This window comes from Mesoplodon bidens (assembly GCF_964165515.1).
Source record: "Mesoplodon bidens genome assembly, chromosome: 1".
NCBI lineage: Eukaryota > Metazoa > Chordata > Mammalia > Artiodactyla > Ziphiidae > Mesoplodon > Mesoplodon bidens.
The window spans coordinates 54,451,994-54,524,082 of NC_138176.1; the positions used below are offsets into that span (position 1 = coordinate 54,451,994).

At 44.7% G+C, this 72,089-nt stretch overlaps 1 protein-coding gene across 2 annotated transcripts; it reads right to left on the bottom strand.

The window, feature by feature from the left end:
- Positions 1–6,870: 6,870 nt before the first annotated feature.
- On the bottom strand, positions 6,871–32,002 carry SLC34A2 (solute carrier family 34 member 2). 2 transcript variants are annotated; one of them, XM_081228959.1, is made up of 13 exons: positions 31,981–32,002; positions 22,922–23,036; positions 22,684–22,818; positions 21,508–21,636; positions 19,883–20,026; positions 18,342–18,453; positions 15,436–15,631; positions 14,550–14,645; positions 13,999–14,119; positions 12,669–12,836; positions 11,169–11,285; positions 10,945–11,069; positions 6,871–9,375 (listed from the first exon to the last, which is right to left on the bottom strand). In XM_081228959.1, the coding sequence occupies exons 2-13, from the start codon at positions 23,031–23,033 to the stop codon at positions 8,770–8,772; spliced, it is 2,061 nt and encodes a 686-aa protein (XP_081085085.1). In that variant the 5' UTR covers positions 23,034–23,036; positions 31,981–32,002; the 3' UTR covers positions 6,871–8,769. The 2 variants fall into 2 exon arrangements, with proteins under 2 accessions (XP_081085085.1, XP_081085086.1); XM_081228960.1 differs by lacking the exon at positions 31,981–32,002 and adding an exon at positions 29,994–30,240.
- Between the last annotated feature and the right edge of the window lie 40,087 nt (positions 32,003–72,089).

Consider the following 72,089-nt stretch of genomic DNA (forward strand, 5'->3'; position numbering starts at 1 on the left):
AAAAAACTAAGGGTCTTTTCCTCCCCTTTTAAGTGAGCTATGGTGACCTGTCAACCATGAAACAAATGAGAACTTGTGAAGTTCTTGAGCTCACTTGCTTTGTCCTCAGGTACTGAAAGTTATTCCCTGTGATGTTGTTGAAATGATTAACCTGTATTAAGAAGGAGGGACTTTCAAACAAAGGTGAACTTCACTGCTGCCTAAACTATACCTAAAAATTTGCTTGAAGTGTTCTGAATATTGAGATTAGAAACGTCCAATTAAAAGATCCCCTACGGCAATTCCATCATGTAACCGATCCACTAGTTAGCATTCCTCTCAGTCCCAGGAGGAACCCAAAGCAGCGCCTCAAATATTGTCCTTGGTCTCTAGGGGTTTATCATGGAGATGAAAAGTCTAAATAGGCATAAAAAATTAGAGAATGCAATGAGACAAAAAATAATCTTTCTGCGCAGTGTCCACTTTCAGTGCTGTAGACGTTCGAAGAATGAACAAATGAATAAAGGCTGCCAGATTTGGATAAACACTACATTGAAAATGTTTGCATAACTAGAAATAAAATACAAAATAAAATTAGAATAAATAAACAAATAAAAAAGTCTGAGGATCACTTAAGTCACAAAACTAACAGGGTGGATTAAAGATGGCTGCAAATTCTTTGCAATTCTTCCTTATGGAATGGTGGAGTCTATTCCTCTCCCCTTGAATTGGGACTGGCATTGCTTTGAGCAATAGAATGTGGCAGAAGTGATGCTATATAACTGCTGAAGCAAGGCCCTATGTAAGAGATCCAGAGCTTCTTCTTCCCCAGTCTTGGTACATTCCCCTTTTGAACCAGTCATCATGTTTTGTGAAGCCCAAGCCACATGGAGAGGTCACATGAAAGAGGACTATGGCACTCTGGTTGACAGTCCCAGCTGGACTGGCAGCCAGCAGCTATGTGAGTGAGCCATCTTGGACATCATTCAACTGTCTGTCAGAGGGGACTGCAGTTATTTCTCAGACACAGCCTTTTTCTCTGCTGCCACCAGCTACTTTTTCTGACATAAGACGCGTCCCTAATTGCAGGACACTCCTCACTCGCTCTCTGAGGGTTCCATCGAAGCCACCCCACAGACCTGAGTGAGAGAGGAAGCAAGCCCATCTGGACCAGCATTCAGACAGAAGCATGTGAGGGGGGCGGAGAGCAGGAGTTAATGGTCACAGCCAACACTCCTCAGCTTCCACGTGGGCCACCAACTACTAGACCTGCTTCTACTGTAACTTGCTGCTCTATCTAAAAAAAGTCGCCTGATAATATTTTCCCTCTACCACACCTAGATTCTTAATACCTTCCTTCCTCAAGGAAGTTAACTTGAGGAGCAAAAATGAGAGTCATAAGAACAAAGAAGGAATAAGATTTCTTTACTGTTTTCAGACAGAATGAGGAGAGCCACGGGTAGGATCAAGGCAGGGGATGTACACACTCCCTGAGCAAAGCTTCCCTCTTGGCTAATTGGGACTAAAACTCCAGGGGGAAGAAACACGCATTCATTTTCGCCTCAGCCCTGGGTGTTTGGGGAGCGACTTGCTGCCTTGACTCATGATGTGTCCCACAGATACTTCACTTGAGGACCAGGGCACCTGTGAGGACTAGAGAGCTGGCCTTGGGGGTTTGATAACGCCCCATGGGGGACACCTGTGGCATTTATATCTGCCTGTAGCTGGGTTAATAAATTGGTTTAATTCCAGGGTGGAATGTTAGCAAGATTTTTCCCCCTTTGCAAAGCTAAAAGTCACGTCTTACAGTCAGCTTCCTTAGTAATAAAATGGATATTTTCATCTCCATAAGTCTATCTTCTGTCTTATTTTTCAATTGATTTCAAATTCTGTAAGGGACAAAAGGGACATTATTTACTAACTCCTAAGACTCCAGTGAAGAATGTAAAACTAAAACCTCAGCACTAACAGGCAGATCTCAGAACCCCTTTGGATCCTATGTAATGAACTTGGACCAAATAAGGAAGCATAATTTTATTTTATTTTATTTTATTTTATTTATTTTTTGGCTGTGCCAAGTGGCTTGCAGGATCTTAGTTCCCTGACCAGGGATCGAACCTGGGCCCCAGCACTGAGTCCTAACCACTGGACCACCAGGGAGTTTCCTGGGGAAGCATAATTTTATATCATGGCAGCATAATTTATCCTCTATTTGCAGCCAATATGTTAGCCTGTACCTGAGGAGGATGATTTATTCTAATATGACACCCCAATCACACTGAGCTGAAGCTAATGATTAAATAATGCACCATTGGTGGAACTGTAGGTCTGCCCTACCACTCCAGGCCAGACATAGGAGACATTCTCTGAAGGAATTAAACCAAAACAGACATAGTAAGAAGGGGTGCTTGAAAATGAAGTGCAGGAAAAACACTGGACTTAAGGAAAAGTCTCCGCTTTGGACAGCTGGGTTCTGTATCAGTTATCTAATGCTGTGTAACAAACAACTCCGAAACTTAGTGCCTTAAAAACAATCATGGGACTTCCCTTGTGATCCAGTGGGTAAGACTCCATGGTCTCAGTGCAGGGGGCCCAGGTTCGATCCCTGGCTGGGGAACTAGATCCCGCATGCTGCAACTAAGAAGTCTGCATGCCGCAACTAAGGCCCGTTGCAGCCTAAATAAATAATAAAATAAATACTTAAAAAAAAAAAGAAGGAAATCCTAAAAAAGAAAAAAAATCATGATTTTATTTGCCCACATTACAGGTCAGCAATTTGGGATGGGCGTTTTGGGCTGCGAAGACAAAATAAATTCTCTTGTACGTATGGACTCAAACTGTTTCTTCCTTTTGTACCCTGTCTTGGGTAATCCAAGCAAACTAGAGAGTAAAAACATCAGATATGAACTCGAGAAAACAGGGTAGCCATCCTAGGAGAGTGGCAAAGCCCAAGATGACAGTTGTTTGAAAGGCAGACAGAATCACTATTCCAGACTGAGTCAAGAGGATAAGAGTTTTTAAAAGAGAAAAAGAAAGCAAGCAAAATGCAATCAGAGACGTTGGAACAATAAAGAAAAGCTGTTTACAGATATGACAGCACTGATGTGTTCTTGAATTATTTTCAACGCAAGAAAGAAAATGACGTTGGCTCGCCATTTAGTTCTGCAAGTTAGCATAATCATATAATCACAATCATACACATACTGATTATTGGTTTGGAAACTGAGCAGCAGTGGAGGGATGGTGTGAAAGCTAAATCTCATATACCAAAGAAACAGGAATAGATACATTGAGAAAAAGCCATTATAATCATATGATGGTTATGGAGAAATATTCCAGAAGAAAGCACTATAAGAACTGGAAAGGGTAGCCTCTGGGGAACCAAACAGCAGTATGTGGAGGGACGGGGCAAATGACAATGTCGACAGTTATAAACTCTCTCCAATTATTGGATTTTTAACAAAAATAATGAAAAAGTCCTTGTAAAACAATGCCCACTACCATGTCCTTGATTGGGACTAGAAAGTGAGTCAGTCAGAGGACAATACAACAGTTTCCTAAAGGCTAAGGGTTCTTTGCATCCTGTATCCCCCCTCCCCCCACCTGCTTGTAGCCCTGTCCCTCAACTGACCCAGGTCCATTTGGAGACTCATCATATGACACTAGTCTAGCTCATGCTAATAATGAATCCAAGGCCAGTTCTGGCCTCTGTGGCTTGGGTTTGATAGTAACTTTCTTAACTTGGTATGACACTTTGGAAATACTCAAGAAAAATGCAAACAAGCGTGGGAAGTGTGTCTTGTACAACTGCCATGGGTGTTAGTCCAGTACACTTTTGAGGCATAACTATATGCCAAGCACTTAGAGTAAACCAACCCCAGGGCTAAACGTTTATATACATTGCCTCATTTTAATAACCATAGGAAGCCAAGGGTTTCTGTCCCATATTCCAGAAGAAGAAACTGACATTGAGAAAGTCTAGTAGGTTTGCTAGTAAATGACACAACCAGAGATGGAACACAACTCTTCAAATGATCCCAACCTCCAATTTAGCATCACTCTATGGTGCTGACCCAGTCCTCTGCACATGCTTCAGCTGCCCTAGAGAGTTGCTACCAATTTATAGTCTTCTTGCTCACATTCCTTAATTTAAGTCAACTTTTCCTTAACACTTTGATTGGTATGGGGTGGTGGGCAGGGCCAGCTTCTTGAGCATGCAGTCACACAGCAGGGCCTCATTCCTGGCTGAAATGCTCTGCTGTTGGGGTCCTGAAATTCTTGACCATTTTATCTTTTAATTTAGTTTTGCAAATTAAGTCCAATAGGGCAATGGAGCATGCGTGTGAGCAGAGGCAAATGGGCATGGTGTGTGCCCACAGTTCTTTGCCACTCCACTCATTTGCATAGAGCATTTGCAATGCCTTATGAGTACAGAACTCCAGTAGACCCACAACAAGCGGGAGTACAGCAAGACTCAAACTACAGGTGTGTTACATCTACAACTGATCAATCAGGGGCCCCCAAGAGATCATGCTTTCCATTCAAACCAGAATTTTGTCCAAATACAACAAAAGAAATAACTAAGAAGCCCTATCACATCCTTCCTCACTCATGTTACTTTCCTGCATTAGCAATCCACTCAAGGCTGAAAATGCTGATGCAGAAGGAAAGGACAGCCAGGAGTTCTTCTCCCTTCCATTGCTTCCTTACTCATCAGTAAGGTGAGGAATGCCAGTAAAATACGCACAAACAAGAAAAGAAATTTTAAAAATTGAGTGAGTTTTGTGCAGTGTCCCTGCTGGTGGGAGCAAAAGACGTGAATGAGCCACAACATATGAGTTGTGTACTTCCAGCAATACTGCATTTGAGTTAAAAAGTTCTTGCTTGTATTTAAATCTGGCACCACACAATATAAAGAGGAACCATAAAAATTCATGCTACGATCAGAAATAAATGAAAAAGAAATGAAGGAAACAATAACAGAGATCAATAAGACTAAAAGCTGGTTCTTTGAGAAGATAAACAAAATTGATAAACCATTAGCCAGACTCATCAAGAAAAAAAGGGAGAAGACTCAAATCAACAGAATTAGAAATGAAAAAGGAGAAGTAACAACTGACACTGCAGAAATACAAAGAATCATGAGGGATTACTACAAGCAACTAGATGCCAATAAAATGGACAATCTGGAAGAAGTAGACAAATTCTTAGAAAAACACAACCTTCTGAGACTGAGCCAGGAAGAAATAGAAAGTATAAATAGACCAATCACAAGCACTGAAATTGAAACTGTGATTAAAAATCTTCCAACAAACAAGAGCTCAGGACCAGATGGCTTCACAGGCAAATTCTATCAAACATTTAGAGAAGGGCTTCCCTGGTGGCGCAGTGGTTGAGAATCTGCCTGCCGATGCAGGGGACGTGGGTTCGTGCCCCGGTCCAGGAAGATCCCACATGTTGCGGAGCGGCTGGGCCCGTGAGCCATGGCTGCTGAGCCTGAGCGACCGGAGCCTGTGCTCCGCAACGGGAGAGGCCACAACAGTGACAGGCCCGCATAGCGCAAAAAAACAACAAAAAAACCCAAAAACAAAACAAACCAAAAAAACTACCATGAGGTATCACCTCACACCAGTCAGAATGGCTATCATCAAAAAATCTACAAACAATAGGGGCTTTCCTGGTGGCGCAGTGGTTGAGAGTCCGCCTGCCGATGCAGGGGACACGGGTTCGTGACCCAGTCCGGGAAGATCCCACATGCCGCGGAGCGGCTAGGCCCATGAGCCATGGCCGCTGAGCCTGCGCGTCCGGAGCCTGTGCTCCGCAACGAGAGAGGCCACAACAGTGAGAGGCCCGCGTACCACCAAAAAAAAAAAAAAAAAAAAAAAATCTACAAACAATAAATGCTGGAGGGGGTGTGGAGAAAAGGGAACCCTCTTGTGCTGTTGGTGGGAATGTAAATTGATACAGACACTAGGGAGAACAGTATGGAGGTTCCTTAAAAAACTAAAAATAGAACTACCATACGACCCAGCAACACCACTACTGGGCATATACCCTGAGAAAACCGTAATTCAGAAAGAGTCATGTACCACAATGTTCATTGCAGCTCTATTTACCATAGCCAGGACATGGAAGCAACCTAAGTGTCCATCGACAGATGAATGGATAAAGAAGATGTGGCACATATATACAATGGAATATTACTCAGCTATGAATTATTTGTAGTGAGGCATATGGACTTAGGGTCTGTCATACAGAGTGAAGTAAGTCAGAAAGAGAAAAACAAATACCGTATGCTAACACATATATATGAAATCTAAAGAAAAAAAAGAAAAAATGGTTCTGATCAACCTAGACGCAGATGTAGAGAATGGACTTGAGGACACAGGAAGGGGGAAGGGAAAGCTGGGACGACGTGAGAGAGAGGCATGGACATATCTACACTACGAAATTTAAAATAGATAGCTAGTGGGAAGCAGCCTGCATAGCACAGGGAGGTCAGCTCGGTGCTTTGTGACCACATAGAGGGGTGGAGTAGGGAGGGAGGGAGGGAGATGCAAGAGGGAGGGGTATGGGGATATATGTATACATATAGCTGATTCACTTTGTTATACAGCAGAAACTAACACAACATTGTAAAGCAATTATACTCCAATAAAGATCTTAAAGAAAAAAAATTCATGCTAATAATTTCTAAATTTCAACTTAGAATAGCATTAAATAGCAATTTTTAAAAACGACAAGTCAAGAGAGAAACCATGGAAGAAAGGAAAGCTTGATATTTTTAGTACTTATGACGGCACTTTTCCCACTTTTTCAACGAGGGGCTCCACAAATTATATAGCTGGTGCTGTTGGTCAGTAGTGATATTAAATGAGAAAGACCTCAAATTTTTAGGAAATAGATCCAGGAGGCCCTCATTTCCCTGTAATTGAAAGCAACCTGTTCCTTTTGGGCTTGATTATCATTTTTTATTTTTCATTTCCCACAACCAGTTAAAAAGAAAAATCAATGCAGGTACAAGGATCCAATTTTTAAAAATCATCGAAGTATAAAGAAGGCCACAGCCCTGCCCAGGCTTAACTTACATATTTACAGGTCGTGTGACACGGGTGTGGCTGCAGAAGCAGTTTAAAAGGCAGGATTACAAAATATACAAAGTTGGTCTTTCTTAGTAGAAGCCAGCCTTGTTTCCAAATGAGCGCTTCATGACACAAATCACAGAACTATTTACTATATAACTTATGAAAAATGCTGTACATTGCATGAGTATAAATATAGAGTATCAACGGCTCTGTTTGGGAATCCGTATCTACACAGGGAAGGAAGGTCAGGGGAAGGCTCAGTTTGGTACTACACCTCTGAAAGTGATGGAGAAGCTAGGATGGGGGGAGGGCAGGGTCTGGGAGCACGTCTGCACTGACCCCTTTTCCCAGACTCGGTTGAAGCTCACTCACTCTCTGAGGAGACCTGGGGTTGTTGAGGATGAGAAGCAAGGGAAAGAGGAGGTGTACATACCACAGGGGGCTCTTGAAGGCACAGAGAAGGCATCTGGGGCAAGAAGGAGCACACTTCTTGGTCCCACAGACACACAAGGACCCCACCGCCACTTGATGACATGCCCTGGTTTCTGCCCTCAGTTTTGAGCTTTGCAGACATAGAGAGTGGGCAGAAAATCAAAGTTCTTCTATCTATGGGAGTATGGGAGGATGCTGGGAAAGAGGTTCTGGCTTCGATGGATGGACAGGTGGGTGGATGTATGGACAGAAGTTGACCACCGAAAGCTGACCCGGATAGTCATCTTGCACAGGACAGAGAGAGGCACAGAGCTGTTCCATGCTCAGGTGCTTCCTGTGATTCAAGGGGGCACAGTGGAGGGGATTCAGAACCTGCATATCTTATTCCGGAAAGACTCAGCAGGGATGATTTTTATCAGCACTAAGCTTTAGCCAGAATGTCTGCCAATTTGGTTTCTAAATTAGCCAGGTTAAGAAGCACCCGAGTCCTTTGTGGCAGATGAAACATCTCCCCAAGATGTTCCCCATTTCCCAGCTCTCATCCTCCACCTGCCAGCTCAGGGATAGGACCACTATCTTCTTATGAAGACCAGAGCGCCGGGTGAGCCAAAGCTCTGAGACCCTCTCTGTAGCTCTGATGTGGCTCCCATCCTGGAAACTTGAGGGCACAGCAGCTAAACTACTGGAACTAACCCTCCCTGCCCGGGTGAGAAAACCCTGACAGGGGACGTGGGGAGCACTGAGAAAGGGGAAGGGCCCACATCTATGGTCTTCACCCAAGTCCCCAACAATTACACCATTTCCCCTGAATCGGGCCGCTCTGGGACACATGGGGGCAGCTGCTCTTGGTTCAAGTTGGTCTTTGGTAAAAGAGAGAAGTCTGAGCTGGATCATAATAAAGAAAAGTGTATGTGTATATGCACCTTTGACAAAGAACCTGCCATAAATTCCTCCCTTGGGGCTTTTCCTTTGCAAGGGGATGGTCTGAAAAAAAAAAGTCCTACTGACCAACCCAGCTGTGTGTGGCAGCGGGTGTGATCACCTCTCTGGCCAGGTTTCACTATCTAATTCTCTTTCAGTGTTGTTCTGTGCCTTTCCAGGCCTGGAAGACCCGGGGAGCATGGGGCTGAGATGAAACTGCTGTGCGGGCTGATATGCTGGGCCAGGGAATGAGAGTCGGGATGGATGTCATTTCTCAACAGGGAATAAATCCTCCCGAGGTGGAGGAAGAGGTGGAGGTGGGGCCCTCCTCCAGCCTCCAGGCAGCTCCTACCTACAAGGCTGTGATGCTGGAAATGGTTTTGGTGCCCGAGGCATCCACCTCGGACTTGGGGACCCCGTCCTGGGCCTCTTTGTCCATGGCCATGTTAGCAAAAGCCTCGGGGGACTTAACGGGGATGTCCTGCACCTCCTGCAGGTCTTCACAGCACTTGCTGCAGCGGCAGCACTTGGGGCAGCCACACATCAGACAGCAGGTACGGCAGCAGAGCCTCTGGCAGCAGCCGGTGAACGTGGTGATGAGCTTGTCCCAGGGCTTCAGCGAGTGCATCCACAGCGGCAGGAAGTTCCAGTTCTGGAGCTTGTGGGGCAGGACGTGCGGGCACTGGGACTGCAGGAGCCTGATGACCACCACCAGGAAGACCACAAAGATGATGGGCGCTCCCACACCCACCAGCACTGGCCAGCCGACCAGCGAGAGGCCAAACACTGCCAGAGGGATCAGGAAGAAGAAGGTGACCAGGTAGAAGACGGCAAACCAGCGGTACTCAGCTGAGATGCTGCCCAGCCCCTTGGCCAGGCGGATGGGCAGGCGGGTGAACGGGATTGGGTACCACAGCAAGATGCCTGAGATGTTGAAGAAAAAGTGGCACAGGGCAATCTGAAATGCAAGAGGTTGGACAGGTGAACGGGTCTGCTGCACGGTGGGGTTGGGGAGAAGATGGCGTCGTCTAGTAGCGGAGGCCTGAGTCTTCCTCGTCTTCATAGCTCAGCCCAGAGTGGGACCCGTATTACCTGAGGTCCTACTACGTGTCTGGGGGGGGTAAGGGAGGGAGGGCGAGGGAGGGCAAGGGGGGTGACCGGCTGAATCACAGCTCATTTTTCAGGGCCTGAAGTCCTTTAGGCCAAATCTAACAATGAACTTCATGAATATGCCCGCTGCCACCCAGTGCCTTGACCCTGCTGCTTCCAGCTGAGCAGTTAAGAGCTGGTGAGGCAGAAGGAAAGGTGTGCAAGATAGCTGGCTTTCTTGGCTCAGTGGCCCTATTTCAGGGAGGGGAGAGACAAGGAAAGATGGCTACAGTTAATAAAGATAATAGCAGCAGCAGCTGATGTTTATAGAGCGCTTACTAGGGGGGAGGCAACAAGTCCAAGCACTTTTATGGATTACTTCAATCCTCAAAAAATATCCTGAGTTGGCAACATTATCTCCATTTCATGTAGGAGGAAACTGAGGCACCACGAGGTCAAACTATTTTCCTAGAGTCACACAGGTGGGAGATGAGATTCAAACCCAGGTAGCCTGTCTCCAGAGGCCATGCACTTTGCACTTTGCTAGGTGTGCCCACCAGGTACCAAGCATGATGCTAAGGGCTTTGGACCAGCCCTGTCCGATATATTAGCCACTCTCCATTGAGATGTGGCATAAACATAAAATACACACTGGATTTCAAAGACTTAGTCCAAAAAGGAATGTAAACGATCACCGTATTTTTAGATCAATTACATGTTGAAATGATAATGGGTTCAATCAAACACATTATTAAAATTAATCTCCCTGTTCCTTTTTTACCTTTCGAAACTGTGGCTACTAAAAAATTTCAGATTTCATGGGTGGTTCACATATTCTATCCTCACTCTATATTTCTATCAACAGCATGGCTTTAGACAGTGCCTCATCAGATCCTTATAATAATCCTAATGAGATAGGGATTATGGCTCCCATTTTTCAGATGAGGGAATTGATGCTCAAAGGTTAGGTCACCTAAGGGCACTTCATGTGTAAATGGTGGCACAGTGATTCAAACACCAAAGGTCATCTTGCCCAAGGTCACCTAGTTGATCCAGGCAAGGCAGGTCCCCCTGACTCTTCTCAATGCCAGGCTCAAGACACAGGTGACTTCCCAGTGCCCAGTCAGAGTTCACCAAGAGGAGGGCAAGGAGACGGGAAGTGGTATCTATGCTTCCTGAATACCCTTTCTGCCTCTAGTAAAATGGCCACCCCACCTTTGTTTAAACAACCACTGGTGATGGGAGTCTGACTACCACTCTAAAGAGGAGATGGCTTTGTTCTCAAATCTGTCTCTCCATGGCTTCTCCACATCACAGTTTTGGACATAACAGAGAAAAGCTTGGCTTGGTTTCTTGGTTAAAAACCATCTGCTTACAAGACCATGGATAGGGTTGGATCCCACCCACAGAGCCCCTGCCCCATGCAGCATTTCCTGACCTGAAGCGAGCTCTTCAAAGTACTGCCTGGGCTAGCTAAGGCGGCCAAGATGGCGGTGGTGGTGGTACCGATGTTGGCGCCCAGCGTGAGTGGATACGCCCTGTCAATGGATATCACACCGATACCTGGGGGGGGGGGTGAAAATACAAAGCCCTTAGCATCAGCCCCAGAGGATGACAGAAGATGGTAATGTCGACCGGAGGGAGACCCAGGGAGAAACTCACCGATCAGAGGGGTCATAGCAGACGTGAACACAGAGCTGCTCTGAACGATGAAGGTCATCCCCGCCCCCACAAGGATGGCCAGGTAGCCAGTCACCCAGGCAAAGGGGAAAGGGAAATCTGGAATGCAGAGGATAAGAGATTCGTCACAATCCTTCTGGGGAAGGCATGGGTTGGAGGCCCAGCTGGCATCTCCACAGGACCCAGGGTGCACGGCTGGGCCAGAGCTTGAGGTTGTGTAAAATCCTCCCCACCCCATACCAAGTCTGAAATTGCAAATTGGATTTTCAGCGTCCTTTCACCTTGCATATTCAGATGGTAGAACCAAGGATGTGGGTACGCGTTATGAAGACAAAAGTACATTTCACTGGAGTTCTAAATGCTGAACCCATCTGTTATGGACAGAATGTTTGTGTCGTTCTCCCCTCCCCCAATTCATATGTTGAAACCCTGACCCCCTAATGTGACTGTATTAGGAAGTGAGGCCTTTGGGAGGTGATTAGGTCATGAGGTTGGAGTCCTCATGAGTGGATTAGTACCCTTATAGAAGGCAGAGCTTGCTTCCTCTCCACTCTCTCTTCCATGTGAGGACACAGTGAGAAGGCGGCCATCTGTAAACCAGTAAGTGGGTCCTCACCAGAACCCAACTGTGCTGGCACCCTGACCATGGACCTCCCAGTCTCCAGGACTGTGAGAAACAAATTGCTGTTGTTTAAGCCACCCAGCCTACAAGAATTTGCTACAGCAGCTGAATAACGACAAAGCACTTGGAGCATTCAGACCTCTATCTTTCCTTCTGTCCTGGTCTCCCAACACTGCATACCCTCCACCTTTGTTTCCACCTAAAAGAGCAGTGAGGATATGAAGCAGCTTGGAAGCCCTATAGACCTCGCCCTCGGCACCACCAGCACAGGATCAGGCCCTGCACAGCCAGCAAGCATCCAGGGCACAGGTACTCAGCTCACCCTCATGACAACCCTGAGAGGTAGATATCCTCGGCCCCATTTCACAGGGAGAGTTTACAGGGTATATTTTCATTGGCCAGGATGCCATTCTCAGCAGTGGAGTCTGACTGGCTGCCTCAAAATGCTGACGTATTTATCCAGAACCACATTTTCTTCCCAAGAGTCAAAGGGAAGTAGGGACCATGATGGACTTCTGTTAACCTTCTCCTAAGGTATCCTGACAGACCCAGTAAAGTCCTGGGCAAACAGGGAACCTGCCAGGAAGGAAGGCCTATCTCACAGCTCTCTGGATTTGAGCTGGCTGTCTCTCAGGACCTTGCAAACATCTGATGGAAGCTTGCTTTCTCCCCAGGCTCCACCCAAGACACTAGGGAAGATTTCAAGGGTGAATGGCATCTTAACTTCCGAAACTTATCAGAGCCCAGAGAGAAACTCCATACAGAGGCCACGGCTAGAGGAGAATCAAAAGGAGCGCCCCTGGAGGGACCACAGTGACACTATCCCCTAGAAGGTCCAGAGTGGGGGGCAGTGTGCTTACCAGTGTTGATGGTCTTCTTGATGACAACAGCTACCTGCCCCCTGAGCACAGAGCCCAAGAGCTTGACAATTAGGATCAGGCAGCTACAGAGGACCAACAGGGCGACTACCAGCAGAATGGTGCCCACAACAACATCTGGGAGGTTGAAATTCACGAAGATGTGCTGGCCTGGAGAGACCATAGCATGCCCTTGTTAGGAAGGCATGGAACCCTTGAAAGCCACAGATTGTTACTTATTCCCCAGCATCCTTCTGTCTCAGAGTAACAGAATCTTGGTTGTCAGCTTGACACACAGCAAGTTAGCCCAGAATAAAGACCACACTTTCCAGCCTCCCTTGCAGCTAAGTGTAGCCCTGAGGCTATGTTCTGGCCAATGGGATCTCATGAGGGTGAAGATGTAGTGAAATCCAGGGGCAGACCCAGGTTTCCAGCCCCATTCTTCTGCCTCTAAATCCCATGTTGTGTTTTACTCATGATAATGAGGATGCCTACAACAAAGTATTTGAGGAGCAAGGTGGGGTAGGATGGGCAAGTCAGAGTGGGAGCTACTGTTAATTATAAAACTCCTTGTGTTTTTTAAAAACCCCTGTGTGTCCCCATGATGATTCCAGGAAAACATGGTTATATCAATGGATATTATAGCACCTAGAACATGGGAGGTGATACGTTCACTTGATTCTGTGAGGTAAAACACAACTGGAGTATTAAGGTATATGGCTCAGAATTAATGTGGGGTGCACGGAGAGGAGGAGAAGCAGAGATGTGCAAATGGGTATATAAGGAATAAATAATTAGAAGAACTAACGTCAGGGCCATAAAAGAGTCCAGAGGCAACAGTATAGCTTCTTAAAGAACTGGAGCATCATGCAGCTCACTGCTTTGTTCAGTGCTATAGCCCTGCCATATGGGGCCTGCTGTACCATAGGGACTGATGACTTGAGGGTGAATGTGTTCTGTGTGTGCCCCACATCTCCTTCAAATCAGGCTGTCATCCCCCTAGAGGTACTGCCAAAGAGATGCTGAAGCACACAGAAGGAGCACTCTGGTATCTGTTGATGAGTTCTGAATCCGTCTGGAACTGCCAGAGGAACTGAATATCAAGTCCTAGTTCTGCCCCTTACGGGGGGACCTTGGGCCTGTCCCCTGTCCCTAAGCCTTAGTTTCCTCTGCTGTGAAGGCTCACAGCTCATTGGCCAGTGTAGGATTAGTGTTCAGTGAATCTCACTGCCCTTCTTTCCTTCATTTACTGGGGCTCCACACAGATAGGAAACACCTATCATCACCCCAGACAGCCTGTCCTGGAGGCTGATGCTCTGTGAGTTTCACTCACACTTGGCAATGTTCTCCTGGTGGGTCACGTTCTTGATGGTCCAGGTGTGCAAACCATCCGTCCAACAGAGGGAAGGAGAGGTGCAGTTGTCAGGCGAGGGGACGGTGACATTGCTCTCAGTCTGGGTGGCAAACATGAGAAATGCTATGTACAGTCCATAACACTCATTTCTGGTGGGGAATGGCAGGAAATGTGAGGCGTCAGGGGAGACCCATATCAATTCGTGTACCGTAAGCATGATGCACTGCTCCCATGGGTCCCTCCATAAATGAGAGCAAGGAGGCAGCCAGAGGTAAGCCAGGAGACATGAAAATAACAAGCCAGGAAAAATGGGTCCATGATGTGGGTTGGTTCTGTCTGTCCTACTGTATAATGTCTGTCCATCTAGCATTCAAGAACTTAAGGATTCTCACTGGCTAGTTTTGATTTTTCAGGAATCCCTGATTTTTCTTTCCCCTTACCTTTTATGTGCCCAATCTAAATGCAAGATCTTGCTTTATCAAGTATAGACACAAGAGTTCACCCACCCAGCAATATTCTCAGAAACTTACCATGTTGGTAAAAGTTTTACACCAAATCTTGATCATACTCTTGTTTTTGGCTGTTTCATCATTCATTGCAATTTGGTTGATAACTTTTTTATCCAGCTGAGGAAGGCAATGGACAGAAGAGAGTCAGCACGTTCTCAGAACTGATGGGGGACAGATGTTAAGCTGTTAAAAGGGGCTGAGGATGTGAACTGGACTGTGAGGGTGTGAACTGCACTGAAAGGGTGAGCTGGGACTCACTCTATCTGCACTCTCAGGGCAGAGCGCAGCACCCAGATGTCAGTGGGTGCTCAATAAATGAATGATTGTATGAACAATGAACCCGTATCTAAGAAGCATGCAGTAGATATTCATCAGATGACTGAATGACAGAAAAAAAAAAACAGAAGGTAAGAGTGAAAGGGCAAGGTCCAAACTGGCCCCTTCTCCCCAAGGCAACATCCACAAAGCCTTCTTTCATTTATTTCAATAATATGGACAGACCCTAGTGAGCAGAGGGGTGAGATGGAAGGAAAGGCAGTAAACTCTTCCTCTTTGGCTGGGAGCAGGGTGCTACTTTAATCAGTGAGCCCACGGGTGCTGAGGCCAGTAGTGGGAACAAAGCGCCCAGGTGTCCAGTAGAGAGTCCTTGAGTCTAGAGAAGCGCTCACCCCCGCCATCTGCCCCCATCCTAATAAAGATGATACACTTGTTGAAATCAAGGAGATAATAAAGGCCAATTACTCCATCTCATTGGGTGTCCCTGAAGTTCTGCCTCCCTTGGCTTTTTTCAGAGGCAGCCAAAGGGCAGTTTTTACAGACCCTCATCCATCTCTTCCATCCCAGCCTGGTGAGGGGGGAGCAGGGGAGGGTGTTGGGGCCTTTCTCTCTCTGCAGGAAGGCGAGTTACCTGGATAATGAGCTTCGTGAAGGGATCTGTGATAACTTTCAGAAGCTCCGGGGCATCCTCTCCATTCTTGAAGTTGAAGGTCTCCACTACCAGGTTGGTCAGGCGCTCCAGGTAACGGGTGGCAGCCTCCAGAGGCAGGAGCACCAACACAGACAGCCAGTTGAAGAAGTCATGGACGGTGGCCCCTGCAAAGGCCCTGCAGGAGAGGAACCCCATCCCGAGCCAGATTAGTCAACAAGCGACTGGGCACCATCTAGGCAGGTCATCACTTGTATCACCGGCCAGGTGCCACCTATCTGAGTGCATAGAGGTGTACAGTCTCACTTTTGTTCTCACAACAATCCCCAAAGTGAGTGGTATGAAGATCCCCATTCAACAGATGAGGAAACTAAAGGCCAGTGAGCACGGAGGAATTGAAGACCACTGCAGGAGCACTGGGTCCAGGACCCTTGTCTCCCACTGTCCAGCAGAACCTTTCCCACCAGATCAGACAGTACACAGTTTGCCCTGCTTGGGGAAAAGGGAACTAGATGTGTTTTGGCTGCAATTATTAGTTCACGGAGCACTGTTTGAGAAAACTTCATCAAGACCAGTTTCAAATCATGCATATGGAAGACGACCTTCCTTTTGGAAAGGCGGGGGCCAGTATGAAGGTTACCATCAGAGCCTTCTACACAATTGAATTCTTAACTGTAAGATCTTGAGACTTTGATCAAATATTTGAACAGTCTCTACAGAAAATAAAGCTAATATATACCACAATTTGCATCTACTGGAGAAGGTTCACTGATTCCCCCTGAATTCCATCTTACCTATCTCCAGATTAAAAAAAAACTCTACAGTTTTTTTCCCTCAATGAAAAAATCTTCCTTTATAAAAACTCTGCATGTCAAGAAATACCCAAAACAAATAGAAGATGGGACATGAGGGACAGAAGCTATTAAACATGTAGGGGGAAATGCTTAACTTCACCAGTAATAAAAGAAATTTGCAATTTATTTATTTGCAAGTACAAATTTTCACATACCATTTTAACTAATATTTTACAAAGTTAACTTATTCTTCCTGGAGAGGGTGATTTAAGACATTTTCATACACTGCTGATGCAAAGTGATACAAATATTTCTTTGTAGTTTGGCAAAATGTTTAAAGAGCGTTATAGGTGTGTCTGATACTGTAATCTATCCAGGAAAAAATAACCAGGAAAGAATGATACACATTTCCAAAGATGTTACTGAAAGCAATCTATTTAAATATCCCAAACAGGGGGTGAGCTAGGCCAATTATATTCCTATGTGCAGGCACTTTCATAGATCATATATTTATACATCCAGAGGTAAAAATTAGCGTAACAGTGAAAAGAGCCCAAAATTTCCAATAAGAAAACCTGGATCGAGTCCCAGCTATGCCCCTCAGTGAAGTTACTTAACCTCTTTGTGTTCCTATATTAATAAAATGGGGCATAGAAAAGTCTGCTTAGCTTCTTGAGGAGATCAAATTAGCAAACACCCTGGGTAATGTGTATTATTATTTAGACCTCAGAACATTTCATCAGGGTCCAGACTTTAGCCATGGTTGAGGGAAAATGAATGTCTCTGAGGACATCCACTGCCACCCATGGATGAGGGATGGTGTTAGCTGACCCCCAGCCAGCCAGTCATCTGTCTGATGCCACAGATGTCTCATGATGTCTGATGCCACAGTTGAAGTATAGTTGGTGTACAATATTATATTAGCTACAGGTGTTCAATACAGTGATTCACAATTTTTCAAGGTTATACTCCATTTATAGCTCTTATAAAATATTGGCTATATTCCCCACAATACATTCTTGCAGCTTATTTTATATCTAATAGTTTGTACCTCTTACTCCCCTACTCCTATCTTGCCCCTCCCCCTTCCCTTTCCCCACTGGTAACCGCTAGTTTGTTCTCATATCTGTGAATCTGCTTCTTTTTTGTTATATTCACTAGTTTGTTGTATTTTTTAGATTTCACATATAAGTGATATCATATAGTATTTGTCTTTCTTTGTCTGACTTATTTCACTTAGCAAGATGCCCTCCAAGTCCATCCATATTGCTGCAAATGACAAAATCTCTTTCTTTTTTGTGGCTGAGTAGTATTCCATTGTGTGTGTGTGCGTGCGCATGTGCGTGTGTGCATCACTCTTCCATTCATCTCCTGATGGACACTTAAGTTGCTTCCATATCTTGGTAAATAATGATGCTATGACCATTGTGGGGCATGTATTTTTTCAATTTAGAGTGTCTGGTTTTTTTGGATGGGGACTGCTTCTCTATTTTAACAAGCTGTGGAAAAAGCCCATCACCAGTTAGAAGAGAGGCTGAGAAATGTGCTTAATTTTCACATGAAACTTTGGAAGAAAAGGGTTTCCTTTGCCCCGTTTTTAGATCTTACACATTCACAAAGGCTCTATGTTGCCTTTTATTGGCATGTGAGTGAAGAAGAAAAAGTGGCATGGGTTGAGCTGGCCAAAAATGGAAGCTTTAGGAGGTAATAATGATTTCTAACTGAGACAGTAAATCCTATTCTAACTGGCCTTGTTTTACACCACAGGTCAAGTTTCTAGCTCAAGCTTCTAGCTAGGACTTGTATTCAGGCAGCCCTGACTGTGTGCCAAGCACCTTGATAAGCATTTATCTGCATGATTGTGTTAACTCCTTTAGACAACATGGCAGTGATAGATACTATTATCCCAGCCCTGCATATCAGGGAACTGAGTTTAATCAACTGATAAGTATGTGATCCCAACCCCAGCCATACTCCACTGTGTCTATTTCTAAAGAGGTCTAGGGATAAGAAACATGCTCTAACGTTAACGGTAGTTAGGACAACCTGGTCAATCCCAATGGGTGGTGGAAAGGCTGATGCTGAGCCTCCTACCTTCTGAACTCACTCCGGTCTCCTGCCTGCATGAGCGCCACAATGGTGTTGGTGATGGAGGTGCCAATGTTGGCCCCCATGATAATGGGGACGGCAGCCTGCACATTCAGCACTGGAGGGTGGAAAAGAGTAAGTTATCAAGTTAGTAAGTTGAGGAAGGCAGCTCGGCCATGTTCCTGGTGTGGCCCAAGGCAAGCTGATCACATTCAGGCTGGCAATCCCCTAAAGCATCAGTTCTTAACCTCTTTAGGGTCTGCACCTCGCTGTGAATCTGACAAAAGCTTGGACAGCTCACTATAGAAATATGCATATGTACCAAAAAATTAAAAATAAAAAAATAAGTAAAAAATTTTACTTTCTGTAAAATATTGTTCAGTTTCAATTTCTAATTCCTATGGATTAAAAATAAAATCAAACAGTGTGAAATAAAAAAAAATTTCAGCACTTAATTACAGGGAATTCAGAGTCTCCATAAAGCCCTTTTGTGGACCCCAGTTTAAAAGTTTCTTTCTAAATTCCTCTGTCCTCCCTATTACAGATGCAAGGGTAGCTTAAAAGAGACCTTACAATGTGTAAGGACTTGTATATTTATTATGGCAAATTTATGGCAGTATAATTTCTTTTTCTAACAAAATTAATATATTGCCACATGTTCTAACATATGAAAGTATTTTGGAGAAGTAATGAATAACTTTTTCTAATTTGGCCCCCAAAAGTTCTAGTTAATTTTAGCTAAAATGCTGGTTTGGGCTGAAAATTAACCAGTTCAAACAGGTCCACCCCAGAGGGTCTGTCTCAACTTAGCCGGGGCAAATGCTGAACAGGTTCAAGTTTGGAACATCAGCTCCCCAAGCTCAGTTGCCCCAAAGCCAGTGTGTGATGTGATTACATGGTTTTATTCTTAGCCCTGACAGCAGTGATGGAAATGTTCTAAATCTATGTGGTCCAATATGGCAGCCACTAGCCACATATGACTACCGATCCATTCAAATATAGCTCTTGCAGCTGAGCAGCTGAATTTAAGGTTAAATAAAATGAAATAGGGGGCTTCCCTGGTGGCGCAGTGGTTGAGAGTCCGCCTGCCGATGCAGGGGACATGGGTTCGTGCCCTGGTCCGGGAAGATCCCACATGCTGCGGAGCGGCTAGGCCCATGAGCCATGGCCGCTGAGCCTGTGCGTCGGGGGCCTGTGCTCTGCAACGGGAGAGGCCACAACAGTGAGAGGCCCGTGTACCGCAAATAATAATAATAATAATAATAAATAAAATGAAATAGCCACATGTAGCTAGTGGCTGCTGGACAGGATAACACAGTTCTAGAGAATTCAGAATTGAGTCTTCAAGCTTTGGGGCCAATTTTCAGACTCAGTTATGGGAAGGGAAACAGGAGACTGCCTATGATCTAAGCAGAACACATCATAGTTAGACAAGATAAGAAGGTAATGGTGATAAGCCTAGACACATTCAGAGTAAATCCCAGCCTCCCCAGCTGAACAGGGAAATGCCTGAAATGTTATCTGGGCTCATAGGTTCTTGGACTCACATGAGGAGGCCACCATGCTGACAACAATGGACGAGGAGGTACTGGAACTCTGCACCAGGACAGTCACTAGCACCCCGATCACCAGCCCTGCCACAGGGTTGGACATGATGGAGTTGTTGCTGAAGAACTGCCCGGCCACCTTTCCTGAAAAACAAACCCATGGCCATGTGACAGGGGTTAGGCGGGTGCTGAGTAACAGAAGTCTCGGTCAAGACCAGCTGGCCATAGGTACCAGCCTCCAGACTTTTATCTTGGACATCTTGCTTCCTCGGGCTTCTCCCCAGTGCTTCTCTGATGCCCTGACTCTGCCTCTGTGACCTAGTTCCCCATCCACCCCTGTTCCTCTTGTCCCTTCACCCTACACCCTCCCATCCTTCAACCACTTTCATCAGCAAGTCCCCCTCTAGTCTTCTCTTTCCATGAACCTGGCCTCAACTCTGTACTTGGCCCCGATGAGTGCCAGTGCATCTCCTGATGTCTTCATTCTTGTCTCTGGGATGTATTCCCAATTCAGAAGATTTACCCAAGTGGATCTTCTCATTCTTTTCTATCTACCTCCTTAGACCCCAGCCCTTAGCCCCAGCCTATAATTGAATTCTGGCAGTGTCCTTTTTGAGAATGTGCCTCTGAGACCATCAATCCACCCTCCAATACAGTTTTTAAAAAAGACTGAGGCCCAGTGAATGGAGAGTGGAATGACTTGTCTGAAATAGAGTGCAAGTCCCCTTACTGATGCTGCCTTGGACCAGGGGGACCAGAGTGGCATCCAGCAAGTCGGTCTACTCCTCACACTTTCCCAGTTCTCCCAGGTCACAAAGATGAGTTCTCAAGAAAGGCACCAAAGGGTGCAGAAACCTATGGTCTTCCATGTCACCAGATCTGAGTTTAAATCCCACTATGCCAATTATGGCTGTGAAACTCAGTGCGGGGCGGTGACCTTCTTGAGCCTTGGCCTTTTCCTCTGTAAGTGGGAAGGACTTTTGGGATGGAATGTTTAAGACAATGCCCCTGGAAGTGCCTACCTCAGTAGGCATTCAAAGTGTTGGCTCTTACTGTTGCCGCCCATCAGGGATACACAGGTGACCAAAAGTATGGTGATTACATTCCAGGTCCCCTCACCCTCCATAGCCACACTCAGTTGTGGGAGGTGTTTAGGCAACTGCTCTGAATGCAGATCCCCTAGCACAGGACCCCTATCCTTCTCCAGCAAAGGGCCAGCTTTGATTTTTAGCAGTGGCTTTAGCCTAAGAATACTCTTATTCAATAATCCCCTTAGGTGGGGAAGCCCAAAGACAGTAGGGATCCCTCAGATGAACCTTTAGGTCAAACAGCTTCCTGTCCAGTGTTCATAGACAAACACACGGAGCTGATCACTTGGGCTTGGCTCTAGCCCTGGCTCTGGTCTAAGGCACTTCAGCCAGCGAGTCATAGCTCTTTCATGGGCCTCAGTTTTCCTTTCTGTAAAATGGGGGCATGACTTCACAAGATGATCTGAGGTGGCTTCCAGTCCTAAAATACTCCAGGAGGCTGCAGCTGGAGAGGGCCTGCTGGAGTTGTGACTTTCCAAACCAAATTCAATGAGAACACCGCCCCCAACCCAGACTTTTGACCTCTTCCATCCATACCTCCAACCAGCTGGAAGGCACTGCTGAGGACATCCAAGGAGCACACGAAGAAGTAGAGAAATACCAGAAGTAAAATAAATTTCCCAATCCCTTGGAAGACACAGAGAATCTTCCCTTTGGTGTCTCTCTCTGGGGGAGGGGAAAAGGCATGGAGGCTTTTAGTGTCCGCAACACTGAGAAGTTTGACAATGAGCTCGGAACTCCCCCACCTCCCCTCCCAGCCAGGCAGCTGTAATCTTATGGATCACAAGACCTAGAGATGGGTTGTGTCCACGGCTGCAGTTTTCAAAGCAATTACCACTGTACTCCATTTAATTGAAACCTGTGGTGAAATGTCTCTAAAGCATTTGGCTCTGGGAGGAGGGGTCAGTGGGCCCTGGGGCACACACAGGCCAAGCAGGGCACATGCTTGTGCTGGGCTGAACCAGGGTCACTGATAAGCCGTTAATTAAGAGCACTTGCCCCTTGTTAAGGGTGGGGTCAGAGATAATGGCTGTCCTAAGCACCTTCAGAACCGCACAGAATACTTTCTACAAAGTGGCCGCAAGGCAGCCATCACAGCCTCCATCTGGGAGGGCTTGGGCCCTCATACATCCTGGAAGGCTACCTCCTTGGTGGCTGTTTTCGACACTCACTTGTAAAGTGGTTCTCACCTCCTCCCAGCTCCTTTACCCTCCCAGCTGTCTGATCCACACAGACCTCACACCCTGCCTGGAAAAGAAGTACAGCATTTGCTTACACCCCAGCTGTTCTGTCTGTATAGTCTGTCTTCTGCAAGCCTTCCCTGATGCCCACATTTAGGTGAGGGGACTCCTCTCCCCCAACCCCCGGGGCTCTCAGAGGCAGGGCCTCATCTATTTACTGCTGCATCTGCAGCACTGGACAGTACCTGGGTTCAGCACAAAATGGATTATAAAGAGCAGCACAGGGTCTGGCCTGGTTATAACCCCGGTGCCGGCCCACATTTGTTGAATGAAGGAAGGAAAGAACAAAAACATCCCCTGGTCATCACAGGATGCTTGACTCTTAAGCTGGGTGGCATCCCCTAGCCAGGACCTTTGCTTAAACAATGGAAGGGAGAGGCTGACATGAAGGAGGTGACGCTGTGAAGCTAGTAGCCTCAATCCCTTGCCGACGGGCAGTCCCTTCCCGCCTGCCCCAGCTGGCCTCATTTACCTGACCACTTGATCCCTGTGTCCTGAAGCTCGGGCAGGTTCCAGGGGTCTTCCACCTCTGTGGGTTCCTCTATCAGTGCCGTGGTGGAATAAGAGGGCAGAAGTTCAATCTTGGTGACAGAGGTGTCGGTGTCATCTGCCCAAACAAGCAGTGAAGACCATGAGGAACGAGGAACCAAGCCTGGGTCTCCTGGTGTCCTCCCAGGGGGCCAGCCCAGGGCTGGAGGGGTGGCACTTACTTTTGCCGGTCTCCTTGCCTTTTGCGGGTGTGGTGGACTGCTGACCGGCGGCCCCTTCGATGTATTTATCCGAGTTAGACTGGGCATTTTCCAACTCAGGCCAAGGAGCCATGGTCTGTGGATGGGAAAACAGCTTACAGAACTAGCCACTGAAAGGAGGCACACTCAGTTTCTGTGACAAGAAGGTCCAGTGGTTGCAAAGATTTGGGGGAGTTAAGGGATTTCGTCCTTATACCTTCTAAGTATGGACCCTTAAGCACCATATTTCACACCTCTGTAGGCCTCCCTCAATCACTCACCCAGGCTATCACTAAGTCAAACCACTGTTTCCAATTTTTCCAAAGCCACAAATCTATATACATCAGTTGATCTTCCTTTGATTGCTCTAATGTCTGTCTTGGCCTCTGTCTTGACTCTCTCCCTTAGTCTGAAAGGGAACACGGACCCATTCATCTTCATCAACTTGTGGTACCACCAAGTCCTCACAACGCTCCAATGGGCTCCCCACCTGCTGCTCATTAAGGGACAAGTTCAACTGCAGATCTGTGCCAAACCTCATCCAGTGGACTTAACGTCTATGTATACGCTCATACACATTCTACCTGCTTTACCTGCTACTGGGTCTTCTATGAGAAGCATGACACATTAGATCTGGTTCAAATCCCACAGGAGCCGCTTCTCAGTGGGTGTGTGTTTAGGCAAGTCCCTTTATGCCTCTGAGCGATCTATAAAATGGGGACAATTCTTCATGCTTTGCAGGGTTATGAGATTAATAGTGATGCCTAGAAAGTGCCCGGTAAATAGTAGCAATGATTACTAGGCTATGCTGCCTGAATTAACGACCCTTTGTCAGAACTACATTCTTCCCAGCCTTTGATAGAGACTTCCTCATAACCCATTTTCTCAACAAAGGCTTTCTCGGTTCCGTGGAGAGGAAGCCTGGCTCCCAACAAGCCAGGACGCCCACTACTCGCAGTCCTTGTCCTGACACATCAGACAATGCAGCCCAAAGGACTGGAATGAACAATTCACAGGAAAGGAAGTACAAGTGGCTAAAATACTTATTACAGAATAGGAGTTCAGCCTCATCAGCGACCCAAGATATGCAAACCAAAACAGTGAGATAACTTTCAACTATCAAATTAGCAAAAAATAAATAAAAATTTAAGTATAATATGTCACTCTGGAGAAGATGCAGTGAAATAAGCACAGCTGAAGCTCTGGAAAGCAGTTGGCGAAATGCCTCAAATGCCCTACATTTTTCAAACATCTCTGACCCGATAATTTCACTTCTAGGAATTAAGAATCTAGGAAAAATGGATAACTAATAAGAACCTGCTATATAAAAAAATTAATAAAATTAAAAAAAAAGAAGAATCTAGGAACATTTTTTTTTCCTCAGAAAATCAAAACTACCTGCCTTGCTCTGATCATCTCCTTGGAGAGCGTTTCCCAGAACCTTTGTCTATTCGTTTCCTTTCCTATTTTTCTTCAATAGATCTATTTCCTGTCTACCAGAATGTAAGCTCTACCAAGAAAGGGGGCTTTGTCTTACTCATAACTGCATCCTCAGCGTCTACAGCTCTGCCTGGGACATTGACAGTGCCCAATAAATATTGGTTGATGAATGAATGTGATGCAGGCCAAAATGCACTATAATTTACAGAGTGAAAAATAAAAACAGGAAACTACTGTATTAAGTATGGTACATCCATGCAGCGTAATAGCATGCCATTAAAAATGCTATAAAGAACCAGCAAAACAAACCAAAAAAAAAAACAAAAAACAAAAAACCCAGGAAAATGCTTTAGATGAATTGTGAATAAAAGGCACATTTATGTCCCATTCACAGTATGATCTCAGTAAGGAACCAGCAATGTTCCATGGGGTTCAGAGAGGGTGATAGGATTGTCTGTGATTATTTTCTTCTATCTGAACTTTCCATATTCTTTTAAGAGATGCAGCCCAACCCCAAACCCACAAAGGTAAAATGGTTCAGGACACCTGTATTGTTACTGTCACTCATACTGACAAAGCTAGAAGTTAAAAGAAGCTGATTCTGTGAGTCCCCATCATGAGAGGATTTCATGAATTTGTTTGGCCCAGGGAAATTTTCGACTTTCCCCATGCAGCTGCAGTGCACGGCACATACTTCTGTGATCACAGGGAACATCCTGCAGTCACTGGCTTCCAGGAAGGCACAGGCCAGGTCTTTCCTTTCAGCTTAAGAAGCACCCAGCACAGGGCCTGACACACAACAGGACTCGTGCGCTTTCTGAGCAGGATGCTGGGACCTGCCTTGCCAGCAAAAGCCAATACTTACTGAGCCAGGCTGTGCCCCACCTCACTGCCACCCATTCGGGGAGGTGTTTTTATTCTCCCATGATACAGATGAAGAAACTCAAGCACAAGGAGACTTATAACTTGCCCAAGGTCCCTCATGGTAGAGCCTTGGACACAGGTCAGTTTGAATCCAGAGTCTCCTGAAGCCACTCAAGCATGTGTCCTACCGGTGTGACTCATCTGGCACTCCATCACACATTACTGCAATACCTTTTAATTGATTTCTGATAACAACAACTCTCACTTTAATGAGTACCAAAGAGGTGCCAGGGGCTGTGCTGGTGCTTGACACATATTATGTCATTTAGTCTTTAGGCAAGAAAGGGGTGGTGAGCATCGCCATTTACAAATGGGAAAAAACTGGAGCTCCAAGACATTTCAGCAACTTGTTCAAAGTCACCCAGTAGGTGAGTGACAGAGCCAGTTTTTACACATAGCTCTCCACCTGTCAGTGAGGCTATGGGCCATATCCCCAATATCCTTGGCTGTGACAGACATATCTTCCTGGAGCACTGCTTTAACCCACACAATCGGGGCAAGGGAATGTTAAATAATGTGACCAGTGGATGATTTACATTTGACTAATCCTATGAAGGGTTATTGTGATGATCAAGTGTGTCATGTTTTAAAAGCTCTCAGAACAGTGACTGACATAGTGTAAACCTTGTGTGATTATCAAGGATCATACTAAAATGAGCATGGACATATTATAGTACAAAATGCAAGATGTATAATTAAAAATTAAGGAAAGAAAACAGAGCACAAAAAACTGCTTTGAGCTTTCAACTGGCTGTTCTGGGCTTACTCACAGACCTCCAAGGATTTAAATATCTGCCTTTCTGCTCTTGGGGGCATTCTGAAGGAAAAATTTGGAAATTGCCTCCTTCTACCATCTTTCTCTCTCTTATAATCTTAATTCACCCTAGGGTTGTTCTCCTATCATTTATGCACACTTATACTGCCTTCTCAACTAGAATTTAAGTTTTAGAGGGCAGAAACCCTGTTAGGATTTTCCTCCCAGCATTCAGTAGACTACACATAGTTGGTACTGTACATTTGTGAATGGAGGAGTCAACATATAGCGTTTGCTGAGGGAAACCCTAGAAGGTTTGCTGTGTCCTAGACCCACATTGATCATGACCAGGAAACAAATCAAGCCTGAATCTTACTGATGAGTGCTGTTCCTCATCACCATATGCAAGTTGGGTTGGCCAAGATCTGCTGGATGGAGCAACTGTATCAAGAAGCTGCAACCAGGATGTCACAGCAGTGCCACCTGGGAAATTCTCATCAGCAGTAAGGTGTTATTATTTAAACTGTTTCCGGTGACTGGATTTCTGACTGATCAGAATCATTTTCTTTCAAGAAGTGAACAAAGCGTCTAGCGAGCTCAGAAACAGACACGTCTATGGTCTGACATCCAAGTAATTCACAATAATACAAGCAACAGAATGGGCAGACACCCATTTCCACTGAACTGGACAGAAAGGAGTAGAATATGGCTGTAAGGGATCCCACAAGCTAGGGCACCTTGAATACTTCCTCTGTGCAAGGCCTGTGCTGGCTTCCTTCCCTTCCAGGTCCTGGGTCCTCATTTACTATTAATCAGCATCACCAAGAACCAAAGGCAACTTTCTAATGAAATTCTCTACTCTTCCTTCCTGGAAATCTTGCTTCCCCTACTCCAAGTTCAGCCATTTGTCAGAAGCCCAAATCCCCTTTACAAATTTTCCCTGATGAAGCAATCATTTCTCCTCATCCAGGTCAGTAGGCCCTCCTTATCCTTGGCTTCTGCATCTACGGACTCAACCAACCACAGATGGAAAACATTCAGGGGAAAAAACATATTCCAGAAAGTTCCAAAAAGCAAGAGCTGAATTTCCAGCACACAGGCAACTATTTCCACAGTGTTTACGTTGTATTTACAACTATTTACATAGCATTTACACTGTATTAGGTATTATAAATAATCTGTCTGGAGATGAGTTAAAGTATATGGGAGGATCGCATTGGTTATGTGCGAATATTACACCATTTTATACACGGGACTCTGGGAAAGTCCTGGAATCAATTCCCGCAGACACCGAGGGACCATTGTTCTTCATTTCCTGGTACATTCATCTACTCCACCATCACTCACTGGGCTTTCACTGTGCTAGTCGCCTGCAGGTAAGGAGAGGAGGTGCAGGTCCACACACCGAAGCACTGTCCCCCAGAGGGGCAGGCAACCAGGAGTCATCTAACCCAGCCCAGGACATTCTGAGGCAGCTGCCCCGCCTTCTCCGGCTCCCAGCCCTCCCCAACCCTGCACCCCTGCACCAACACCACCACCCCACCGCCCTGGCTCAAGTTGCTCTTCTCAGGACCTGGCAAGTGGGGAAATGCAGGCCGCCTGGCACACAACCATTGCATTAGGCAGCGTGGCTGTGGAGCCCCATTCCCCCGGACTCCCCAGCCAGCAAAGCCCCAATGCTCCAAGTAGGCTCACCCCGCAGATTTGGAGTAAAGGAGAGCTTGGAGCAAACGGCCCATGATTAGTCCCGAGACTAGGCAGCTGTTCAGTACGCTGATACCCTAGCGCTTGTCACATAGCACTGGGAGAGAGAGAACCATGCAGTAGGTGAGAGCCTTGCAGAGCCCTGTCACTCACAGTGTGTGACCCTGAGCCTCGGTTTCATCATCTCAAAAATGGGGAGAATACTCACTGAGCTGTTGTGAGACTAATTGATTAATGAGTGTAGGTGAGGCCCCGAGCAGAGTGCCTGGCAGAGTGAACACTCAGAACTTTGTGAAATGAATTGCATCACAAACAATGAACAGCCTCAACTCCACTTTGCCCCAGAGCATAAGCTCTTCATCTCAGTGCACAGCTGAGTGGACCTCGGTAAATATTTGTGCTGACAAATGAATCCAAAGCACCTAAGAAAAAAGGATCTAACGTTTGTTTTGCCATGGGGAGTGTCCTATGTGGTCTGTGACCTCATTATAAATCTTATAATAAGGAAGTCTTCTTTCCAGTTTACAAAGAAACTGAGGCACAGAAAAATTTCAAAAGTCCCACAGTGAGACTTCCCTGGTGGTCCAGTGGTTAAGACTCTGCGCTCCCAATGAAGGGGGTGTGGGTTCAATCCCTGCTGAGGAAATTAAGGACTCACATGCCCCACGGCAAGGCCGAAAAAAAAAAAAAAAGTCCACAGCTACCTAGGGATAGTCAGGATTTCAACCCAGGACTGCTGGTTCCAAAGCCGGAGAGGCTTTCGATAGAACTCTCAGCCACGTGCCAAGACAGGAAGGAGCAGTTATGCTCTGGGCCGCATCAGAGCAGCAAGGCGCCTCAGGTCCAGGCTCAGTGGGGGCTCTGAAGGTGTCTGAGATAGCTGGCTGGGCTCACACCTCTGCAGGGGCCACTCTTGCCTAGTCATTCAGACAGATGGAAATGCCAGCTAAGATGCTCTAACGGCAGGCTGCTGATTCCCTACAAAGGCTCAGGCATACCAGAGGCCTGGATTCGGCATATGCCAAGACTTTTAGTAGGCACTGGCCAGACAGATGTAGCCTGAATCTGAGGCCACTACTCCCAGGGGTGTGGCAGACACTAGCCTATCTGGAACCCGATTCCCTTGGGAAGGGGTTTGGGGGCCCGAGGGGTCCTTGGAGCCTGTGTTCCCCTCCAAAGCCTTTCTCCCATCCCTATTCCTCTGATTCAGCTGTTCCCTCTCCCCGCCTTCCCCCAAGGTTGTACTCTAGCACTCTCCTGCTACCTGCCAAAAGCAGAGAAGGGTAAAGTCATCCCTTTTGGCAGTTTGGTACTAATACCCAGAAGAGTGTTTTTTATTGCCCAGGCACAAGATTAGTGACTATGACTGCACATCTGTTCCCTTGCCCCCGCCCCAAGCTCCTCCCTATAATTTGAGCTGGCTGTATTGATAACTCTTTTGGCTCAATTTCCTGCATCCACATGTGTACCCAATGCCAAGAGGAACTCCTGTAGGCCAAGGAAAATAAACTGCTCAGCCTTCTCAGACCTGGGCAGCAGGGAAATGTAGGGCACCTGGAAGTCACCCAACCACTATGGTCTGCATTGTTTGAGCCTCTCCAACCAGGACCTGTTCTGGGGCCACCTGCGATCCGAACAGCAGCAGCTCAAGGCCATCTGAAGAAGTGGGGAGAGGAGGAAGGAGGCACGGGGCATCCTCCTGCTGAGAGACCTCAATACGCAGGCATTTTCCCACCGGGCTGTGGCCTCCACAAGCACAGGGAGAATGACCTTGAGCTCCCAGCACGCAGGACAGTGCAGACAGTGCCTGCCAGCCAAATACTTACTGAGTGATTTGTGCCAGGCACTGCAGTAAGCCCTGTTCACAAATTAACCTGTTTAATCTCACAAGCACTTGATGTATTCCTGTCCATTTGCTTGAAGTATTTATACCTTAGTACCAATGTTATCCCCATTCTACAGAAAAGGAAACCGAGGCACAAAGAAATGAATTGCTTCAAATCGCACTAAGCCTTCAGAGACAACTCAAGCTTGGGTATTCTGACTCCAATGTTCTCAAGAAATATTACCTTATACTTTGAAAGAATGACCAAGACTTCAGAAATTCCCAAGAGGGCAGTGGTTACTTTCCTTCAGCTTCCTCTAGCCATCACAAAGCAAAATAATCCCCAGAGAACACGGTGGTGGAGGAGGGAAGCATGTGAGACAGAGAATCAATTGGCTCAGTTTTACCTTGATGAATGGCTTTAGACTTTGGAAGATAAGCACTACTAGGATTTTAAAAAAATGTTTAGGGCTTCCCTGGTGGCGCAGTGGTTGAGAGTCCGCCTGCCAATGCAGGGGACGCGGGTTCGTGCCCCGGTCCGGGAAGATCCCACATGCCGTGGAGCGCTAGGCCCGTGAGCCACGGCCGCTGGGCCTGGGCGTCCGGAGCCTGTGCTCCGCAACGGGAGAGGCCACGACAGTGAGAGGCCCGCGTACCGCAAAAAAAAAAAAAAAAAGATGTTTACCCTGCTGCTTTAACCTAAGGCCCTCTTACCAAGCCACACCCTCCCTCACAGTGTGCTTTCAATCTGTATTTATGATATTTTAAAATAAATCCTGCAATTAACTTTAACCATATCAATTATTTTGTAATTTTGGGGGGCAGAGGTTTAAAAGGGCTAATTTATAAAAGATAAGCATCTATAAACATCTTGCAATCTTTTTGCAGCCTTCTTTCTGTACTGTTTTGCATTTTTAAATTCACTGGGATGAATTAATTCTCTGGGATGCCCTGACTACTCCCAGCTGATACTGCCTTTCTGTCCCCAGGGTGGAGTTGGGGGGAAGGCAGGAGGAAGGTGGGGTGGAAGGTAGCTAAAAATTAAAATTTTATTCTAAATCACTGATCCTGAGAAGATGTTTTCTTCATTAAAGTGAATTCAGGCTACATTTATGTCTGACTCGTGTCTAACAGCAATAACCCAGACATCCATCCTCCCGCCACTGGGGACTTGTTTCAGTGAAACAGTTGAGTGACTTAGGGTGGATTTTGGACACCCAAACCTTTACAAAGCATGCAGTTCTCAAAGTTACAAAAATAGAGAAGAGATCGTTATCAGCTAGTTGGCCTGGCAGGGGTGAGAGATTCAAACACACTTAACAATCTGAAACAATGGTTACTGCCATGAGGCACAACTTTTTCAAGAACACTCAACTGACAACAGGTTAAAGAATTCCAGCACAGGGGCCAGGAAAGGAAAAAGTCAAACAGGGCTGGAGCAAGCAGAGCTAACACAAATCTCTTGGTGAACCTAAACAGGCAGGAAGAGGGGATTCTAAGTGATGAAATCCACAAGCCACCTCCGTGAAACCAACAAGTTTGAGAAAGTTGCCTCCTCATTAAGGGAAAAGGAGAGACTCTCTTCACCTCAGTACCAGCTACCCAGGGCATCTGAAGACTGAATTAACTCCACTCCACATGCCTCCCTTTCTGACCTGGAGGTGCTTGAGCTCCCCAACACAACCACACCTTGCACACATCTCCCCAGCCCGCCAGCCTGGTACATTGACTCCGAAAACACTGAAAAATTGTGGGCTCTGTTTTCCAAAGACAAGCGGAAGGTTGTCTGATGCTGCCTGCCCTGATGGGACCAGCAAACCAGGACTGTATCTTGCAAGTCACGTTAGATAAATAACCCTGCAAACCAGAACAGTAGCACGTGGAAGTCACACTGGGGGAGGGACGGCATCACTGGACAGCCACCCAAACCTGGAATTTTCAACGAAGAAAAGACAGCAGAAAAGACAGACCATTCTGTTCCCCTTCTTGTAAAGAGGGAGAAACTGAGGTCCAGGGGCACACAGGGACCTCCCTCAGATCACACAGCTAGTTAATGACCAAAAAGAGAACCCACTAGTCCTGATTCCTACGGGGTAGGAATCCCCAAACATCTATTATTTTAGAATCCCCAAGTATGCCACTACTAAGAGTGTAGTCATAGGAGTTGAAACAATAACAACAGCGGCAACAGTAAGTAGAAACAGTAAGAAGAAAAAGAAAAATCTGAAAATTTGGGGGAGGTTGTTTTTCTCTTCCAAGCCCAAAGCCAGCGAAGTTCCTTGAGGTCAGGATAGAGGGAGATCTAAAAGAATTAAGTAAATTAAAAGTGAATTAAGGTTCTTTCAAGAGCCAGAAGGGAGGAGGAAGCGCCCTGATCCCAGCGGCGGTACTCACCCGCACTCTCTGCGCAGGTAATGGACCGGAGCAGGCACCCAGGTGGAGCGCGGCGCGCTGATATATATCAGGAAGGTGTTGCGCAAAAAGGCCGGCGGCCGCTGCAGTCATCACGCCCCTCACACATTCCAGGACCGCCTGCGGCCGCCGCCCGGGCACTACTTACCCGCCGGCTTAATGAGACCATCGTGACCTCGCCCGCTGCGCCGAGGAAAGAGGCGGCCGGGCTGCGGGGAAAAACCTCAGACGGCCCCCCGCTCCCGAAAGGCGGCCAATGTCCCCGCGCCCAGAGCCCCCGGCTGCTGCACGCCCGCCCCGCCCCGTCGCAGGCCGCCCGAGATCCCAGCCAAGGCGGTTTAGGGGGTCTCCGTGTCCCCGGCTTCCTCCTCCCCAAGAACCTGAACCTTCTAGTTTAGCTCCTCTAAGGCTGAAGAGGTCAGAGACGTTGAGACATAGATAGAAGCCAACTGGAAACTCAGGGACAAATCTTTCCAAACAAAGCCAGGATTGTTCGCCTTATCAGGCTCCAGGATGCTTTCTGCCCTCGTAGCTCGGAGTCAGTAGTCAGACACTTGGCCAGCTGGAACCCTGGGCCTGCGACAGGTCGGTGCTGGCTTAGCCAGGCTGAGAAAGGCGAGGAGGGCTGATCTCACTGCCAGAACGTCCTGCCTGCCTGTCCCGGCTTTGGCAAACCGTGGCCCTTATTTCACCTTCTGCTGTGCCCTGTATTCCCTGTGTGACCACACATGTTCCTCCATCCTGGCTTTGAGAAGACCTGTCCCCGGGAGAGCCCATCACGACACTTATCAAAGCAGCAGCTCATTTATGTGCGGAGAAAACACTTCCTCCAGGGCCCACACAATGCCTTCCTTGCGGTAAGAGTGGTTCCCTTTCCAGCTGAGGTTAGAGGGGCTAGCGAGCATGACATAGGATTACTCAGGATTTGCTGAGCCGGGGTCAAACTTGGGTTTTATTCCAATACCCAGGCACTCTCCTGCTGCCAACTGGTCCTGGTTTTACATCTGAGGAAAGGGAGGCTTAGCAAGTTTACGAGTTGCCCAGTAGCCCACAGCTAATAGTGGAAGTGCCCCATTGGACCTAGGTTGGTTTCATTCCAAAACCAAGAGTTCTCCCCACCATAAGGGGGAAGAAGCCAGGAGTGCTGCTTCCAGGAATCCACAGAGCGAGGATCTCCCTGAGGCTGAGAAGTCAGTGGTTACACACACTAAGTCTGGGGTCAAACTGCCTGAGACCGGTTTCCTGTTCTGCCCCTTGCTTTTTCCCTGCCTTCATTTGCTTGTCTATAAAATGGAAATAATGAACCCTCTCTGTGAAAATGAGCTAAAATATTTATAGCACATAGAACAGTACTTGGCATATGAAGAGTCCTCAGTACATGTTAACTGTTAAAAGTTTCACTGGGAACCTCTCGTGTTGGGAGATGAGTGGGAAGCTTTGATTAGACTCATCTGGAACCTTGGGACTCTGAGGTCATTCTCCACAGACTCAAATGCTGGTCACATCAGTCCAAGGGCTAAGACATATTGCTTGGAGAGTGGGCACTAGAAATCAAATCAGGTCAGCCTGTTCTTATTAGAGGGATAATGATTTTGCCAGTGGGTGCTGGTCTTAAAGGCCGGCCCTTGGCCGTGAGCAAGCAGCACCTTTCCAGGGAGTGACTTCTAAAGCAGACTCCACCAGTGATAGGCGCTAGCAGGTGCCCACTGGGCTCAGCTCCGCCTCCAGCCCTAGGCAGGCTGCAGATTCATCTGGTGGGGGGGGCGGGGGGTGTTCCCTTAATTCCCTTCCCAATTAGGGCAGGCCTTAATTGGACATTCATCCCGCTGAGCCTCCCCCAGTAACTGGGGGTTTTTATGGGGTATGGATCTAACTGTGTTCCCATTGCCTTCATATCACTCCCAACAAGGAGCTGACAGATGGGAATTTCAAAAACTTGGAGAAGGTCTCAGGTCTCCCTTTTATGTTCCAGTTGAAAAGGCAAAATGCTGTTTCAATCAGGAGGCTTTTTTTTTTTTTTAATGGGAAGGGATTTCATTTATAGATCAGGGATGATATCTGTTTGATTCTAGTTTGGGATTGTAGGGTTTTTGTATTACTTTGTACAGTGAAGAGAAAGGGTGGATGGTGTATGTGCATATAACTCTAGAATCTGTCCCTTTAGTGCAACATATTTTCCTATCTTCATTTCAAATCTGATACTATCATCATTTAGCATTTTAAAGTACAGCCTATGTTTACCCATAAACTTCTAAACTACTTTCCTTCAGCATACCTTGTTTGCCTGCTGTTGTCCTATAAAGTAGAATTGACTGAATTCCACGGTATTTTTAAGGTGGATCTGAGGCCCACCTAGAGACCACATAGTGTCTTGCCCAAAGCTACAACACTCTGAACTAATATATGTCCACATCCCTTACTGAGTCTCTGGGGCCAGATGTATTTCAGAATTTAGGAATTTACATTTTTAGAAAGATGCAGATACTCTAATGGGACCTGGGAAGCATCCTGTAATCAAACTTGTTGATATTTTTACTGTAAAAATGTATAAATATTGGTAGTAAGTGGAATAAATTTGATTTTATACATCAGGCTAGGGCATTAAATGGGTTTTTAAACTGCAGATTAGAGATCATGACTTTTTTTGGGGGGGGGGCCGCAGCTAAGTATTTTACATTTATTTATAATATTTTACATATGTAGGGTAATTTACATTATCTATACATGTGTTCCATTTATCTATACTTTTATTATAAACATTTTAATTTTTTTTTAATTTTTTAATTTTTTTGGTTGCACTGCACGGTTTGTAGGATCTCAGTTCCCCGACCAGGGATCAAACCCATGCCCCCTGCAGGGGAAACGTGGAGTCCTAACCACTGGACCAAGAGGGAATTCCCCATAAGCATTTTTAAGCATGCAGAAAAGTGGAAATATTTTTACACTGAACACCTATATACATACTACCTAGATTTAGTAATAAATATTTTACTATACTACTTGCTTTCATTACATATCTGTCCATCTATCAATTCTTCTATTAGTCCACTATTTTTGCTTAATTTTTCATCAGTTTACTTCAGCTATAAATTCTTCAGCATGCATATTATTAACCAGAGTTCACTATTTCTTTCTGGTTTATTTTCTAGGTAAAATTTATGGAAATGAATGTGAATTGTATATTTTGACAAATACGTATGCTTGTGAAACTCAAACTCCTATCAAGATATAGAGTATTTCTACCATCCTAAGAAATCCCCTCATACCTCTTCCCAATCAATAAATCTAAACTTTCCCTCCCCAAAAGGCATGACACTTACAACTATTTTCCACCAGAGATTAGTTTTTCCTGTTCTCAAACTCCAAAAAAAGGGAGTTGTAGAATATGTGCTCTCTTGTGAAAGACTTGATTCATTCAGCCTAATGTGGTGTGTATTAGTAGCTTTTTTACTTTTTAAATTGAGGTATAATTGACATATAACATTATATTCGTTTCAGGTGTACAACACAAAGATTCACTATTTGCATAAAAAGTGAAATGACCACTACAATAAGTCTGGCTAACATCCATCTCCATACATAGTTACAAGATTTTTTTCTTATGATGAGGACTTTTAAGGTCCTTTATTGAGTGCTTACTGTGTGCAATTACTGTTGTAAACATTTTACATATACAAAGTCATTAATCCTTATAATATTATGAGCTAGATATAAAGGCAGGGAAACGGGGCCCCAAAGAAGTCAAACAGCTTACCCTAATGTTATAGGACTAGTAGGTGGCAGAATTAAGGTCTTAACCCAGTTAACCAATTTCAACCACAGAATCAGCAAAGTTTTTTGCTACTTTCTTACCTCATTTTCCTTATACTATAGGGATATTTGGTTGCCCAGAGGACTTGTGTGATGAAAGGGATGAAATAAGACAGAGAACCCAGAAACACATATGGATACTTGCTTTACAACAATATCGCTGCAGAGCAGTAGGGTAAAGAACATCTGCAATAAATGGATATCCAAATGGGAACAAATGAAATACTCTCCACCTATACACCCACACCCTGCCTCCGCCACACAAAAATATATCTAGAGGTAAAAGGCAAAACAATAGGACTTCTAGAAGACAAAATAGGTAAATAGTCATGAACTCAAGGTAGGAAAAGACTTCTTCAGTAGAACACAGGATGCATTAACCATAAAGAAAAAGATATTTTGAGAGAGTGAAAAGGCCAACCAGAGTCAACAGAAAGATTTGGAACACATATAACTGACTAAAAGCTTATTCCAAAATATGTAAAGAATGCCTGTATATCAAGAAAAAAGAATCCAATTGAAAAATGATCAAGAATTCCCTGGCATCCCAGTGGTTAGGACTCCATGTGTCCACTGCAGGGGGTGCAGGTTTGATCCCTGGTCAGGGAACGAAGATCCTGCAAGCCGCGTGGCGCAGCCAAAAAAAAAGAAAAATCGTCAAGACTACAACAGGGACTTCACAAATGAAGATAGCTAATAAACACATTAAAGGTTTATTTATCACAATTGAGGGGAATGCAAATTGAACCATGGTGAGATTTAAACCCAGTGTATATACGTCCACTCCCAGGCCTCTGCCCAAGAGAAAGGTGCACCTATGTTCACCAAAAGGCATACACAAAATAGCCCATAAAATGGCTTGGATGTCCATTTCCATTCATAGAATGGAATATTAACTGTGAAACACTCCTACAATGAAATACTATTAGGAAATTGCCATTTTTTGTAGTCAAAAGTTATCAAATAATATGCCTCAATGAAAATGAACAATTTATTGTTCCATGGAACTAAATGGATAAGTCTCATCTTACAAACATAATGTTAAGTTAAAGAACTAAAGGTTCGGGACTTCCCTGGTGGTGCAGTGGCTAAGAATCCGCCTGCCAACGCAGGGGACACGAGTTTGAGCCCTGGTCCGGGAAGATCCCACATGCCGCGGAGCAACTAAGCTCGTGTGCCACAACTACTGAGCCTGCGCTCTAGAGCCCGCAAGCCGAAACTACTGAGCCCATGTGCCACAACTACTGAAGCTCGCATGCCTAGAGCCCGTGCCCCACAACAAGAGAAGCCACCGCAATGAGAAGCCCGTGCACCACAACGAAGAGTAGCCCCCGCTCGCCACAACTAGAGAAAGCCCGCGCGCAGCAACGAAGACCCGACACAGCCGTAAATAAATAAATAAATTTATTAAAAAAAAAAAACTAAAGGTTCATACTGTTTGATTCTACTTATAGAAAATTCCCAAACCAGCCAATACTAAATCTTAGTGTTCAATAATGCATGTGTTAAGTGGTAAAACTCTGAAGAAAAGAAGCATAGACTGGAAATTCCCTGGTGGTCCAGTGGTTAGGACTTGGTCCTTCCACTGCAGGGGGCATGGGTTTGATCCCTGGTCAGGGAACTAAGATCCCACAAGCTGCGCAGCACTGCCAAAAAAAGAAGTCAGGTAATGGTCACTTTGGTGGGAAGGAGGGAGTAAGAGTTAAGGAACATTGGGGGATTTCTGAGGTGTTGACAATCTCCTTCTTGGTTGTAGCTGTTTGTTTTGTGATAAATCCTTGAGTTATACTAATCCTGTGTATCTTTTTCTATGAATATGTCACAATTAAAATTTTCATTGGTATTAGGGAGGAAAGCAGGGAAGAGGGTACGTTCTGAGTTATGTCACTGAGTTGAATCCTTTTAAAGCCAGTAAGTTTGAGCCACTTACTGGCTATGCCACATAAATGTTTAATCATCAGCAGAGCTAGTACTTTTATGTGGCTTGCTCTGTCCAGGATGCTTAACCAATTGTTGGTTCGTCAATTGGCCCCATAAACAGAGGGCAGGGAGAGACCAAAGAGGCAGCCACTTCAGATTGATAGGTGGCAGGTTTAATAAGCTACGGAACTCACATATGAGGCTTGTCTTGGGCAGCTGCAGGACAAGTAGATTTCTGCAGCCACCTGCCAGAATCTTAAAAGTTTATATGGAAGCCTTAAATGGGCTCAGTCCCATATACCACCCAGATGGTCTCAACAACACTTTACTCTCCCAAGGCTGTGTCCTTGGAACAGTTCCCACCATGGGAACAGTTGGCAGAATGTACATTCCAAGGACAGGGGAAGGGATGAGGAGCCTCCAATTGCCTGGGTCCAGCTCGTGGGTCAAATGGCGGTCACGTCCTCTCTATTACCTCCTCTAACGCCAATTATGTGATAAACTTTTAAAACAGAACATACAGACTTTCCTGCCGGGAGCAAACTGAATATAACAACCTCCTCATGGCTTATTGATTTATGATCATTTTACAAAATCCAATGACAATCCCATAACTCCTTAAGCACTTCAGAGCTGTTTTTATATCCTAAATAGGTCCAGACTGCTACTGCGCTTTAAAATTTTTCCTGTGTGCATATGTGTATCTGTGTGTATATATCTGTATGTATATGTGTGTGTATATATATATACACACACACATATATATACTTTTTAAAAAAATTTTATAAATTCATTTATTTACTTATCTTTTTATTTTTGGCTGAGTTGGGTCTTCCTTGCTGTGCATGGGCTTTCTCTAGATGCGGCAGCTTCTCCTGATGAGGAGCACAGACTCTAGGCACACGGGCTTCCTTAGTTGTGGCACATGGGCTCAGTAGTTGTGGCTTGCAGGCTGTAGAGCATAGGCTGAGTAGATGTGGCGCATGGGCTTAGCTGCTCCGCGGCATGTGGGATCTTCCCAAACCAGGGCTCGAACCCATGTCCCCTGCATTAGCAGGTGGATTCTTAACCACTGCGCCACCAGGGAAGTCCCTATATATACTTCTTTGGTAATTTTTCTGCTTCTTCCTTTGCAGCATGATGTTGGCAATTAGGCCATTCACAGGCACTTTCTGAGTTATCACTATAACTACATGTAGCAGTAACCGCCCTACTTTATCATCATCATCATCCATCATTATTACATTGCTATTTCTAACCTGTTGTGGAATAAGAAAATAGCTCACCTCATCTGTTTATCTGTTCCACTAACAGTCAATGAAACCGTGTGTCAAGCAAGAGTGAGTAAGCCTGAAAGTTCTATTCATATTCATCTTTTGCTACCTAGACTTAATAACATTTACTTAGGATAATCAGAAAACTTTCCCTTACGTATTGATACTTACTGGGCTGGGTTCTAAATAGCAGAGGCCAAAAAATAAATAAATACTTGAGGCCATTGGCACTAAACTCCCATTTTGTTTTATTTATTTATTTATTTTTTAACATCTTTATTGGAGTGTAATTGCTTTACAATGGTCTGTTAGTTTCTGCTTTATAACAAAGTGAATCAGTTATACATATACATATATCCCCATATCTCTTCCCTCTTGCGTCTCCCTCCCTCCCACCCTCCCTATCCCACCCATCTAGGTGGTCACAAAGCACCGAGCTGATCTCCCTGTGCTATGCGGCTGCTTCCCACTAACTATCTATTTTACATTTGGTACTGTATATATGTCCATGCCACTCTCTCACTTTGTCTCAGTTTACCCTTCCCCCTCCCCGTGTCCTAAAGACCATTCTCTAGTAGGTCTGTGTCTTTATTCCTGTCTTGCCCTTAGGTTCTTCATGACCTTTTTTTTTTTTTTAGATTCCATATGTATGTGTTAGCATACGGTATTTGTTTTTCTCTTTCTGACTTACTTCACTCTGTATGACAGACTCTAAGTCCATACACCTCACTACAAATAACTCAGTTTCGTTCCTTTTTATGGCTGAGTAATATTCCATTGTATATATGTGCCACATCTTCTTTATCCATTCATCTGTCGATGGACACTTAGATTGCTTCCATGTTCTGGCTATTGTAAATAGAGCTGCAATGAATATTGTCGTACATGACTCTTTCTGAATTATGGTTTTCTCAGGTATATGCCCAGTAGTGGGATGGCTGGGTCGTATGGTAGTTCTATTTTTAGTTTTTTAAGGAACCTCCATACTATTTTTAGTTTTTTAAGGAACCTCCAGAGCTGCTGAGGGATTGGAATTGGGGTCCAAATTGCTCCCTAAATATTTCACTTTTGACTTAAACATTTTTTAACCAAGAGGATTTTAAGTTTAGAATAGGGAATTCCCTGATACAGAAACTAACACACCATTGTAAAGTGTGGCTGTAACAGAGTGGCTGTATCCAGAGTGGCTGTATCAATTTACATTCCCGCCAACAGTGCAAGAGGGTTCCCTTTCCCTTTTCTCCACACCTTCTCCAGCATTTATTGTTTGTAGAGTTTTTGATGGTGGCCGTTCTGACTGATGTGAGGTGCTACCTCATTGTAGTTTTGATTTGCATTTCTCTAATGATTAATGATGCTGAGCATTCTTTCATGTGTTTGTTGGCAATCTGTATATCTTCTTTGGAGAAATGTCTATTTAGGTCTTCTGCCCATTTTTGGATTGGGTTGTTTGTGTTTTTGATATTCAGCTGCATGAGTTGCTTGCATGTTTTGGAGATTAATCCTTTGTCAGTTGCTTCATTTGCAATTATTTTCTCCCATTCCGAGGGTTGTCTTTTGGTCTTGTTTATGGTTTCCTTAGCTGTGCAAAAGCTTTTAAGTTTCATTAGGTCCCATTTGCTTATTTTTGTTTTTATTTCCATTCCTCTCAGAGGTGGGTCAAAAAGGATCTTGCTGTGATTTATGTCACAGAGTGTTCTGCCTATGTTTTCCTCTAAGAGTTTGATAGTGTCTGGCCTTATATTTAGGTCTTTAATCCATTTTGAGTTTATTTTTGTGTATGGTGTTAGGGAGTGTTCTAATTTCATTCTTTTACATGTAGCTGTCCAGTTTTCCCAACACCACTTGTTGAAGAGGCTGTCTTTTCTCCATTGTATATTCTTGCATCCTTTACCAAAGATAGGGTGACCGTATGTGTGTGGGTTTATCTCTGGGCTTTCTATTCTGTTCCACTGATCTATATTTCTGTTTTTGTTCCAGTACCATACTGTCTTGATTACTGTAGCTTTGTAGTATAGTCTGAAGTCAGGAAGCCTGATTCCTCCAGCTCCGTTTTTCTTTCTCAATATTGCTTTGACTATTCGGGGTGTTTTGTGTTTCCATACAAATTGTGAAATTTTTTGTTCTAGTTATGCGAAAAGTGCACGTGGTAGTTTGATAGGGATTGCATTGAATCTGTAGATTGCTTTGAGTAGTAGAGTCATTTTCACAATGTTGATTCTTCCAATCCAAGAACATGGTATATCTCTCCATCTATTTGTATCATCTTTAATTTCTTTCATCAGTGTCTTATAATTTTCTGCATAGAGGTCTTTTGTCTCCTTAGGTAGGTTTATTCCTAGGTATTTTATTTTTTGTTGCAATGGTAAATGGGAGTGTTTCCTTAATTTCTCTTTCAGATTTTTCATCGTTAATGTATATGAATGCAAGAGATTTCTGCGTATTAATTTTGTATCCTGCTACTTTACCAAATTCATTGATTAGCTCTAGTAGTTTTCTAGTAGCATCTTTAGGATTCTCTATGTATAGTATCATGTCATCTGCAAACAGTGACAGCTTTACTTCTTCTTTTCCAATTTGGATTCCTTTTATTTCTTTTACTTCTCTGATTGCCGTGGCTAAAACTTCCAAAACTAAGTTGAATAATAGTGGTGAGAGTGAGTAACTTTGTCTTGTTCCTGACCTTAGTGGAAATGGTTTCAGTTTTTCACCATTGAGAATGATGTTGGCTGTGGGTTTGTCATATGTGGCCTTTATTATGTTGAGGAAAGTTCCCTCTATGCCTACTTTCTGGAGGGTTTTTATCATAAATGAGTGTTGAATTTTGTCAAAAGCTTTCTCTGCATCTATGGAGATGATCATATGGTTTTTCTCCTTCAATTTGTTAATATGGTGTATCACATTGATTGATTTGCATATATTGAAGAATCCTTGCATTCCTGGGATAAACCCCACTTGATCATGGTGTATGATCCTTTTAATGTGCTGTTGGATTCTGTTTGCTAGTATTTTGTTGAGGATTTTTGCATCTATATTCATCAGTGATATTGGCCTGTAGTTTTCTTTTTCTGTGACATCTTTGTCTTGTTTTGGTATCAGGGTGATGGTGGCCTCGTAGAATGAGTTTGGGAGTGTTCCTCCCTCTGCTATATTTTGGAAGAGTCTGAGAAGGATAGGTGTTAGCTCTTGTCTAAATGTTTGATAGAATTCGTCTGTGAAGCCATCTGGTCCTGGGCTTTTGCTTGTTGGAAGATTTTTAATCACAGTTTCAGTTTCAGTGCTTGTGATTGGTCTGTTTATATTTTCTATTTCTTCCTGGTTCTGTCTTGGAAGGTTGTGCATTTCTAAGAACTTGTCCATTTCTTCCAGGTTGTCCATTTTATGGGCATATAGTTGCTTGTAGTATTCTCTCATGATCCTTTGTATTTCTGCAGTGTCAGTTGTTACTTCTCCATTTTCATTTCTAATTCTATTGATTTGAGTCTTCTCCCTTTTTTTCTTGATAGTCTGGCTAATGGTTTATCAATTTTGTTTATCTTCTCAAAGAACCAGCTTTTAGTTTTATTGATCTTTGCTATCATTTCCTTCATTTCTTTTTCATTTATTTCTGATCTGATCTTTATGATTTCTTTCCTTCTGCTAACTTTGGCGACTAAACTCCCATTTTAAAAGGACATACCATATCAGGAATAAGTCTAACAAGTTGGTGCCAATCTGGACAAGTATGTATGTGTGTGTATATATATATATATATATATATATACACACACACAGACACACACACACACACAGACACACACACACATACACACACTCTTAGCCTCATAGCCTGGGTAGTGGCCGGGAGACCAGTTTGGAGAAAGAGATGGCTTTCCTGACATTCTGGCCTTCTTTCTGCTTCCATCACTCATTCCTACCCCAGGGCCTTTGCTCTTGCCATCCCCTTTGCTGGGAACATTCTCCCAGATTTTCGCAAGGACACTCCACCTTATCATTCAGGTCTCAGAGACCTTGTCTGTTTCTATGAGCATTTCCTTCTTCCACAACCATTGTCACCCTATTTTTATTTCCTTCACAGATTATTGTATGCTTTCTTTTTTTCAACAGCAGACCTTCAAAGAGATAGCTTTTTCCTGGGCTGAGGGATTGGAATTGGGGTCCAAATTGCTCCCTAAATATTTTACTTTTGACTTAAACATTTTTTAACCAAGAGGATTTGAAGTTTAGAATAGGGAATTCCCTGATCCAGTAGTTAGGACTCCGTGCTTTCAATGCCAGTGCCTGGGTTCAATCCCTTGTCAGGGAACTAAGATCCCGCAAGCCACGTGGCACGGCCAAAAAAAAAGAGTTTAGAATATATAATTTTTGATCACATTTGAACTTTAGCCTGAATGCCATCCAGGAGGGTTTCATCTCCCTTCTATTCTCCGTTGATTCTGGGACCAAGAGGCCTGGTTGGAGATGCCAAAGGAAGAGATGTGAGTGATTCCCAAGCACCCCACCCACACAGAAAGATCTGCTAACAGGGCTTTAAGGCATCTCATATTCCCATCATGTGTATTACACCCTTCAGAAAATGAAATGTATAGAACCCAATGTGGGTGGAGCTATGGGGAAAAAAAGGGGGCGTATGTATTATCTTAGGAGACAATGCTGACAGTGTGACAGTAGTGCTTAAAAATGGTCTTTGGGGCTTCCCTGGTGGCGCAGTGGTTAAGAATCTCCCTGCCAATGCAGGGGACACGGGTTCAAGCCCTGCTCTGGGAAGATCCCCCATGCTGCAGAGCAACTAAACCCATGTGCCACAACTACTGAGCCCATGTGCCACTACTACTGAAGCCCATGCACCTAGAGCCTGTGCTCTGCAACAAGAGAAGCCACCACAATGAGAAGCCTGCGCACCATAACAAAGAGTAACCCCCGCTTGCCACAACTAGAGAAAGCCTGTGCACAACAACGAAGACCCAACACAGCCATAAATAAATAAATAAATAAATAAATAAATAAATAAATAAATAAAATTTTAAAAATGGTCTTCTAGGTACCCCTTGGTGGTCCAGTGGTTAGGACTCCATGCTTCCACTGCAGGGAGCATGGGTTCAATCCCTGGACCTGCAAGCTGTGTGGCATGGCCAAAAATAAATAAATAAATAGATTAATTAATTAATTTTTAAGAAATGGTCTCCTACTCTGCTTTAGCTCCTAGGCCTCATGACTTTTCCCCAAAACATTATGTATTTAGATGTTCCTAAAGACAATGTTTATGGTGACAAATAATTGGAAACCATTTAAATGAATGTATGATGACTTCAAACTTCACAACCTTTTTCACATCGACATCTGTTATAATGCTGTAATATAGTCTAGACGTTGTATTTACATACATAACGAAATCCTTATATCCAGCCAACTGTGAGCCATTGGGGTACTACTGAAAAAGCAGAGAATAACTACGGAGAGAAAAAGATTGGAAGATTGGAAGATCTCAGCTTTAGCAGAGATCACCTGGGGATTTAATAATTTATTCTTATGGATATATATATCCATATACACTAATTTTGAAATTAGAAATAAAAGTTTAATTTTTATCCATCATCCATCCAGTTATTCTGTCACTCATTGACATGGACAAGTCACCTAATCTGAACCTCTGTTTTCTTACCTGTTAAATGGGGGCAACATTTAGACCTGCCTCACCTAACTCATAGATGATGAAAATTTAGTAAGATAACATAAGGAAAGGGCTTTGTAACTGTAAAGAGTTACACAAATGTATGATAGTTGGACTGTTTCAACATCATATACACATATACAAATATTGTTATGTTCAATAGGTAGAAAACAGGGGAGTCCCTCTACATCCCCAATAACCTCTACCAAACGTGTACTTGTGCATTGACAAGGATTGCAAGTGCATTTGGAACATTTTTATCAGTTACATGCCCTTGGCTTTACCTGAAAAGCTGCTGAAATGCATAATAAATGATAATAACACAAACTCTAGCCCTTTGGGCACCTATTCTCATGCATATAACAACCCAACCTGAGGTTATGTTAAGGGGAAGCCTGGCCTGTGCCGAAACGATGCTGTCCTATCTCTTCCTTCTGAAATGCATCCTGCTTTCACCCACCCTGTTACCTACCTCACACTTTACCAGCTAACAGAGAAAGGCTTTCAGACTTTTTTGCCCATAAGTAGTGTCCTCTCCCACTGTTTCCTTCTGGAAAGATTTATTTCCTAGAAATCCAGCAGCCTCCCCAAATGTCCCTGCTTTCCAGCAAACCCCTCCCACCCCAATGTCCCTGCCTCTGGAGGAGGAAGACACACCAGGGGTAAGACATCTTATCTTTAAAGAGTGCTGCTGTTTTTAGAGGTCATCATCAGTCCCGCTTAGCTGTTTAAGGACACAGATAAAGTGCCTGAGCACAGAGTGGGATAGGAGTCACCCCCTCAGGGGCAGGCCCCAGGCAGGGATAAGACAGGTGTGTTCTGTGCTAGCCTGGACAGGGAACGCCCAGGCTGGGGCTCGGCTCCAGATTCTGCGTGAGAGACAGGCACTGGTATTGCCAGATCTCTGGACTTTCCTGGAGAGGCCAGGTTTTCATGTGAAATTTACCACTAAAAATAAAAAAGATAATAATAATAAAATTGGGCAGGCCAAACAAAGCAGGTCTATGGACTGCCAATTCACTTTTCATCCTGATGCCACAACATGTTCTCAGGTGTTCAGACCTTGGCCCAGTGCCCTTTCCCCTTTCCACCAGTCATGTATATGGCTTGTCTTCTGAGCCCCCAGGTACTTCTTCCTGCTGGTTTCCTAATCCACTCAGTGGGGCTGGTATTCTTGAAAGTGGCAGAAAGAGGCTCCCGAGAGGCGACAGTGACACTCTTGCCCAGGAGACAGCTGTGCCATGAGAGATGGGCACCCAGGAGCCAGACTCTCATTTCTCTTCCTCGGCTCAGTGTCCTGCCCTCTGAGTCACCAGGCCTGGGAAAACCAAGGCACTCAGACTGATAGGAGAACCAACCCCTGGCCTTTGCCCTGTTCATCCCCAATTCCCCAACATTAGGAAGCTGCCAGTGACTGAAACAAGAAAAGAAGGGGATGGCAAATATGCCTGTTTGACTCACAGCTGTCCAAACTGGGCCTGGAGAGAAGGCAGCTGCATTCTGAGCCTGTCTGCTCGGGCACCAACCCCAGAGGGCAGTACACAAGCAGCTTGGCACTGTCCTGGCCGCAGCCATTGCAAGAAAAAGGTCTAAAGTGGATTGTACCATAAAAGCCTGAAAAAGTGGCTCCAAAAATAACACCTGAACAAAACCACTTAGAGCTTCTGTATCCATTAGGAGCTTCTTCAGGGCCTGTGACAGAGTTGATAATTTTAGAATTGTTCAGCCAGGCCCACTGACAGGGTATCTATCCCCTCAAATGCAGCCAGAATTCAGGAAATGTCAAAAAATGTGCTACATAGTTGTGAGAAAGCACTAGACTTCGAAGAATCAGGTTTCAATGGGGAATGGTTAAAGGAACAGAAGACAGACTGACATAACTATAGGCTGTTCTCAACTTTGCATAAATATGTGTATAAATATGCAGAGAAAAATTCTGGAAAGCAATGCACAAAAATGTTCAGAGTGGCTATCTCTGATAGTGGGAATGAGTGAGTTTATTTTCTATCTCTTTGTATGCTGCTCCAAAAAGGATTTAAGGAAACCTACAAATAAACAAAGGAACATTGATTCAGAAATAAGGGGGAAAGAACAGGCAAAGAGAAATGTGGGGAAGTAAGATTCAGGCAGGAAAAAAGGCAGGTGCTATGTATTAAGTGGAACCATATGAAATTGCCATTTTTGTAAATCAAAGATCTTCCCCAATCTCATGGGGTTCAACTTAACACAAAATGCAGATCTATACTCGCTGGAGCGAAGGCAACTTTAGCTCTTAGTTTCCTAGTCACCAGCTAGAAGGGGAAAAGAACACTAGTTAAAAACCTATGGCGGGACTTCCCTGGTGGTGCAATGGGTAAGAATCCGCCTGCCAATGCAGGGGACACAGGTTTGAGCCCTGGTCTGGGAAGATCCCACATGCCACGGAGCAACTAAGCCCATGCACCACAACTACTGAGCCTGTGCTCTAGAGCCCACAAGCCACAAGTACTGAGCCTGTGTGCCACAACTACTGAGCCTGTGTGCCACAACTACTGAAGCCCGTGTGCCTAGAGTCCATGCTCCGCAACAAGAGAAGCCACCACAATGAGAAGCCTGCGCACCGCAATGAAGAGTAGCCCCTGCTCGCCGCAACTAGAGAAAGCCTGCACGCAGCAACGAGGACCCAACGCAGCCAAAAATAAACAAACAAACAAACAAACAAAACCTATGGCATTCATCAGGTAAAAGCAAACTAGATGTGCAAGACTTTCCGTCTATAGTTTCCAAGACCGTATTTTCCTTTTGTAACCAGAGATTTTTAAAGTAAATGCTTTTTAAAGAAATTGGTGCTGGACCTGAGGCCTCCATCCCTGAGTCCTCAGATTTGGGGCAATGTCACTCCATCTCTCAACAAGAAGATAATGTCTACTCGACCCACTCCAAAGGCGGTTTTGAGTATTCAAATAAAATGATGTTCAATAAGATTCAAATAAGATGTGAAATTAATCAAGAAGCCTTGCAGAATTGGTAATGGCACCACTTATTAAGTGCTTGCAATAGTCAGATACTGTGCTGGTGCCTAGTAACAAATAAGCCCTAGAGAGTTATAGTCACAGATGTAACAGACTCACACCTTATGAAACTGGTGAGTGTAAAGTGCCTTGCCTGTCTGACACACAGGATATCAACCACAGTAATGATTGCTAGTATTAATACTTCTAAGAGATTTGGATGCTTTGCCTGAGTATAACTAACAGGTCCTAAGTTTGCAGTACTTTGCATATTTTATAAGTTGTTTAGTAAATTAACGAATATCAAGTATTATCATAGTGCCTAATACATAGTAGGGACTCAGGGAAAAACTATTATTCCATTTATTTCTTGTTAAGATCTGTTACAACTAGAAGCAAAGTCCAGATCTCAAAACCTGGCCTCTCTTGCTCTCAAACCCTTCTTACCACACTATACACACATTCTGAACACATAGTAGGTACAATATATAATTATCAATTTAGTGAGTCAGGCCTCAGTACCTTGAGCTTTCTTTTTTTTTTTTTTTTCTTACCTTGAATCCATTTTTTAAGTTGTAAATGTTCCCTTAAAATTCCCTGCTACCCTCTTTTGTTTCACTGCTATTTAATTTATCTTAACCAATTTCTCCTCCCACCTCTCCTAGGGGGACAAATTATTCTGCATTTTATTTTCCTCTGGAATTTGAGGTCTCCTCTGACACTTCTCTCTGGCCAACAGAGAGACTGGGATCCTCCCACAGCAGTCAGTCAAGAAGCCTTCAGGGAGCACCTACTATGTGTCAGGCTCTATATGAAGGCCTAGTCCCTGCGCTCATAGAGCTTACAGCAGTGGATTGTCATGAAGACTAATTTAACTGATGCATGTACAGTGCCAAATACAAAGCTTGGCATACAGTAGGACTCCATTGTGCTTCTTATCTTTTTTTTTTTTTTTTTTTTTTTTTTTTTTTGCGGTAGGCGGGCCTCTCACTGTTGTGGCCTCTCCCCTTGCAGAGCACAGGCTCCGGATGCGCAGGCTCAGCAGCCATGGCTCACGGGCCCAGCCGCTCTGCGGCATGTGGGATCTTCCCAGACCGGGGCATGAACCCGTGTCCCCTGCATCGGCAGGCGGACTCTCAACCACTGCGCCACCAGGGAAGCCCATGTGCTTCTTATCTTTAGTTCTGGGTGGGGAGCCTCTTTGTTCCAAGCCCCAAATCTAGTCCTCATGCATTATCTCATTTCATACTCACAGTGACTCAATTATTAATTGTTTGTGCACTAGAGAAGAAAAATCCAGTTTGCCTAACTCCAAAGCTTATGCTTCTGTCCAGGGCCTGGCACAGGGGGAAGCATGAAGCACTTAAAAGTACAAAACTCAAGGAGGGACTCACGCTCATGTTCAAGTGCAGACATTTCCATTCTCTCCAGGACCCCAAAAGTTTACTGATACCTGCATCGTCTTCCACCTGGTAAGATTCTAGCTTGGAGGTTTTCTGTGAAATTAACATGTTCTTTCTCTACCCCTAGACTTACGTTCCTTCTTCCTGCCTTCTTTCCCCCCTCCCTCCCTCCCTTTCTTCCTTCCTTCCTTTCTTTCTTTCTCTTTCCCTTCTTCCCTTTCTTCCTCTCCTTCTCCTCCTTCTTCTCCTTCTCCTTCCCCTTTCTCCTTCTTCCTTTTCTCTTCTTTTCTTTTTTTCTTTTTTTTTACCCCAACCCAGCTCAGAGTTGGCCTCTGTCCTGCTCCAAAACCATAGCAAAGAGGCCTATCCGTACCTGGTTTTCCGGCAGCACAAATCTCTGAGCCAGTGGCTTCTAAAGAGAAAGGCTGCTCCATGCACTGGGCTAACTTGAATTTAAATCACAGGGCAGCAGTCTAACAGCAGGACCAGACACGGCTCCAACAGCCAAGGGTGTTTCATACTTTCCAAGGTATTAAAGCAAGAGTCAGGCCAGCTGGCAGGAGAGACCAGAGAACTCACAATAGCTCCTCATCATTTTAACAGTAGTTCCTAAAGTGTGGTTCCCAGACTAGCAGCATCCAAAGCACTGGGACCTTTTCGGCAATGCAGCTTCTCAGCCCCACCCCAGATTTTCTGATGGGAAAGTCAGGAGATGTGGCTCAACAGTCATACAGGCGATTCTGGTATGCACATAATTTGGAGAACGGCTAGTTTGTAAGATAGAGCCCAAAGTCTGCTGTAGCAGAACCTCCATGGCTCTGCCCACACCTCCAGCCTCATCTCTTTTCTCCCCTTGTCACCTCCTCCAGAAAGCTCTCCCAGGGACGGGCAAACACTGTGCCTTACTAGTCTTTGTGTCCCTGGTGCCTAAGAAAAGGATCTGGTTCTCAGTCAATATTGTTGAATAATAAAATCAAAGCAGACATGAGGAAGTGGGCCTCAGGGTAGAGTTTCCATAGAAGTGCAACAACTCCCCGAACCAAAACCCTGGCCGATAGCCAATGCCACAGCCAGGTGAGTCTTCAGTGAAAAAGCTCAGATGTAACAGAAGGTCTCTGAATAATGAACTGACCCACTTATTTCCTCCTAAAAGCAGCAGCCACTACTCAGCTTCAGCTGATTGTTGCTATTGGGAGTGAGGACCAGTGTTGCTATGTCTCTCACGTCTCAGAAACCAGAAATTAAGACCTTTAGCTAAAATTTCCGAATTTTTGAGGTTGGTTCAAATTTTAAAAAAAAGCAAAACCCTCCAAAAACTCAACTGGAGGAGCCAAACAAAATACATCTCAGGCCAAATGCAGCATACTAGCTGCTGGCTAGCTCACTACCTCTGCCTGGCATCACTGTTAAGTTCTTTCTAGAACTTAAGTTCTTAATGACAATAGAATATAGTGCATGAGGGCAGATATTTTTCTCTTACTCATTGCTGTGTCCCCCAAACCTGGAGGGGTGCCTGGCTCAGAGTAGAACTAAATTGGCATTTGTGGAATGAATGAATGACAGAGAGGACAGCCCTATGCCATCAATGTCATGGCCCGTCTCTGTGCCAGTTCCCCTTTTATCAGACCCTGGCTCATCTCAGGAAGGAAGGTCCCCAAGAGCCCACCTGATCGCAGACATCACATTCCTGCCCCGACTCTCCAAAACACCAGTGCCTTTCCACTGCTAATGACGATGTGGTTGCCCCTGGCTCTCTCCCATCACAGAATGCAGAAGGTGAGGAGGGGCTCCTTGCCCCTGTGATGTGTCCATGTTTGTACTGGGCAATCCCAGAGGATTTTATCCTGGGAACAGCCGCTAGTTACCAGGAACAATAAAGCCTCTTTGTCCTTATAGGAACTCAGTAAAATTGAGATCTTTTCCCTCCCTTGCTAGAGGCTTTATAACCCCTGAGAAAGGACAAGGAAGTTTGCCATTTTTAACTGCTCCCATTGGCTGTTATTTCATCCTTTCTGATCTGCTGGAGGTGGGACTCTTGAATGTAACTCAGAAAAAAGCTGTGGGCAGCCACAGTGGAGCAAACAAAATCTAGTCTCATCTTGTTTCAGGAAGTGAGCCTCTTCTAATTTGGGGTCACAGCACAAGTCACGTAGTCCCTGCCCTTAATGGTAATCTGGCCAAATTTCAATTCCTTCCAGAAACTTCCAAAGTAACCCCTTCTGATCCATGCACTGTGGTACCTACTGAGCCCTCTCACAGAGAACCTGTCAAGGCACTTTGCTCTCTCCCAGGAATTTCAGGCACCATCCTGTGTATAACTCCATGGAAACCTCTGTTCAGATAAAATTGCGGTACTGCAATCATCTCAACAATTTACAGCTAACACAGAAGCGCAGAATATTTAAGTGGGAACAAACCTTAGAAATCGTCCATTCCAGTGATTTTTTTTTTTTTCTGTGCAAACAGATAAAAGAGATAAAAGCAGAACTGCGTGATCTGATCCCCCAGCCTCCCATGCTCTTTCCTCCTCCCAATCTCCCTTCAGCCTTAATAACCTGGGGGGTGGGGGGGGGACAGGGGTGCATTTGGGAGGGAGCTCTGTGAAACCCCTGGGATTTCCAAGTTGCAGTTTGAAAGCCTGAATCAGTCCTCATATTCAGAAAAAAAGAAGAAAAAACCCACACACATGTATTGAAGATTTCTGATACAAAAGGAGTCTACGGTTGCGTGAAAATTGTTAAATTTCAAAAAAAGGAGGGAAGTTACTGTCAATGAATAGTCACTATGACAGTTTGGGTACATTTCCTTCCAGTTTTTTTATTTTCCTACACACAGAGGGGTTTTTGTTTGTTTGTTTGTTTTTGTTTTTTGCCTGGGGCTGTGTGCCACCAGATTGAGGGCACCTTTTCCCAATTCATATGGAAAAGTGAGGCAGGACTAGGGCCTGTGTTGGAGGTCCGCAAACCTCCGGCGTGCCAGGCTCAGTCCACAGATCTGGCTTCATTCTCTTTGTAACCACAATCACCCTTTTTGGTGACCTCACTATTTACCACGGATGAACATAAGCGGCAGATTCAGGGCCCTAGGGAGAGATTTTGATAGGAAAGCAGATACTAAGCCCCAAGTGAGACCAGAGCTAAAGCCACCACATGGGCATCCAAGCATTCAGCCACAGGTCGGGGGAGGAAGGTGGGCAGCGTTCCAGTGACAGGCTGCAGACCACCGGAGGGCTTTCTCATTTTCTGTTGAGCAAGTGAGCGGGGATCCCTAATCCCCTACCTCACCCTCAGATGATACTGTTTTTAATCTTGATGAGAAAATGGAGGCCCTCAGAACAGATCTTCCCATGCCTCCACCAAATTAACTCATCTCCCTGAATTTGTACCCATATACTCTGCATTCTCTCTGTGTCCATGGCTGAGCTCTCCTGGCTCCTATCCCAGACAACCCTTTACTAGATCCTCTCCCCTGTCACCTGCTCCAGGACAACTTTCCTGGAAGTGCCCCGAGCCCCACCTGCCTCATTTAGTTCTTTCCTCAGTGGGGATTTTCCCCATTGGCACACACATGGGAATCTTTCCCATTGGCATACAACTTGCTGGGTTTTCTGCCATCTTTTGAAACCATCCTCCTCCTTGACCTCACATCCCTCTCTTAGCTACCATCCCATTTCTCTAGCTCCTCTTTTAGCAAAATTCCTTGAGTCATCCACATTCTGTCTTTACTTCTTTCCTCCATCCCATTCTCTCTTGAACCCATTCTAACAAGGCTTTGGTCCCCAGTATGCCACTAAAAGAGCTTTATCAAGATCACCATCACCTTCCATGTTGCTAATCCCATGTTCAGTGCTTGGTCATCTTAACCTTGTGATAGCATTTTTGAGGCACATGAACCCTGTCTCTGACTCGAATGTTTGACTGCTTAGTTTCTTTCTTAATGTTCCTCCTACATCATGACCAGTCATTCCTTCTCATGAGTCGCTTGTTGGAGTCCTTTCCTGACCTTTACATGTCAAAGTGTCCCAGGGGTCAGTCCTCAATTCTCTTCCACTCAGCCCTTGGATCGATGACCTTCAAACTTTTGACCATGACTCACAGTAAGAAATACATTTTATATCCTGACCCAGTTTGTGCATGTACTCTAACACAACTGAAATAAAATATTTCACAAAACAATGACCAACCTTACTATGTACAACAAAGTGTGAAATTTTTTATTATCTATTTTCTTTTTTTTTAAATGCTGGTCAGGACCACCTTTAGGTCACAGGTCATGCCGTTGTCATTAAATGCCTTTAAATGCCATCTCTATGCTGACAACTCCCAAATGCATTATCTCCTCCCTGGACCTACTTGAGCTTCAGACATGAATTTCCAACAGCCTCTCAACAGTTCCCATTATAGGCATATCTCGCCAGGCTTTCAAACTTGACCTGACCTAAACTACACTCCTGACTCCCCCAGTCTTCCTCATCTCAGTAATGGGTCACTCAACTGCTCAGATCTAAAACTTTATAGCATAAAATTTAAAAAGACGTAATACCTATCCTTCCCAAACTATTTTTTAAAACTGAAGAGGAAGGAATGTTTCCAAACTCATTCTATGAGGCCAGCATTACCCTGATACCAAAATTAGACAAAGACACCACAAAAAAAAAAGAAAGAAAATTGCATGCCAATATCCCTGATGAAAATAGATGCAAAAATCCTCAACAAAATATTAGCAAACTGAATTCAACAGCACATTAAAAGGATTATACACCATGATCACATGGGATTTATTCCAGGGGTGTAAGGATGATTCAATATTCACAAATCAATGTGATACATCACATTAACAAAACCAAGGATAAAAATCATATTATCATCTCAATGTATGCAGAAAAAGCATTTGAAAAAGTTCAACATCCACTGATGATAAAAACTTTCAATAAAGTGAGTATAGAGGGAACACACCTCAACATAATAAAGGCCATTTATGACAAACCCACAGGTAACATCATACTCAATGGTGAAAAGTTGGAAGCTTTCCCTCTGAGATCAGGAACAATACAAGGATGCTCAGCTCACCACTTTTATGCAACATAGTATTGGAAGTCCTAGCTACAGCAATCAAACAAGAAAAATAAATAAAAGACATTCAAATTGGAAGGGAAGAAGCAAAACTATCACTATTGGCAGATGATATGATGCTATATATAGGAAACCCTAAAGACTCCACCAAAAAACTATTAGACCTAATAAGTGAATTCAGTAAAGTTGCAGGATACAAAATTAATATACACACCTTGCTGTACATCTGAAACTAACACAACATTGTTAATCAACTATACTCCAAAATAAAATAAAATAAAAATTAATATACAGAAATATGTTGCATTTCTATACACAGATAATAAACTATCAGAAAGAGAAATTAAGAAAACAATAGCATTTACAATTGCATCAAAAATAATAAAATACCTAGGAATAAATTTAACCAAGGAGTAAAAGACCTGTACTCTTAAAACTGTAAGACATTGATGAAAGAAATTGAAGACAACATAAATAAATGGAAAGATAGTCCATACTCATGTTAAAATGTTTATATTACCCCAAATAATCTACAGATTCAAAGTAATCTCTGTAAAAATACCCATGGCATTTTCCAGAGAACTAGATCAAATAATTCTAAAAGTTGTATGTAACCACAAAAGACCCCAAATAGCAAAAGCAATCTTGAAAAAGAATAACAAAGCTGGAACCATTATACTCCCTGATTCCAAACTATACTACAAAGCTACTGTAATCAAAACAGCATAGTACTGGCACAAAAATAGACACATAGATCAATGGAACAGAATAGAGAGCCCAGAAGTAAACCTACACTTATATGGTCAATTAATCTATGGCAAAGGAGCCAAGAATATACAATGGGGAAAAAAACAGTCTCTTCAATAAATGATGCTGGGAAAACTAGACAGCCGCATGTAAAGAATGAAATTAGACCACCTTCTTACACCATATACAGAAAGAATCTCAAAATGGAATAAAGACTTAAACGTTAAGACCTGAAAACATAAGAACTTTAGAAGACAACATAGGCAGTAAGCTCTTTGACACTGGTCTTAGCTGTATCTTTTTGGATCTGTCTCCTCAGGCAAGGGCGACAAAAGCAAAAATAAACAAATTGGACTACATCAAACTAAAAAGCTTTTTGCACAACAAGGAAACATCAATAAAATGAAAAGGCAGGGCTTCCCTGGTGGCGCAGTGGTTGAGAGTCCGCCTGCCGATGCAGGGGGCGCGGGTTCGTGCCCTGGTCCGGGAGGATCCCACATGCCGCGGAGCGGCTGGTCCCGTGAGCGATGGCCGCTGAGCCTGCGCGTCCGGAGCCTGTGCTTCACAACGGGAGAGGCCACAACAGTGAGAGGCCCACTTACCACAAAAAAAATAAAAAATAAAAATAAAAATAAATAAAAATAAAATGAAAAGGCAATCCACTGAATGGGAGAAGATATTTGCAAATGACATGTCCAATAAGGGGGATAATATCCAAAATATATAAAGAACTCATACAGCTCAATATATTAAAAAAAAAAAAAAAAACCTCGAAGGCAATCACTTCTCACCATTCCTGTTACCATGCTAGCCTGCTCATCTTCTTCTCTCACTGGATTATTTCTAGTGTCTTAATGGGCTTTCTGGGTCTGCCCCAATCCCTCTACAGTCTATTTTCCAATACAGCAGCCAAAGAAATTTTGACATGAACTAGATCATGTCCTTTCCTACTCGAGCCTTCCCGTGTCTCCCCATCCCACTTACAACACAATCTAAAGTCTTCCCAGAAAGAAAGAAAACTACAGGCCAATATCACTCTTTCACATAGATGCAAAAATCCTCAACAAAGTACTAGCAAACAGAATCCAACAGCACATTAAAAGGATCATACATTATGATCAAGTGGGGTTTATCCCAAGAATGCAAGGATTCTTCATTATACACAAATCAATCAACATGATACACCATATTAACAAATTGAAGGAGAAAAATCATCTGATCATCTCAATAGATGCAGAGAAAGCTTTCGACAAATTTCAACACCCATTTATGATAAAAACCCTCCAAAAAGTAGGCATAGAGGGAATTTACCTCAACATAATAAAGACCATATATGACAAACCCACAGCCAACATCGTCCTCAATGGTGAAAAACTGAAACCATTTCCACTAAGATCAGGAACAAGACAAGGTTGCCCACTCTCACCACTATTATTCAACTTAGTTTTGGAAGTTTTAACCAAAGCAATCAGAGATGAAAAAGAAATAAAAGGAATCCAAATCGGAAAAGAAGAAGTAAAACTATCACTGTTTGCAGATGATGTGATACTATACATAGAGAATCTTAAAGATGCTACCAGAGGGCTTCCCTGGTGGTGCAGTGGTTGAGAGTCTGCCTGCCGATGCAGGGGAAACGGGTTTGTGCCCTGGTCCGGGAAGATCCCACATGCCGTGGAGCGGCTGGGCCCATGAGCCATGGCCGCTGAGCCTGCGCATCCGGAGCCTGTGCTCCACAACGCAAGAGGCCACAACAGTAAGAGGCCCGCGTACGGCAAAAAAAAAAAAAAAAAAAAAAAAAAAGATGCTACCAGAAAATTACTAGAGCTAATCAATGAATCTGGTAAAGCAGTAGGATACAAAATTAATGAACAGAAATCTCTTGCATTCCTCTATACTAATGATGAAAAATCTGAAAGGGAAATTAAGAAAACACTCCCATTTACCAGTGCAACAAAAGGAATAAAATATCTAGTAATAAACCTACCTAAGGAGACAAAAGAGCTGTATGCAGAAAATTATAAGACACTGATGAAAGAAATTAAAGATGATACAAATAGATGGAGAGATATACCATGTTCTTGGATTGGAAGAATCAACATTGTGAAAATGACTCTACTACCCAAAGCAATCTACAGATTCAATGCAATCCCTATCAAACTACCACTGGCATTTTTCACAGAACTAGAACAAAAAATTTCACAATTTGTATGGAAACACAAAACACCCCGAATAGCCAAAGCAATATTGAGAAAGGAAAACGGAGCTGGAGGAATCATGCTCCCTGACTTCATACTACAGTACAAAGCTACAGTAATCAAGACAGTATGGTACTGGCACAAAAACAGAAAGATAGATCAATGGAACAGGATAGAAAGCCCAGAGATAAACCCACGCACATATGGTCACCTTATCTTTGATAAAGAAGCCAAGAATATACGGTGGAGAAAAGGCAGCCTCTTCAATAAGTGGTGTTGGGAAAACTGGACAACTACATGTAAAAGAATGAAATTAGAACACTCCTTAACACCATACACAAAAATAAACTCAAAATGGATTAAAGACCTAAATATAAGGCCAGACACTATCAAACTCTTAGAGGAAAACATAGGCAGAACACTCTGTGACATAAATCACAGCAAGATCCTTTTTGACCCACCTCCTAGGGAAATGGAAATAAAAACAAAAATAAGCAAATGGGACCTAATGAAACTTAAAAGCTTTTGCACAGCTAAGGAAACCATAAACAAGACCAAAAGACAACCCTCAGAATGGGAGAAAATAATTGCAAATGAAGCAACTGACAAAGGATTAATCTCCAAAACATGCAAGCAACTCATGCAGCTGAATATCAAAAAAACAAACAACCCAATCCAAAAATGGGCAGAAGACCTAGACATTTCTCCAAAGAAGATATACAGATTGCCAACAAACACATGAAAGAATGCTCAACATCATTAATCATTAGAGAAATGCAAATCAAAACTGCAATGAGATATCATCTCACACCGGTCAGAATGGCCATCATCAAAAAAATCTACAAACAATAAATGCTGGAGAGGGTGTGGAGAAAAGGGAACCCTCTTGCACTGTTGGTGGGAATATAAATTGATACAGCCACTATGGAGAACAGCATGGAGGTTCCTTAAAAAACTAAGAATAGAACTACCATACGACCCAGCCATCCCACTATTGGGCATAAACCCTGAGAAAACCATAAGTCAAAAAGAGTCACGTACGAAAATGTTCATTGCAGCTCTATTTACAATAGCCAGGACACGGAAGCAACCTAAGTGTCCATCAACAGATGAATGGATAAAGAAGATGTGGCACATATATACAATGGAATATTACTCAGCCATAAAAAGAAACGAAATTGAGTTATTTGTAGTGAGGTGGATGGACCTAGAGTCTGTCATACAGAGTGAAGTTAGTCAGAAAGAGAAAAACAAATACTGTATGCTAACACATATATATGGAATCTAAGTTAAAAAAAAAAAAAGGTCATGATGTACCTAGGGGTAAGATGGGATTAAAGACACAGACCTACTAGAGCACGGACTTGAGGATATGGGGAGGGGGAAGGGTAAGTTGTGACAAAGTGAGAGAGGGGCATGGACATATATACACTACCAAACGTAAAATAGCTAGCTAGTGGGAAGCAGCCGCATAGCACAGGGAGATCAGCTAGGTGCTCTGTGACCACCTAGAGGGGTAGGATAGGGAGGGTGGGGGGGAGGGAGGGAGATGCAAGGGGGAAGAGATATGGGGACATATGTATATGTATAACTGATTCATTTTGTTATAAAGCAGAAACTGACACACCATTGTAAAGCAATTATACTCTAATAAAGATGTTTAAAAAAAAATAATAAAGTCTTCCCAGGCCCTCCACATATGGCTGGTCTAACCTCATTTCCTTCACTCCAGACACATCAGCCCTCCTGTTGTTCTGTAAACTTGGATATGTTCCTACCCCAGGGCCACTGACCTTGCTGATTCCTCTTCCTGCATGGCACAGGTATTGTACAACTTGCTTCCTTGCTTCACTCAGATCTCTGCTCAAATATTATCTCCTCTGAAAAAGCTTCCCTGACCACTTGGGGGCTATTTAACCCGTTATTTTGTCTTGTTTTCCATTTCTTCGTGCTCATCACCACATAACATTGTTGTATATTTTTTACTTTTTCCATTGTCTATAGACCATAAGTCCCATGAGGGAGGGTTTATCTTGTTCACTGGGTCTAGTAAATTCCTGATACCCAATAAGAACCTGATGAATTTTATTGAAACAAATGATATTCAAATGACTCCATTCCAAGTAGGTCAATGTAGGAGTGGCCACTGGAGGATGATAGGGAGTAGTAGGCCTACAGGCGCAATGGCTAGAGCTTGCCCTGCCCTAAAATATTCATGCCAAGAGAAGCTTACATGCAAACAAAGCTAATCTAACAAAAAATGCCACTGTGATGACAAAACCAGAATCCTTCAACAGGCTACCAAGGGAGGGGCAGGGGCTAAATTTTAAAACTCAGAGAATGTTAGAGTTGGAATCTTTAAGATCTTTGAGACCTTCCTCATTAAACAAATGTAAATATGGTTATTTGGGCACCATTGACATGGAAATGAGATGGCCTACAGTGATGTTAGTAGAATAGTTACCATGCTCTACAGAAGCTTTGATTTTCTTATTTTTCCCTTTATTATGTTGTGGCAACCTGATGTTCAAAACTTTAGTGACTTGTCCAGGGTAACTGCAATTTGGGGCCAAGCCAGGGAAGGTCAAGTATTTTCTGAACCTAGCACAGGGGTCATCTTTCTACCTGAAATAGGAATTCTTTATGAGGCCCTGTTGAGGTTATGTGGATTGAATTGTTGAAACACAGAAAAGCGCTTGGCAACTGTGAAGAAGAGCAGATCTGGAGGAAACTTCAGTCAGGAAGGAGGGGCAAGGTGATGGCCCTTGGCTTACCCATCCCACCCTGCACCAGATGGTATATTAGTATAAATCCTCTACTTTGAACCAAAGCTGGCTTTTGCTGAGATTTATGTACTTGAAGGCAAGACAATTTCATAACTTCAGATTCAATGAGGTTTCCTATTCTTAAGCTGCCCTCTGCCTACTGGGAGAATCTGAGCTGATATATAACTTAAACATGGCACTGGATTAGGGGAGCTTGCAAAGGTTACTTAGGCACCACTGGCATGGAAATGAGATGGCCTACGGAGATGTTAGTAGAACAGTTATCACGCTCTACAGAAGCTTTGATTTTCTTATTTTTCCCTTTTTATGTTGTGAGCATTTTTCTTTGTCATTAAATTTTCTTTGAAGTTATTGAGGCCACAACTTGCAGATGCCTCTTCCCAATCTTGCTGAGAGCTCCCCCTCCCTCTCCAGACTGCCCTGCATCTTGCAAAAAGAGAGCTGTGTATGGGGAGCTAGGTGGTTCTCTCCTGCGTTAATAGGGTCTTGTGAGTGCTTCCCTAAGGATGAGGTGGCCTTGAACACCCTAAGGAGGACTATCCTCCCCTCCTATCCTAAATCTCCAAAAGCACGTGGGTGGGGGAAGGAGGTAAGGAGGTCATGTAATTCTGGAGGCAATGCCAGGGGCATCCCCAAGGCTCCAACTCACACAAGGCCCTTCCCACACATTGCCTGGGGGAGGTGGGGCAGGAGCATCTGCTGAGTAAATAGAATAACCCTGAGGCTCTTGAAATCACCATATTTGCCAAGAGTGGACTAACATATGATGGCCCAGGGTTTGGATTTATCTCATTTAATCTTCATAATCGACTTATAAACTTGATCCCATCCACATTTTGCAGAGTACCTAAAATCACACACCTAGTAATGGCAAAGCACAGGAACCCAGCATACCAAAACCTATTGCTTTTCATCTCTAAACTTTGTGACAAACCACAGGACTCATCATTTAATTTTCATAACCTAAGCAGTCCAGTCATTTAATCTCCATCTTACAGATGAAGAGCTTGGGCTCAGAGAGGCTTCCATATTTTGCCCAAAGTTACAAAGTTAGTTTCTGGTCCAATCAGAATTCAGACCCAGATTAACTACTGTTCCAATGGGACACAAGCTCTTGAACAGGTGTCCCCCAGTGAGGAGCTCAGTGACAGACGAGAACACCACTGTTATTCTAAGCACAGGGACTCTCCCCTTTGCTCTACTTCCTCCTTGATGGATCACTCTGACTTCCTTCATCACGATCTGCCAAGCATGGGGCCCCCTGACATCCCAACCTCCTCCACCGACCCAGAGACCAGCTCTGTTCACCCAGGACTTAAGCAAACTAAGCACACTGTGGTTCTAGGTCCCTGGGACCCCACAGCTGTCTTCGTAAAGAGAAGGATGCAATTGGAAAGAGCTGGAAACTGCTGCCGCCTGAGAAAGAGGAAGATATTAGGTATTACACAGGGTAAGCCAAGATGTAGCCTAGCCTTCAGCCTCTCTACATCTACTCTACTCAGCTCCCACCTCAGCGTTCAACAGCCCCACTCGTGCCAGCTCCCCCGCTAAACACAGTTGGAAGAGGAGATGCTACTGGCACGGAGTGGGTAGAGTCTAGGTTTGCTGCTAAACAGCCTGCACTGCACAGCCCCCCGCGAAGAATGATCCAGCCACAAACGTGATTAGTGCCAAGGTTGAAAAATCCCAAGCTAGAGTGTTTCTGTTTTCTTCAAAATGAATGGAGACTGCCACTCTGCAATTTATGCCCTAATTATCTGTTCCATCTACTATGTGGCACTGGCCTCTACTCCTGCTTAGGAGGCTCATAGTGTAAAGATTAATGAATTGCTCACTTCAAGAGACATAGGAGGGACTTCCCTGGTGGTGCAGTGGTTAAGAATCTGCCTGCCAATGCAGGGGACATGGGTTCCATCCCTGGTCCAGGAAGATCCCATGTGCCATGGAGCAACAAAGCCCATGTGCCACAACTACTGAGCTCGCGTGCTGCAACTACTGAAGCCCGCATGCCTAGACCCCACGCTCAGCAACAAGAGAAGCCACCGCAATGAGAAGCCCGCACACAGCAATGAAGAGTAGCCCCCGCTCGCTGCAACTAGAGAAAGCCCACGCGCAGCAACGAAGACCCAATGCAGCCAAAAATAAGTAAATAAATAAATAAATAAATAAATCTTTTTAACAAAGAGAGACATAGGAAAGTGACCTGAAGGAAGGTCAAACTATCAATTTCTTCTTCCAGAACCCAGGATAACAGATTATGGGAGTTTGACAGAAATTTGAAATGCCTGATATGACAATATGGAGCCTGTGTGGAAACATAGAGGCTGCCTCTTGGACTATAATATAGTATGGGGGACCTAGGCATTCTAATATATCCAAACATCCTCCTGCAAGGCTGCTGACCTTTGTGCCTGGGACCAGAGAAGCTTCAGCTAATGGTCAGTTTTGGAAACCAAGCTCTGATAATCCAAGCGATTTCTGTTCTGAAGTCCTCATCCATCTCAACCTTTCTAGTTGTATTGACATTTCTGATAAATGCTCCTTTCTTGAGACTGTGGTTTCTATGACATTGCACTATTCTGGCTCAATTTGTGCTGCCTCTGATGGTTGACCCCTGCCCCCCACGACTTGTTCACCCACTTTGAACAAGTTCTCTTCTCTTCTTTCTCTAAATTCTATGTTAACCCCACTTGGGGGTCATAAGTTGGGGTCCGTGGGCCTCTTACAGCCTTGCTGCTGTCATGGGCGTGGCCCAAGATTTTTGTGGACTCAGCAGAGCCTTGAGAGATCCCATCCGACATTCTGGTACTACCTGTGAGCTGTGGGGTGCCACCAGAGTGGACCACATAAAAGAAGAAAGAATTCCAACAAGTTCAAGGTCTTCTTCGTGGTTAAACAGAAAAGGTATTTAAGTATCCTGAGAACAAAAAAACTGAAGTTCAGGAAATCAAATCTGATTTTTAAAAAAATGTAATCTTAAAATGTAGCAATGTGGGTGGAGACAGATTCCTGGGATTACTCCTTCTAGATTGTTGGAGCGCGTAAGATAATGACTATGAAAAAAAACTCAGGACTGGAGTGACATGGATTTTTTTCCCTTGATGGGTAAACAAAATTAACCCTGGGGGAGGTTTAGAATTAAGAAGAGCTGCAGAGTAAATCAAACCTAGAATAGCAACATTTTTGTGATAAATTTAGAAATAATCTGTACCTATCTGTTCTTTTAATATCTTGAAGTGTTACATACAATTTAGCATATTAGTATTTTCAATAGGTTAACACAGAGATTTTAATTTAAAATAGGTAATTGCATAATTGATTTAGACTTGTGAATTTAAATTGAATTTTTTTAAAATAATTCTTTAAAATAATATTTATTTATTTATTTAGGTTGCACCTGGTCTCAGTTGCAGCACGTGGGCTCCTTAGTTGTGGCATTCGAACTCTTAGTTGCGGCAGGCATGTGGGATCTAGTTCCCTGAACAGGGATCAAACCCGGCCCCCCTACATTGGGAGTGCAGAGTTTATCCACTGTGCCACCAGGGAATCCCTAAAATTGAAATTTTATTCAGTAAGTAAATCATATTGGAACACTTAAGAGTACTTAAAATCTATCATTTTAAGGTTCAATTTGTTACATTTATAAAAATGAAGTAAATATCTTGGAAGGTTTGTTATGTTTGACAATTGCAATAACTTAAAGAAACCAAACATATTGAAAGTATAAATGAAGCTTAAACTGTAAATGAAGTGATTTTAAAATTAGTTGTTTAAACTTTGGTAGATTTACAAATAGTAAAAAGATATTTATAAACTGAATTTAAGATGAGCAAAAAGAAGAGTTTTCAAAATTTGAAACTTGAACAAATTTAAAATGAGATTTAAAAAACTAAAATCGGGCTTCCCTGGTGATGCAGTAGTTGAGAATCCGCCTGCCAATGCAGGGGACACAGGTTCGATCCTCGGTCCGGGAAGATATCACATGCCACGGAGCAACTAAGCCCGTGCACCACAACTGTTGAGCCTGCACTCTAGAGCCTGCGAGCCACAACTACTGAGCCCGTGTGCCACAACTACTGAAGCCCACACGCCCTAGAGCCTGTGCTCCGCAACAAGAGAAGCCACCATAGTGAGAAGCCCGTGCACCACAACGAAGAGTAGCCCCCGCTCGCCGCAACTAGAGAAAGCCCACGTGCAGCAACGAAGACTCAATGCAGCCAAAAATAAATAAATAAATTTATTAAAAATAAATAAATAAAATAAAAATAAAGACTGAAATCTTTTCAGAATAATCCTTTCCATACACAAAAGCCAATCTCTAGTGCACACAAAAAATAAACAAACAAAAAACACTCATTTGACAACTGAGTTGAACTTGAATGCAAGTTTTTCCTGAGTATGTGGATCTGTGCATTTTTCTAGGGACTGGGTCTGATCTTTTCTCATATCCACAGGGTCTTTGACCCCATAAGTTTAAGACTCTCTCCCTGTGGAAGGAGTGACTTGTACATCTCTTTTCCCAGCCCCATGGGTCCTAAGGCTGACCTGGAGCATCACCTGGACACCCCACCAGCACCCCATATGCAACAGTCTGCAAAACCATTTTATCAGAGACCCTCCCAAACCAGTCCCTCCCACAGAGATCCCTCTCTACCCTGCAACTCAGATGCTGTCACCTTTCATGGGCTCTCTTCTTTACCAAAAAATCCAACCATTTACCTAATTCTATTGATCTCTCTATTAGCTTTCCCTAGCCTATTGATTTCTGCAGCTGCGTGTTCTATTGATCAATTCCAATTGATTCTGTTGCGAACCAATAGAATTATGTAATTAGTTGGCTATTTATTTCCCCTTTGCCACAAAGATCCAAACTGCCCCCAAAACCCTAGCGATTCTTCCCTCTGAGTGTTCCCTGCGTTCTCCTTTCTCCCAGTCCTCACAGGAGCATCAGTATTGCATCAGACCGATGCTTCTCCCTGCCATCCTGAGTGACTTTCCCCCCAATAGCTCTCAGGTATATTGCTCTAGAGCTTTCTGTGGCTCCCTGCTACTCCAGTAGAGGTTTAATCACCCAGGCATTTGGTGACTTTATGCAAACTCTGAAAGTCAAGCCAAGGGCAGACTCCTGTGTGCAGCTGTTCCCGCCTCCATCTTCCACATGTGGAGAATGCCCTTGGAGTGGCCTTAACTTTGCCTTAGGAAATCCCATTTTCCTTCAGGACTCAGCCTACTCGGGGACCCTCTTTTCCTTTGAACGACTCAGATAATACTTAATCACATGTCCTCCTTCTGCTACTGTGTCCTCCAGCCCTTAAATACTCAAAGCTCCTGGAGGATGGAAACCATTCCCTCTGCAGATTTGAAACCTGTGAAGGGAGGCCCTGCTTCCACTCATTTATTAAACACCAACTGTGTGCCAGGCACTGTTCTACATGTTGGGGAGAATGAGGGAAAGAAAGTTCCTGCTATCAAGGAGTTTACATCTTGGGGGGAGCAGAGAGGAGGTGAAAGGCAATAAATAAACAAAAACACATACAACTGCTTTAGTAGTGACACATACATAAGGAGAATATAACAGAGTTATGGGATAAAGCGTGACAATTTTGGGGGGAGGCCACTATAGATCTGGGTGGTGGGAGAGTCCTTTCTGGGATGGTGACATTTGCACCAAGACCTGAATGATAAGAAGCAGGTCTCATGTGGAGATCTGGGGGCAGCATCCTGGGAAGAGGGGACAGTGAGGGCAGATGTGCGTGGGGTGACGGGACTTGTCATAATGAGGTGGTGGTCCCAGTTTGGTGACTGAGGAAGTGCTGTACCAGAGAGGCGAGAGTGAGGCCACAGCCCATCATACAAAGCCTTGAGAGGATGTGCTGAGGGCTGCCTGTGGGTTCAAGTGCATTGGAGGGTGTCAAGCAGAAGGTTCTATCCCGGGTCAGTTGTCTAAAAGCTTACTCTGCCGCTGTATGGGGCACGACTGTGGGTCCAGAGCAAAGCAGGGAGGCCAGCTAGGAGAGTATGCAGTAGTGCAAACTGGACTTGAGTGGCCATACCAGATTAGGGTGACTGACTGCTCCAGTTGGCCGGGGACTAAGGGGTTTCCCGGAACATGGGACCTTTAGTGCTAAAATGGAAAAATCCCTGGCCTGGGTGGTTGGTCATCCTAGGCCACCATGTTTGGAGGCAAGACCACCTGACTCGCTGATGGATGGGATGGAAGGAAAAGAAAGAAATCTACAGAGACTTCCAGGAATTAGCTTGAACAGCTGGGTAGATGGTGGTGCTGTTTACTGGGATAGGGTGGATGAGAGAGGAACAAGTTCAGGGATAAAATCAAGAGACTGACTTCCTGAGCACCCCAAAATGAGCTCCATAAATCTCTACCAAGTGGCAAAACCACTATAACTTGGGAGAGAACTACTGATATCCCATATCTACAGAGAACTAAAGTGGATACAAAAATAGGCATCCAGTCAATAGCAAAATCACTCTGGAATTGCTTAATTGCTGGCTAACTGTCACAGATGAGCCAACCTTCCGAGAAAGAGAGAATGCATCCATTTCCTGCAGATGCGATGTTAACGAAATCTAGAAGTGTACTGGGGGCTGCACATACCCTAGCTTCTGCAGTCTTGTGACAGACCTCACCCCCAACAATTTGTGATGGCTGCCAATATAATTCAAGATGAAGATGGGAGGTCATAGGGAGGGGTCACATCAAGTTACCACAGTAGTATCCTTCTCTGTCTCCCCTCTCCCTTTCAGGATCCTCCAGCCCAGCTCCAATTCAGCGCTCTTTCCTCTGTTAGAAAACAGCTTTCCCTTTTCTCTGACTCTAGCTGTCAGTGAAGCTCTGGGTCTGCAGCCTGTACAGCAAGCGGGCTTCTTGAAGCATTTCTCAACAGAGATGGTTCTCTCTCCCGCTGATGCTAAGAGAAAACACTCTCTTGTCTCCTGTTACAGCCTTCCCCTTGCTAGCCATGCACTTCTCTTGGAGGGAATACCACTTCTTGGAATTTCTTTAAGCCCAGCCATTCTTTCTGCTTTGCAGCAGCTACTCTTACTTCTCTTAGAGATTTCCCGCCCACTTGCCCAAAGCAAAGTAAGACCAGAAGGACAGGTCCCGGGTCCCAGCTGGTGGGAGGGGGAGAAGGGGGTGGCCTCCCTTTCTCCATTGACCTGCCTCGAGCAGTTCATGCTTTTCCCTCAGCAGGGGAGTAGTGACCCTCACTGACACTGATTCTTTCTTTCTTTCTTTCTTTCTATTTTTTTTGCGGTACGTGGGCCTCTCACTCTTGTGGCCTCTCCCGTTGCGGAACACAGGCTCTGGACGCGCAGGCTCAGCGGCCATGGCTCACGGGCCTAGCTGCTCCGCGGCAGGTGGGATCTTCCCAGACCAGGGCACGAACCCGTGTCCCCTGCATCGGCAGGCGGACTCTCAACCACTGTGCCACCAGGGAAGCCCCCTTTCTTTATTTAAATTGTGTTATTTTGTTCATCTTGAATTTTTTACATTAATTTTGATTCTTTTTAAAATGCTGCATTAAAATATTATTTCTCTTGATTACCGAGTGTACGGCCCCCACCTTAAATTTTGTGCCTAAGGTGAGTATCTCACTCATTTCACCCCGGCTTGGACCTTCTGCTTTTTTGGGAGGTGGATCTTTCCATTTTAAAACCAGGATGGTCCTGGGAAAATCGGAAAGAGTCAGTCAGCCCTGGACTGCCAGAAATCAAATCCTGGTGTGGTTGCTCTGTAGTTAGAGACAAACTCTCCGAGTCTCCAGGTCCTCATCTACACAGCAGGAATGGAGCAGCAACTACCTCAGACAGTGGCAATTGTGAGCTCATCTGTAGTGGGCTTGTTCCAGAGCCTGGCACATAGCAAGTGCTTCAAAATATTAGTGGTGATGGTGATTTATTGAGTGTCTGCCACAGGCCAACCTCTGTGCCGGGGACAGGGCATCCAGTGGTGCTGGTGACAGACACAGCCTTGCCCTGCAGGGGCCCGGGTTCTAGTGGGGAAGTCAGACCATGAACAGGTAATATCAAGAATTATTTGTGGGGGCTTCCCTGGTGGCGCAGTGGTTGAGAGTCCGCCTACCGATGCAGGGGACATGGGTTCGTGCCCTGGTCCAGGAAGATCCCACATGCTACGGAGTGGCTGGGTCCGTGAGCCATGGCCGCTGAGCCTGCACGTCCGGAGCCTGTGCTCCGCAACGGGAGAGGCCACAACGGTGAGAGGCCCGCATACTGCAAAAAAAAAAAAAAAAAAAAAAAGAATTATTTGTGGGGACTTGCCTGGTGGTGCAGTGGTTAAGAATCCGCCTGCCAATACGGGGAATTGGGTTCAATCCCTGGTCCGGGAAGATCCCACACGCTGCGGAGCAACTAAGCCTGTGCACCACGACTACTGAGCCTGCGCTCTACAGCCTGCGAGCCACAACTACTGATCCTGCATGCCACAACTACTGAAGCTCACACGCCTAGAGCCCGTGCTCAGCAACAAGAGAAGCCACGGCAATAAGACCGCGCACCGCAACGAAGAGTAGCCCCTGCTCGCTGTGACTAGAGAAAGCCCACACACAGCGACAAAGACTCAACGCAGCCAAAATAAAATAAATAAATAAAATGGTTAACTTAAAAAAAAGAATAAAGTTTAAACTCAAGTTTAAAAAAAAAAAAGAATTATTTGTGTAACACACATGTCTGAGAATGTCCCGTAGACGTATGTGACGTCCGGTCACCCTCTCAACCTCCCAGTCCACTTGTAAAGGAGGTTCTTTCATTGCTCCCAGATCTTTTAGACGGGGTCAATCAGTGCAAGACCAGGACTTGGATGAGATCCCACAAGGAGCGAGAGACAGATTAGGGATTCCACACCTGCCCTAGGAGCTGATCTTTGTCCCACTGCCCCTTGGCAGCTCTGGGAGGTGCCCAGAGCAGCTAGGATTCAGGAGGAATGAACCCCAGCTCATACTGTCTTACAGAAAATTCCTGACACCACCAACAACTAGTGTTCATCAGGCAGGTTCTCCCCTAGAGGATGCAAATTACCCATTACTGCTGGCTGCTTTTCCGTGATGGAGCTGGCTGCCTGGGGAAAAGGGAAACATTGTACTGCTTACCCTTTTGCACTTCTGAACTTTGAGCCATCTGAATATCATTACTACCTATTCCAAAATAAATGCTAATATTAAAGTTCAAAAAGCAAAGAGAGACTTACGAATTATCTTCAGGAGAATCCCAGAGTGGATTAGCCCCTAAACAAGTTCGGTTTCAGTAGAATCTCTAGTGGGCCCCCCAGAATAGTCTTCCCTGGCTGGCAAGGGGAGCCATCCTCTCTCGGGTTAATTCACCCCTTGGGCCGCATTCCAGATTCCCCGGATATATGAGTTTCTGTTAATCTCAGACAGACAGACCCCGAGCGACATGGGGCCTAGGTTTTCCTCAGGGCCCCAAATGATCCAGACTCAAGAACAAGCTTCACAGGACAGCTCCCGAAGAATGCAGACGAGCTGTAACTGGCCTGACCACTCTCTCGGTTCATTGGAGGGGAAAAAAGGAACCCCGCAGCCAATAGCTCACATTTGGGATTAACTATAGAATCCAAGGTGACACCAGACCCACAGCCCTTCTGAGGGAAGATCACATCCTTCCTTTTGGTTGGGTGAGAAACTCAGAATAAAGGATTTTTCTAAACTAAAACACAGGAGATGGTGTTATGAGCTGAGGAGTGTCCCAGGCAAAGAATCCAGAGACCTAAGGGAAGGTCTGGGCTCTGTTACCAACCCATGGCACAGGGTAAGGCTTCATATTCCTGAACCTCTGAGTCTGTGGTAGGGGAGTTGGGCTGATGTCCCTCAGTCCCCTCCTGGGTTCTCACACCTCATTCTTGGCTTGTCCTCTGACTGTCTCCTCCCTCCCTGGATTCACCGTCTCGGACCCCAAGAGCTGGAGTCCTAGCTACCTGGCTGTGTTCCGGGGCACGGCTCCCCAACGCAGGGAACGGGGCCTTCATTCCTTTTGTACGTCTTCCCACAGAGCACACAGTCCCAAATTCTGCACATGCTCCGGCCCCCTCCCCCCACCCTCCTCCAACATCTCCGGGGCTGCCTTAACCAATGAGGCAGTCACTTCTGCCTCTGGCCTCACAGGACAAATGTCTTGCCATCTCTGTCCTGCTGAGCTGCGAGGGTGTCTGAAGACTGTCGGTACTGCGGATGACCCCAGGCTAGGCCAGCCCCCCAAGGTGGGCCTGGAGACGGCAAAGTATTGCACTACTATTGAAGGCAGCTTAATACAGGCAGGGACTTACAAATTCCACAGACAGGGACCCATATCCTAGGGAAAGTCCCCAAGCCTGTCCTGCAAAGTGCTCCCCTCCCCAAATCCACATTGGGAGTGTTCAGACTGTCTCCGCCCCTCTGGCCTCAACTGATTGGAGCAAAGTAGACAACTGACTTGAGCTGGACCAATCAGTTCCTTGCCTGGAAAATTGAAATCGTGCTAAGAGATTCAGTCCAGCTGTAGCTGGACCAGTCAAGAAATCCTGAGGCTGTGGACAGCCATTTTCTACCTAGGATGCAGAGAAAGTCAGTTTTCAGGGGCAGTGAGAAATGAATGAAGCAGAAATATAAAGAGGGCTCAAAATGGGAGTTGGAGACAGTCCCGTGGGCAATCCTGTCTCTGGTCAGTTCATGCTCAAGAGCTGGCAAAGAGCAGGTTTTTGTGTTTTCAGTATCCAGCGCCCATCACTTTCCAAATTATGCCCACGGGAGGAGTGGCCTCTCTCCACTGTGTCACTTTGCAGGGACAGGTCATTCCAGGCACTGCCTCACTGTGTTGGTTGAGAAGCCAGATCCTTCTTCCCACCCCAGGGACCGCCATGTACAATCGTATGTCCTGAGCTGAACAAACACAGTGGCAAGTGGCTGACAGGGACCGTTCACCCTAGTGGACTGGATGGTGGCTGCCTGTCCAGGCTATCCCTGCTGGGCCTCCTGCTTTTGTCTTTCCAGGCAGCCTTGGGCTTTGTCCCCAACTGCAGTCAGCCATAAGCTCTGTGTGCCCCCATCACTCTTCCTTTAAATTTCCTTTCATTTTTGCAAAACCAGAGCTGCATTCTCTTGTTTACAAGTAAGAAGTCCTGATTGATATTTGCAGTTAAAACATGTGCTTGGGTTCCGTGAGACATCGGGTATACACCCCACTTCAGTGAGCTGGCGTGGATTTCCATTTCCTATGACCAAGAGTCCTTATAGGTTAGGGTAGCTCCTGGACAAGTTGTTTTACCTCTCTGAGCCTCTGTTTCCTCATTCTGAAAATGATGTTACTGATTCCTAATGTGCAGAGAAATTGGAAGAATAAAATAGCAACAATAATAAAGTACTAAAAGAATAACTTTTAGATAAGTGCTTAGGATGTTCCATTAACTGTCCAAAGAGACTACATATAGAACTCATTCACAACAACCCTAGGAAGTAAATGCTTTTAGCCTCATTTTAAAGGTTAGGAAACTGAGAATCAGAGAGGCTAAGTGATTTCCCTGAAGCCACACAGCTAACAAAAGCCAGCGTGCCTCATACATGTTTTGTTGTCTGGTAACTGGTAGCTATTATGTGTGTTAGTCAAAGGATTTAACAAGTCTGAAAAGTCAGTTTATGATTTAGGTAGCATCCCACGTATGAGGGTGGGGCTGTGCAGGCCTCCATCAGAACAATAACTAATTGACTGTGGCCAAGGCTGTTGCAAAATGTGAAATAACTCAGTCTGTCCCCCTCTCCCTTTACACAATCCTTCCAGTGACCTCACCACTCCCATGGCTTCAACTGTCCCCTCTATGTCCCCTGGCTCAGGCCTCTCCTGAGCGCCCAGCACAGCCACCAGCTGCCTGTTGGGCATTTCCGCTTCGATGGCCCAAGGGCCGCCCAAATTCAGCACAGCTCATGGCTGACGAGAAACATTGCATCTTTACCCCGAGCCTGCTCTGCTTCCAGAGCTTCCTGCTTCACTGAATGTTGTCGCCAACCGTAAGCTTCCTAAACCATCTGCCCAGGGCTCGCCTCGCTTTCTCTCTCACCCCAAATCCATTCAATCCACCTCTAGACTCAATGCATTCTGCCTGGATAATCCTCAGCTCTCCACTCCCTAAAGCAGACGGCCATCACTCCTGCCCCATCACACAACTGCTGCTCGCCAACCTCCTGCCCGCCTCTGATCC

Coding starts and splice junctions, on each gene's coding strand:
- SLC34A2 (XM_081228959.1), bottom strand. CDS start 23,033: ATGGCTCCTTGGCCTGAGTTGGAAAATGCCCAGTCTAACTCGGATAAA. Junction 22,819..22,921: donor AGGCAAGGAGACCGGCAAAA/GTAAGTGCCACC, acceptor TTGTTTGGGCAG/ATGACACCGACACCTCTGTC. Junction 12,837..13,998: donor CCAGGAGAACATTGCCAAGT/GTGAGTGAAACT, acceptor TGGTCTCTCCAG/GCCAGCACATCTTCGTGAAT.